Source organism: Miscanthus floridulus, chromosome 9, assembly GCF_019320115.1.
Source record: "Miscanthus floridulus cultivar M001 chromosome 9, ASM1932011v1, whole genome shotgun sequence".
NCBI lineage: Eukaryota > Viridiplantae > Streptophyta > Magnoliopsida > Poales > Poaceae > Miscanthus > Miscanthus floridulus.
Window position 1 is genome coordinate 2,499,951 of NC_089588.1, and position 71,659 is coordinate 2,571,609.

Consider the following 71,659-nt stretch of genomic DNA (forward strand, 5'->3'; position numbering starts at 1 on the left):
AAACTAGCGAACGGGCCTGAAACTTGGCTGAAAAATGTGATCATTCCTGATCAGACGAACGGGCCCTAAGCTGAAAGCTCTGCATCCGTAAACGAAACGAAACAGCTAAATCCACGGCCGAGACTGCGATGACGTGGACGGTGAACCCAGCAATTATTGCGGGTCCCACCACCCAGTAGCGCCGCTCAGGCCGTCAGGCGCTCACGTCGAGCGCCCCGTCGAAAAAAATCCGTTTCAGTTTTTTTTTTAACAAATCCCTTTTCCCGTCACCCACCCCACTCCCGGGTTTCACTCTATTTCTTTTGCTCCAAAAACACACGCCTGCGGCGTGGGCCCGCCCAGCGAATATTTCGCATCTTTCAAACGGCACGTCTATATTCATTCATTAATAAGATCCTTCATTTGTGGATGGACTCTTTCTCCCTCTCCAATAACAAGTCTTCCCTTCTCCACCACGTCCAGCTCCTCCACGGCTCCACGCGCCTCCGGTCCGATCCCGCCCTGATCGCGCCATGGTGACGGCGGTGGTGGAGTCCTCGCTGCGGCAGCGGCAGAGGCAGAGGCTCCGGTCGCCGCTGGCCGGCGCCGGCAGCACCGGCGGCGCCGTGGACTTCGAAGTCCGGCACTTGCGCCCCGCGAAGCGGGCGTCTGGGTCCGGCGGCGGGATGCGGGGCCGGTGGGCGCCGCCGGAGATCGAGATCCCCACCAACGGCCTGGACGCCGGCGGCGGGCGCGGGTACACCAGCCTGCGCGACATCATGTCGTCGCCCGCGGCCAAGGCGAACTCCCCAGACGAGGCAGCCGCCGGCGCCGGCGCCGTGGTGGCCGGGGACGTGCACATGATCCGGCACCCGCTGGTGAAGCACGCGGCGTACGCGTACCTCCAGCTGACGCCGTCCGCGAGGGAGGAGGCTCGGAGGCGGATGCTGCAGCGTAGGCGCGGCGGCCCGCTCTGCCGCCTCTTCCTCGGCTGCCTCGGCTTCCTCGGCGCGCTCTTCGGGCGGCAGTGACCGCGCACGCACGGTCACAGTTTTGGGCTCGCATGCATTTTTCTTTTCTTTTTTTGCCTTGTTCCCTGATGTAACTTTGTTCATCATGATTTTTTTCGTGTACTTCTTAGTTATTAGAACACAATTGAAACTTTTTGTTCAAAGTTTTGGTTTAGGTTTGTAGGTTTTGTAAATATTTCAGTAGGGATTAATAGAAAGGATTTTTTTCATACAAGTAGTGCATGTGATTCTTCTAGATTCTCATTAGCCATCATGGACTTAACTCGTGATTGATGCGATGCAACAGTGTCTAAGAAACGCTAGAACCTATAGAGAAACAAGACGGAGAACTAGAAGCAAGGGAATGGCGGAGGCCAGGTGGTCAAAGATGGACGGCACGGCACGGCCGCCGGCGTTTGGTGGCGCCGGGGCTCCACTCTCCCGGACCACCTGCTCCTCTGTCGCACATGTGAGGACACTACCGCAAAGAAACCCCCAAATCATTGCCAGCAATCGCGCAGTCGTGCTCGCATTGTCTGTCCGTAGCGCGTCGGCGCGGGCAGCACGCCGCGATCCGTCTCCGCGCACATGGGAGAGGTCGGCAGGTGCGGGGGGCGAGGCAACGAGAGCTCGGGACGGTTGGTTCCGTTGGTGGACGCGACGGAACGCATCCATGCGTTGGGCTGCTTGGCTCGAGGCTGTGTGTGCCGCCGGCCTCCGCGGTCACCGGAACGCCGGGCACAAGCTGTGGGACTGTGGGAGATGTTCGAGTTCCACGTAGGATCGTACATTAATTAGGAGGGTCCTTGTTTTTTTTTTCTTTTGGCTTGGGCAGATGTCACGGGAAGGAACACGAATGGTGGGTGTTCCTGAGTTCACACTGGTCACTGCGGGCAACCAGCAATGGCGTTGGCGACGAGGGGGACATTGAGCCCGTGACAGCGGTGGCCTTTTCGTGGAGACCTGTTGTCTCCTCAGACCGCACAACCGTCGTGCATGTCCACTTCGCGTCGGTCGCCGGAGGAATGAGAGGAACCCGGGACGATTCGTCTGGCTGGCTCAAGGCTTGGTGGTGGTGCTACATGCACCTGCAGTTGCGTGGGCCTAATTTGATTGAGATTTCGGAGATTGTAGCAAACAAAGAGACGAGATTTCCTTTGCAAGCCTTGTTTTGAAGCTTGGCAACGATGATATGGAAAGAAAGGAGAGATGCTGAATTGGAAGTAGTACCAGGATTTCAGAAACAGTCAGGTGGCTGCTGCAGCATTGTCATTCTGTTTCTTCGGAGAAGTGGAGAGGTCCAGCGGGCCAGGTGGGGTGGTGGTGTCAGCTGTAGCATGGGATGACTGGGCCTATGGGCTTACCCACACGCTCGCTCGCGGCCTTTGGTGCACACTACAGCTGTCTGGGCCATGCAGATCTTTCAGGGCTGAGCAGACTACTGGTGCGATGGGCCGAAAGCTTTCTCGGTTTCGGTCATCCCAGCCCGTTCTGTCTAGTCTATGGGCAAGGCACGTCACAAGATTACATTCCACTCAAAAAAAAAAAAATCACAAAGATTACATACAAGTGAACTCCAGCAAGGCAGTAACAGTTTGTTTAGCAGAGGAGTCACAAACAATCAAGTAGTCTTCAAGCAGTTGGTAAAAATCTCTCAGAAAAGTAGCCATGGAGTGCACGACTCCACCACGAATGAGCACCGTCAATAATACTAGCAGAGAAATAACCTTTGATCCCACCTTGAAATTTAGCTTTAGTCTCGGTATTTTTCGCGCTCGGGAGTAGAGAGACCTTTAGTCCCGGTTTGTAGCTCCAACCGGGACTAAAGGTCCCTGCCCAACGGCTACTACGGCATGCTTTTGCTGCAGGGGACCTTTAGTCCCGGTTAGAGCTACAAACCGGGACTAAAGGTTCACTTTTACTCCCGGTTTGTACCTCCAACCGGGAGTAAAAGTCTACTCCTAGCTGGAGACTCCGTCCGGGACTAGAAAGGGACATTTAGTCCCGGTTTCTGTCTACAACTGAGACTACAGGTCCCCTGCTATATACCCCTTGTTCCTTCCCGAGCCCGAGCCACTTCGAGCTTAGTGTTCTTGCTTCATCGTCGGCCTCTCTTCTTCCTCATCACCAGTGATCACAAGATTTCTTCCATTCCTCCATCAATTCTTCGGTTCTAAAGGTTACCAACTTTATACTCTCTTATTTCATCAGTAGCTTATTTCATTTTGTGGACTAGATATATATGGTTTTTTATGGTAGATTTTTTTATTTGTAAGCCATTTATGCTCAAAATCATTTTAAAGTTTGCATATTTGGATGAAGGAAGGTTAAAGTAGTTATTCAAAACTAGTATTGAGCTTTCATTTCTAGCATGCATAGCCCACTTCATGCTTTAGAGATATAGAGAATTTTAGAGTTTTTTTAATTTTATTTGTTTATAAAATGAGAAATTTATATTATATTAAAAACGAGTATAGAGAGTAGATGGCAACTGCTTCCGAGTCCTCGGTCTCTCATCGGGTTACAAAGCGACTGAGGCCGGACCTCTCTCTCATTGCATGCGGCAAGTGTGAGGAGAAGATTGTGATAGAGTACCGGGTGAGGAAGGAGTGTCCCAACAAGGGCCGTATCTTCTACAAGTGTCCGGATCGCAATGTGAGTTATTTTGTCGCATTTGATGATTATGGTTAATTTATACTTATTTTCATGATGATTGTGATTAAAGTTCTAATTTTTTGTTTTAATTTCAGTGGGATGGCACTGGATGTTTAGGCTAGTACGGGGAGGAAGAGTATGTTGAACACGTGCAAAACTCTCTTGCACAGGCGGCTACGGTGGCTGATGGTGCAGTGATCCTACGGAAGAAGCCCATAGATGTTGAACAAACGCATAATCTGCCTGTTTTAGTTGGGATTGGTCACGAAATCATTATGCTGCTGAAGTGCATTTTAGCTTTAGTTTTTTAGTGGTAGTTGGGATTGTCTACATTATAGCGAGACTTTCATAAATTAATACCTTGTGTGGTGGCATGCATGTCGTATAATTAACTAATTATGTTCTAGGTTTTAATATGGTATGTATGTCATGTAATACAGATGAGCCGGCATTGGATGTACAATGCTGATCGCCACTCCCAAGAGTTCATTGAGGGCGTGCATTCTTTCTTACGTGTGGCCGAGGCAAAGAAACGCGATGGTTTCATGTGCTGCCCATGTGCCATATGTAAGAATTTGAAGGAATATGCTAGCTCAAGGAGTCTTCATTCATACTTATTGAAGTCGGGTTTCATGCCAAACTATATTTGTTGGACGAAGCACGGAGAAACCGGGGTTGTAATGGAAGAAGGTGAAGAAGAACAATGGGACGATGATGATATTATTGCTGAATATGGGGCCTTCAATGATACTGCAATGGGGGAAGCTGAAGAAGAGGTCGGGGCAGAAGATGAGCCCGCTGATGATCTTGGTCAGGCCATTCGTGACGCACAAAGAGAATGCGAAAGTGAAAAGGAGAAGATCAAGTTCGAGCGCATGCTAGAGGATCACAAGAAATTGCTATACCCAACTTGTGATGCGGGGCAGAAAAAGTTGGGTACCACACTAGAATTGTTGCAATGAAAGGCAAAGAATGGTATATCTGACAAAGGATTTGGGGAGTTACTGAAAATCCAAAAGAAGATGCTTCCGAAGGATAACGAATTGCCCGCCACTACGTACGAAGCAAAACAGGTAGTCTGCCCTTTGAGATTAGAAATCTAGAAAATACATGCATGTCCTAATGACTGCATCCTCTACCGTGGTGAGGAGTATAAGAAGTTAGATGCATGCCCAGTATGTCATGCATCGCGGTATAAGATCAGGCGAGATGACCCTGGTGATGTTGAGGGCGAACGTCCCACGAAGAAAATCCCTGCCAAGATTATGTGGTATGCTCCTATAATACCATGCTTGAAACGTCTGTTCAGAAACAAAGACCATGCAAAGTTGTTGCGATGGCACAAAGAAGACCATAAGGTAGATAATATGTTGAGACACCCTGCTGATGGGTCCCAGTGGAGAGCAATCGATAGAGAATTCAGTTTGTAAATGACGCAAGAAACTTAAGGTTTGCTTTAAGTACGGATGGTATGAATCCTTTCGGGGAGCAGAGCAGTAGTCATAGCACTTGGCCTATTACTCTATGTATCTACAACCTTCCTCCCTAGTTATACATGAAGCGTAAGTTTATTATGATGTCAGTGCTCATCCAAGGCCCAAGGCAACCTGGCAACGACATCGATGTGTACCTGAGGCCACTAGTTGAAGAACTTCTACTTTTGTGGAACAGACCAGGTGTACGTGTGTGGGATGAGCACAAACAGGAGCACTTTGACCTGCGAGCATTGTTGTTTGTAACAATCAATGATTGGCCTGCTCTAAGTAATCTTTCATGACAATCAAACAAGGGATATAATGCGTGCACGCAATGTTTCGATGACATTAAAGGTATATTCTTGAAAAAATGTCGAAAGGTCATGTACCTTGGCCATCGTCGATTTCTTCCTGTGAATCACCCCCTAAGAAAGAAAGGCAAGTATTTTAAAGGTAAGGCAGACCACCAGACCAAGCCGGGCAACCAAACTAGTGAGGATGTACTCAATATGGTCAAGGATGCGAAAGTAGTATTTAGAAAGGCACATGGCAGCGAACCTGTTCCAAACGACGCCGATGGTCACGCACCCATGTGGAAGAAGAAGTCCATATTTTGGGAGCTACCCTATTGGCAAGTCCGAGAGGTCCGTAGCGCGATCGACGTGATGCACCTGACGAAGAATCTTTGTGTGAACCTGCTAGGCTTCATGGGTGTGTATAGGAGGCCTAAGGACACACTTGAAGCACGACAGGACCTGCGGTGTTTGAAAGAACGAGACAACCTGCATCCAGAGAAGATAGATGATGGACGCCATTACTTAAGTCCTACCAGCTACACTCTTAGCAAAAAAGAGAAGAAATGCATGTTTGAATACCTAGCAAGCATCAAGGTACCATCTGGATTCTCCTCAAATATAAAGGGTACAATAAATGTGCCAGAGAAGAAATTCCTAAACTTAAAGTCCCATGACTGCCACGTGCTCATGACACAATTGCTTCCCGTTGCATTAAGAGGAATTCTACCTCCAAATGTGCGTCTAGCCACCGTGAAGCTATGTGCATTCCTAAATGCAATTTCTCAGAAGGCAATTGATCCAATGGATCTAGCTAAACTACAGAATGATGTGGTTCAATGCCTTGTTAGCTTTGAGTTGGTGTTCCCTCCTTTCTTCTTTAATATCATGACACACCTCCTAGTTCACCTGGTCAAGGAGATTAGCATTCTCGGTCCTGTGTTCCTACATAACATGTTCCCCTTTGAGAGGTTCATGGGAGTCCTAAAAAAATATGTTCACAACCGTGCTCGACTAGAAGGAAGCATCACCAAGGGCTATGAAATAGAGGAGGTCATTGAGTTTTGTGTTGACTTTTTCCCGACCTTGACCCGATTGGTGTTCCTAAATCGCGACACGAGGGGAGACTAAGTGAAAAGGGGACACTAGGGAAGAAACCATATATTGGTATGCAGGACAATTATTTTAATAAAGCACACTACACAGTTCTGTAAAACTCCTCTTTGGTGGATCCGTATATCGAGACACATAAAGAGTTGCTCCGATCTGAGTTTCAAGGGAAGTCTGAAGCTTGGATTATGCGTCAGCACATGGAAACTTTCAGTGACTGGTTGCAAAAAGAATGTCAGGGTGATGAGAGTATTGATGAGCAACTTTATTTGTTGGCTAGGCAGCCATCGTGGCATATCCTCACATACAAAGGTACGAGATAAATGGGAATACATTTTACACAGTAGCCCAAGATAAAAGGAGCACCAACCAAAACAGTGTTGTCCGCATAGATGCCACCGACCCTAATGGAAATAAGCAAACATATTATGGCCGCATAGAGGAGATATGGGAACTAAACTATGCACCTACTTTTAAGGTACATTTGTTCAAGTGCCAATGGGTAAAGGTGACTAGAGGCAGGGTAGCAGTCGACAACCAGTATGGAATGACAACCGTGGACCTCAACAATATTGGGTACAAAGACGAACCGTTCGTCCTTGCCAAGGATGTGAATCAGGTGTTCTATGTCAAGGACATGGCTACAAAACCAAAGAGAGGAAAAAACAACAATGACCCAATCGATGAGCCAAAGCACCACATAGTTCTTTTAGGGAGAAGAAACATCGTCGGAATTGAAGACAAGTCAGACATATCAGAAGATTATGAAAAATATAACCGAATTCCACCCTTCACAGTGAACAAAGACCCAAGCATCCAGCTAAATGACGAGGACACTCTATGGTTACGGCGCGATCATAACCAAGGGATATATGTTAAGAAGAAGTTCACTACTATGCCCGCTTGATATATATAGTGATGTATTAGACCTATTATGTAATAATTGTGACTTCAGATTTTATTGTCGTGTTTTCATATTTTCTACGGTTTAAATGAATTTTCTGCTAGACGGTGGATTTCCCGTGGATAATGTGTGATGAAAAACCAAATGATGAACGTTAATAAGATGTGAAAACTAATTTCCTATCGAAAAACAATAGTTTTAATAATTTTAATTAAGTAGTATATTTTTGCATGGTGTAAATTGTAATTATTATTTACACTATGTCAAATATTTATACAGTAAAACAAAAGAGTTTAGTTTACAAATTTTTGTTGCGTATAATAATGCAAAACCAAGTCCAAGATTTTTTTTTATAATTTTTTTTGGATAATATTTTATTTATTAGGCAATTAATAACTCTTTGCATATTTATATAAAAGAAATATATAAAAAAGGAAAAAACTTATGGTAATTGGAGAAAGCCAACTGCAGCTCCCCCTTTACTCCCAGGTGGATCAACCACCCGGGACTAAAGGTGGAGCTTTAGTCCCAGATCCCCCTTTACTCCCGGGTGGATCAACCACCCGGGACTAAAGGTACAGCTGCAGTTTTCGCGGCCCGCCCAAATGCCCTTTACTCCTGGGTCGTGGGTACACTCGGGACTAAAGCTCAGACCTTTAGTCCCGGTTCTAATAATAGACCGGGACTAAATATTCTTTAGTCCCGGTTGGTATCTCCAACCGGGACTAAAGGTATCCCTTTATAAACCACTCCCTAGTTCTCTTCCTCTCTGTCTCCGCCACGCCGTCGACTCATCTTCTCCACCAGATCGATCTAGCAGTGCCGCCGCTCCCAGGCGACCACCCTAGCCTCGCTTCATCAGCGCGCCCCTTCTCCAGCCGGCCAGCGCGCTTCTTCTCTAGCCGGCCAGCGCGCCTCGCTCGTCCTCGCTGGAGCGCGCGCCGTCCTCGTCCCCGGCCCCCACCTCGCTCGTGCTCACCAGAGCGCGCCGAGCCTTCACCGCGCTGCCTCACCGGAGCTCGCCCGAGCCTTCCCCGCGCGCGCTGCCTCACCGGAGGGCGACCGAGCCTTCCCCGCGCTGCCTCACCAGAGCTCGCCCGAGCCTTCCCCGCGCACGCTGCCTCACAGGAGCGCGACCGAGCTCCCTTGTAATTAGTTTCTCTTGTATGTGCCTGTCAGTAGCATTGTATGATTGAGCGTGTTTGAGTTTCTGTAAAACGCGACGTGCGGGACGGCGGAGAACTCGTGCTGCCGACTCCACGCGGCTGCGGTGCCCAGCGGTGCGGCTCGTTTCGTTGTTCGTCGTTCGGCTCTGCTGGTCATGGTTTTGCGGTTGCATTACTCGTTTCCATCGGCTGCGGTGCCGGTCATGGTTTTGCCGGTCATGGTTCAGCTCTTCGTTCGTAGAATCGGAGCCCAAACAGTTGCATTAGTTTGTGTTGTTTTTTAAAGATCGGTATAAACGCAGACAACTATATGTATGTAACTGCACACGTCCGATGAATAAGTACATAGAAACCATGACCGGTTGAACTATAACATGTTTCACCACAAAGATTCTGACCAATTGAACAGGCTAGTATAGCTGAGCAGCTCACTGCCCACGCTGCTCAGCAAAGCCACGCGCCCATGCCGCCGCCGTGGCTGTTTTTGCCGGTTTGGGCCCTAGTTAGTCCCCTTCCGTCCGCGGGAATCAAAATTCAGAAGCGGAAACCAGCTGCGGCCCACCAGCGGGAGCCCAAATTCGCAGAGCTTTCCTTAGGCCTTTGGCGCCCCTCGCTCCCTCCCTCCCTCTCAGAGCAGTTTCGTTTCGTTTGGTCGGTTCCGCCCGAGCCCGCTCACGTGGGCTCCCTCCGTCACTGGGCACTGCCGCTGCCACTGTTGCGCGTGCTTGCATATGCATGCACGCACGTATGACGGATTGGTTCGACACCTGCTTGTCTTTTGGATATCCTAATGTATGTTGAACTATAACTATATGTATGTTTCACCACAAAGATTCTTGACCTAGTATTTTTGAGCCTGCATGATAGGTTGTTCCTAAAGCCTAATATTTGGCTTGTATAACACCATACAGTTCTAATTTATAATATGTAGCAAATATAGAACACATATTTGAGCATGATTTCATAAATTCATAGAATTTATGCATACATTGAAATTGTTTAACAATTAACATAAATAAGTATCGATAATTCAACATATCAAAGTGGCAACATCCATATTAGTTGAATTTGCGGACCATGTTCATCTCGGCGAGCATGTTCTCTGCCGAGCGGTAACGGACGTCAAGGAGGAGCTTTGATTGTACAAGGGAGAGCGGCAACGGTCGTGGAAGACCGTGTTCCCTTCCTCGTAGAATCAGAGCTCTTCCTTAGCCAAGTACGGTGCCGTCCGGTGGAGAAATGCTTGCCGAGATGATCATGTAAGCAAGGTCAACTATTACGGATGGTTATTTATTGAAACATGTTTTATTTTTTATAGATATATCTAGTGGAGTAACAGCTAGATGGCTGCACCGAAAGACAACATGGATGAAGAAATGATGAATATTATCAACACCGACACTCAATTTGCCGATGGTGACCAGCAGGATGTAGATGACGGGAGTCAATACCTGGCTCTTGAAGAAAACCAAGAAAATATTGTGCAAGAAAATACTAGCGAGGTATATATATTTGAATATTGTATATATATATTTGAATATCTATCTTCTATTATGTGTACACATGATATTTATTTATTCTTTTTTTATACGTAGCCCTCTGGATCGACGACCACAACAGCGAAAAGCAAAAATATTCGAGGCCCGAAAAAGCCATTGGAGGGGCGCTACATAATATCGGAATTCAATATCGAGACAGGCAAACCACTTGGTCCACATGCAAGGAAATTTGTGCAACACTGTGGGTACCTTGTAAGGGACAGACTTTCGATCAGTGCCTATGAATGGAAGCAAAAGATCAACGAGCCTCATGTTAGTTTTGTCTTAGATCTTGATAAGAATTTAATTTGGGATGATATCCTTCAACATTTCACGTTGCAAGCGGATGATTATGATGATATCAACGATAATGAATTGAATGAGCTAGTTCGAAAGTGGGCTATGAAGAAGATGGCCACACAATTCTAGACTTGGAAGAAATCCCTATACACGAAATATGTCAAGAAGAACCTAACGTCGAATTTCAATACTAGTGGTCCGCTCGTGAAGTTGAGGCCCTACTGGAATGATTTTGTACAGTACAAGACATCGGAAGAGGGTGTGAAACGGGTGAGAAGGAACCAAGAGAATGCCCGACAGAAGGTATACCACCATGGCATGGGATCAGGTGGCTACGCGACTGCCATTCCCAAGTAGGAAAAAATGGAAGCGGACATTCTTGCCAAGGGTATCACACCAGAATCACTCAATTGGCCCAAACGCGCGAAGAATTGGTTTTTCGCTCATGGGGGAAGACTGGACCTAGAGACCGGGAAGCTGGTTCATGGCCCAAAACTCGAAAGAGCAACACAAAGATTATCTTATGCTCTACAAGCTAAAGTTATTGGTGCATTTAGGCCCAATAGAGACAAGGATGAACTGACGTATGCCATCGGGACTGCTGAACATAGTGGCCGAATAAGAGGTTTAGGATGGAACATTTCTTGGGAGCATGGTTTCTCTAACGACAGAGATACCTATAGAAGCCGGCAGAGAAGAAAGGATGAGGAAGCAGCGTGGATCAGTAGGTTGGAGGAATATGTTTGTGAGTCACGGGAGGCGTTGCTTCAAGCACAAGAGCGCGAAAAAAACATGCAAGCTAGAATGCAAGATGGAATCATAAAGTAAGTGCAAATAGCAATGAGTGCCCAAAGGCAGGCATCAGATGTAGGAATCAACATTAATATTAGCTCCCCTAATCAGTTGAAAAGCAGCTGCGCTTCCACGGAGTTGCCAAATCAAGATGACGTAATGCTACGTTTCCCTGTGGATGACATCACTGCACCGTTTACATCATGTGAGCTACATATTCCAAAAGAGAATGCCACAATCATGGTGGCTCTCGGTGTTTTTTCTCCTCCAGATCCTACCAAGACACCAAGAATCCATGGAGCAATAATACCACCTAGATATGTTAGCGTCTTAGTAGATAGAGTTAACAAAGGTTTTAGTGATCTGGCTCTTAACATTCCAGGAGGTGATGGGGAGAAGACTCTAGGAGAAGCAGAGAAGACATTCATACTATGGCGCAAGCGCTACATCATTATTCCCAGGGTCTCTAGTCCACCACCGCTTCCTCAATTGCCAGACAATAGGTGCGGACAAAAGTGAACAAAAAAATTTTCACTAATTTTCTATTGACATGCATGATTAAAAATAACAATTTCTTATACCTAATTATTCTTTTTTGTACTCACACAGTAGGGTCTCCGCCAACCTAAGTCCAATTATCCAATCTCCAGATCATCATAGTGCTCTGGGAAATCAGGTGGCAACGCCGCCACCGCCGCCACCTCCAAGGAGGTCTCCAACGCCTCCAAGGAGGTCTCCAACACCTCTAAGGAGGTCTCCAACGCCTCCAAAAAGGTCTCCAACGCCTTCCCCGCCTCCCTTGATGACTAAGAAGAAGCCAGCTCCTAAGAGGTCCGCCCTGCAAACAAAGCCGTTGGCCCACCAGCCGGCAAAGAAGAAAGCCACATCTAATTCAGTTATTCCCCAAAAACTATCTTATGGAAAAAGTGAAAAGGAATTAAATGCTGCAGTACAAAAAGATATGGATAGTTTCTTCGAAAAAGTGAAAAAGTAGCGAGAAGCGAGGGAGAACCCGGAAAAACCGTACTTCTACCTACCTCTAGATCTTCTAAGAAAGAAGGTGGACCAGAAAAAGCGGGAATCTAAAAAGACCCTGCCAAAATCGGACTACGACCGCTCTCTCACCAAGTCATTTGAGGCGACGCAGAAAAAGACTAGACCAGGGAAAGGTGTTGCACAACTCGGACAACAATCGCAACAATCAGTCTCCCCTCTTGTCGTTCGTAATGAATATGGTTCGAACTTAGACTTAGACGTCGATTTTGAGGAGCTGGCTCGGTTTTACGAGGAAACTGGTTTGGACCTTGCCCAAGTGCTCGCTGAAGGACCATCTGCTCCAAAAGTGGATCCTTGGAAAAAATTTAAACATGAAAAGAGTCTATACAACCCTGAGGCCTTAGGTGAACTGGGTACGCAAATATACCTGCTAAACAAGTGGTACATGACGGCGTGTGAACGGGGAGAGGCCTTTGTTCCTGTCAGAGTTAAAAACCAACATTACTTCCGTGGCGATGACGTTATATATGTCGAGTTTGTAGAATTACACCAACTATGCCACTGGACTCTCTCGACAAAAGTCTCATTAGCTGCTATTATCTGTAAGTATGATTATTTTCTACTATTAAAGTATATATATATATATATAAAGCTACATGTATATATATAAATTATATATCCTCACACTATATTTTTATATATGCAGATATGAGATGACAGAACTCAGAAAGACAAATGATACTGATGTTGGTTTCATTGATCCAAATGTCGTATTCAAACACCCTAACCCCTCGCCTCAATGGAAAGCTGAACTCGAGAAAAATCTCATGAGGTTCTTAGTGAACCAACAAAACAAGAACATACTCTTCCCCTACAACTTCAAGTGAGTGTTAAATAATTAATGTCGATCATATAGACATTTGTTCAATTATTTGCTTACTAGCTAAGCTATCTCCCATATATATATATATATATATATATATATATATATTGACTCTAGTTAATGTCGATCATATTTGTGTATAAAAACATATGCAGCAATCACTGGATATTGATGGTCATCGATATGGCCAATAGTCGGTTGAGCATCTTAGACTCGTTAAGAAAAGAGCAAACAGAGTACTAAGACATAATATATATTATCCAAGGGTAATTTGGTCTCTCTAGCAACTATATATACCCCGATCTCTTAACTGCAACAATTATTAAAGGCCAAATTAATTTTTTATTTTATTGGGCACAGTGTTTGGAAAAGTTTCATTGAGGAACACCACATGAAACATCGCAAAGCGCCACTGGATGTAATCACACACAAAGTAAGTACCAGCTATATATATATATATATATATATATATATATATATATATATATATATATATATATATATATATATATAATTCAATTAACACCATGCATGCTTTCAATTCACCGGATCTTTTTTTCTCAAAAAAGTGGGTTCTGAGGTAAGAACAGGGGAACAACTACTGCGGATACTATGTTTGCGAGTTCATCATGGCGTACGCAAAAAGAACTCCTGAAGAGATCCTCAAAGTACGTTATATAAATATAAGCATATATTCACAATTTCTTTTGTTGCTCATATATATAAGTAATCACATGACCAACACACACACACACACACACATATATATATATATATATATATATATATATATATATATATATATATATATATTAATACTTTTTCTTTAACTTTTTATTGAAGACTCTATGGTTGAAGGAAAAAGTCATACGACGTGACCAACTGAAAGCAATTCAAGAGACCATAGCAGGATTTCTTAATGACCAGGTCCTCAACCCCACCGGCGAGTTCTACAATGACGTCAACGAAACATGGAAGCCAAACCAGATGGAGTGAATTTGTTATCTCAAGGATATGATAGAATATACAATGCAAGCTTTATTTGTAATATATATATATATATATATATATATATATATTATGTACATAAAACAACGTACAATATATGTATATGCATGTAATATATACGTTAGTTTCATACTTTAGTTTGTACAAAATGTTCGAACATTATAAACGTGTAGAATACGTATATTACTAGCATCGTAGAATGCGTATTCGAAAACCTATTCGAAAACCAAAACGAATCATCAATTGAAAATAGAAACAAAAAAAAGAAAAAAAAGGAAATCTTTAGTCCCGATTGGTAATACCAACCGGGACTAAAGGGCCACCCCACGTGGTCAGGCCGGGAGGCCTCTTTAGTCCCGGTTGGTCTTACCAACCGGGACTAAAGGTGCATCTTTAGTCCCGGGCGAGAAGCCGGGACTAAAGGAGGGGCCCTTTAGTCCCGAATTCGTGCTCCCGGTTGGGAAACCGGGACTGAAGGGGTTTCCCAACCGGGAGTAAAGTCCGTTTCTGTACTAGTGTAAAATTTCATTTCGACCTCTACCAGGCAATGCAAGCAGCGTCGTTCGCTCCTGAACCTACACAATCATATAGGGCGGATATAAGGTAACCAATGCTTTTATTACTACAAGGCCAGATGTGGAATTACAACCACATGTCAGGAGGTGAATTGGTAACTTATATTTTTGGGCAAAACAAAACACACAGAGATCATGAACTAAGTATAGCATAGCCCAGCCGGTTATATATTTACCTTATGGTTAAACTTGTCCATTCTAGTTTAAGTCCTCGACATGACGTTGGTACTCGTATTTTTCTATAATTATTCTATGATGTCACAACACTATTCTTTACTCGTCTCAGTGTTTTAAAAGAGCTCACATAGGTAGTGTGTGTGCGTGGTTTCATATGGGTGAGCATGGAAACGTCTATGTTGTACTGTAATTCAAAAAAAAAACCCGAGAAAGTCCTTATATTTGAGTGCGATGATAAAGAAGGATCAGACAAGGAGTAAATTCAAACCCTAAAATGCCAAAAGACCCTCTCATGCACGCGAGTAAATTCAAATCCAAAAATGCCAAAAGAACCTCTCATGCACGTCCCCCGTATGGAAGCCACCGCTCTCTTTAGCCCATGCATGCACTCACCCCCACCATTGCTGAGCTCAACTCTGCCTGTCAGCCAACGCCTCCCCCATCCACGCCAGCCAAAATCAGGTCCCCATCTCCCCTACTCTTCTTCCCCACACTTTGGGTGGGTACATGCGATAAAAATAAGGGTATGGCTATCGCCCGGACGTCTAGACGCCCGCACCTGCCTTGCGTCCACCTCTCATGTTGCTGAGGTTGCCCGCATGCTGCGTCTGCCCCCATGCTGCTGAGCCTGCCCGCCACATGCTGCTGTGCGCCCATGCCTGCTGCTGCGCATGCAGGTAGGGACCACCCACGCCCGCTTCGCTTCCCGCGTGCACGCGTGGACCGCCTCCACATGCGCCTGCTTCTTGTGCCTGCTAATGTTGCAACACGAAGCACTTCCGTAACATAAATCTGAAACAGGTTAAACATTTACAACATACGCTAGCAACATATGTGTATAGCCGCTGCAACATATGCAACATCAAAATAAAACACTTACAACATATGTGTATAGCCACTAAAACATATGCAACATCTAGATAAAACACTAGTAACATACATCTGAAACAGATAAAACATTTTGAATAGATGCTTGCCACATATCCCTGAAACATTTGCAACTACCTCTGAAACACTTGCAACACGTGCAACATCCATATAAAACACTTGCAACATAGCTTTGAACACTTGAAACATGCATTTGCAACATACGGGTCCTCCTGCCATGGTGTCTTTGGCCAACCGCGGGTGACGATGTCCCAGCTGGCGAAGACCTTCTCTTGGTGGCGCCGAAGTGGTGGTGTGCGGTGCACACCGTGGCCGCGACGGGCGAGCACAGAGTGGGGTGCGACGATGCCGTGTTGCGCAGGATGGGGCATGCGCGCAGGGGTTGGCGGAGTGGGCGGCCGGGCGTAGGATGGGGGCATGCGCGGTGGCGGAGTGAGGCAACCAGGCGTATGATGAGGTCACGCGGGGGGGGGGGGGGGGTTGATGGCTGCGGCGCCCAGGCGGAGTGGGACAAGCAGGAGATTTTTTTATGTAGAGAGCACGTCCAGCGTCCGAATGGGGTGGACGCTCGTGGCCAAGCATTATTATATTTTTATAGTGGCTAGGTGGGTAATTTTTAGATTAAATTATGTGGTTTTTTAGATTATTTTTTTTGAAACTTTTTTTAGATTATTTTTTAACGATGGAGGTAGGTAATTTAGATAACTTTTATGGTTATTCTAGGATATAGTTATAATAAGAAAAAGTTGGGATAATTTAGATATAGGTTGTGTAGGCTACTTTAGGTTATTTTGGTAACGACATAGATAGGTACTTTCTTAAAAAATAGAATAGATCAAATAACTATCATTATCAATGATGATTAGAGTCTAACAAAATTGATCATGTCATCTTATTATTTTTTGTAAGAACTTTAGGGTTTATCTTTTTTGTAGCGTGTCTCGTGAGAATTTACATGTAGTAAGACAAAAAATTCACTTGCGAGGCCCTTGGTAATAACTATAGGGTCTACTAACTTAAACAGGGAGACATTATTTTAGCAAACAATATTTTGTCTTTCGGAGAAAAAAAGGAGACTCGTTATCAGCCCTTTCGTTTTTTTAGACGAAAGACGAACTATATTAAAGTATGGCTGAGTACATCATTATGTTACAAACACTTTGAAATACAAAAATGATAAGTGTACCCAGAAAATGTTCTTTATCAACATGGTACCCACGCCTCCTATAGCTCCAAATCTCAATCACAAACCTGTATGAAGATTCATAATGAATGATAGCACAGGCAAACACTCAGCAAAAAGGCTGAGAACGGGTGCAAAGAACGGTGACCAACATTCTTGTAGGCGGAATTGAGCATAATATTTTTCTTTCTTGTGTCTTTCTTCTTCTTCCTTCTTTCACCGAAGAATAAGAAAAACTGATCTTAATCTTCTCAACTCAAAACCAAAAGCAATCAGCTTGAGGCGCAGACTTATTCTCCCTAGTCCTTCATCGTTGTCAGATCTAGCCACAACAAAACGGAGAAGAGATCAGAAAAAATTATTCCACGGCGGCAATATCATACCCGCCTTGATATCGCCATCCGAAAACCTAATTCTCCATGTCATGATGCCATGGAAGTTGCTGACGTCATAGTTGTCGCCCTCATATTCATTAGATTTGGCATGGAGAAACCAAATCCACCGCACCTCCTCGCCGTCACCGGTAAGGAAGAGGAGGATACAAATCCCCAATGCCAAGAATTTTGCATGGAGAAACCCTAACCCTAATAGGGCTCGATCTACTAGAAAACTATTAGAAAGATGGATCCCCACTCCCTCTGGCCTCTAGCGAGCTGCCAAGGGGTGAAGAGAGGGGGACCAGCGGTGGTGGAGGCGGAAGCCATGGACTGTGGCATCAGCCTCATGGAAGGCTTCAGGAGAGTAGAAGAGAGAGGACCAAAAAATTATAACATTTTAGTCATCAATTTTAGGCAACTATTATCAGTCATTTCTATTGCTAGGTACTCCCTCCATCCAAAAAAGAATGCAATTTTCGTTTTTTGAGAAGTCAACTTTGACTAAATTTATATAACAAATTACAAACATTCATGATACAAATATAAGTACTATTAAATTAATTATAAAATATATTTTCATAATAAATTTATTTGGATACATAAATGATAAAACAATTTAGTATAAATTTGGTCAAATTTAAGCTAGATTGACCGCCACGGATATCATACTTGCAATCTTTCGTGGACAGAGGGAGTAATAGCTAGGAAAGCTTCCAAATGGACCAACCGGCAGCAAAGATCCTCCATCAAAGTCTTCTGGTCAAGTCTTCCTTGGTTACAACATGCGCCGGTCTAGCGAGGTAATTAAAGATAATGTGGTTCAGAATCTTTTGGCTCACTAGATAAGACCCCGTGCGTCAGGATATGATGCTGCTTCGCGGTGCATACTGCATGCCACTACTGGAAACCGGCAATTTGCCGAGTGCCTACGGCACTCGGCAAAGTCCGAAATATACTCGGCAAAGACTTTGTCGAGTGCCGCATTCGGCAAAGAGCAGTCGGCAAAGAACACGTCGGCAAAGGTTTCTTTGCCGAGTGCCACATATCGGGCACTCGGTAAAGCCTTTGCCGAGTGTCATGTCAGCACTCGGTAAAAAAAAAACCGACGTCAACTCTGACGGCCTCTTTGCCGAGTGCCACCTCAGCGGCACTCGGCAAAGAATTTTTCCTTTTTTTTGAAAATTCTTTGTCGAGTGCCATACTCTTGCACTCGGCAAAGAATTTTTTCTTTTTTTAAAAAAAATCTTTGCCGAGTGCCATGGCTCTGGCACTCGGCAAAGCTGGGAAATTGGGTCTCTGGTTCCCAGCTTTGCCGAGTGCCGTGGTCATGGCACTCGGCAAAGCCCTCTTTGCCGAGTGTGGCACTCGGCAAAGAGGGGAACAATGCTAGTTTTTTGTTTTTTGCTTTCCATCAGCGCAAACAAAGAAATCACATATATATCAACACACAGCACAGGATATATCACATACACATCCATATTCCATCACATACACATCCATAACCCATCACATACACATCCACCATTCATAATACATCACATACAAATCCATTGTCCATAATCCATCATACATTCGCATCATCCATGACAATATCCATCACAATATATATATGTCTCTAGTAGTAGTCCAACATAAGGCTAAGTCTAACACAAGTCCATGCAACATGAAAAGAAACAAATAAACGGTACCTACTGCCAGCCTCCCCGCCCGAAGTGTGAACTGCCACCTTGAGGAGGGCCAGTTGTCCACCCGGCCTGTGGAGAAGGGCCACCTTGAGGAGTCGGGTTCGAACCCGCCGACTGTTGCTGCACAAAGGAGAAGCAAATTCATGAGTATCTACAGGAGGGCCACACAAGCTAAAGGAATAAACAACCATATATACTCATCGGAGTCCCTACAGGAGGAGGAGGAGCCACAACTGGAGTGAGTAGCGACCGGGGCACGACCACACCTGGCAAGGTCTGAAGGCTTGCCATGAAGCTGAACATGTCCTGCAGCCTCTGCGTCTTGGCCGCCCTTTGGGCTTGTACAGCCTCCATCTGCAGCCGATGGGCCTCCGTCTGGGCCGCCTGCTGGGCCTCCAACCTCCGCAAGTCGGCCTGCAACATTCCACCCGCAATGTTTAAACAATGCAAAGGCAAGGTAGATGTGTAAAAGCAATGAACGACGAATAAAACAATACTAACCTGGAGTTCTGCCATCTGCTGCTGTGAGCTCTGCTGCCGAGAGCGTATGGGGAGGGAGGAGCTCGTGCTCCTTACTCGAATCTCGGTGAGGTTGGGAACAGAGGCGGAGTCGACTGTGTTGTCCGCCATCCAGTACTGGTCGTGCTGCTTCCCTCCTCCCAGCCTCATCAGGAGGTCTGTGTCTAGGGGCTGGGTGGCCGGATCGAAGTCCTCCCCATGGTGCTCGTGGGCCGCTGAGGTGTACTCGCTAAGCTTGCTATGGACACTCGCGCTGGTGTACGCCTCGGGCCCGTCCGCCGGGTTGTAGGTGACTTCTGGGGCCGTTGCCTTGCCCTTGTGTGCCAGGGCGTATGCCATGAACTCATTGCATTCCTGGCCTTGGTGCGCCTGGGACTATGAGGAAAACACAAAGATGATTACAAGTAATGAGAATTGAGCGTTAGAATAAATAAATAAAGATGAAAACACAAAGAAGATTACCCATGTCTGGGCGTACGCGCTGAGGCTCCGGTTGCCTTGGTGGTGTGGCGCCCCACCCATCTGTAGGTGGCAGTCCTGACGGATGTTGTGCTTCTCCGCTCACTCCTTTGAGAGCCACCTATCCACAATGGCCTCCCAGCAGAGGCGGTGCCTGGCGCACCAATCAGGACATTGCTGCATGCTATCAAGTTATTGATATGACAGAAGATGAAATGAAGCCTACCTATTCTTCATGGAAGGAGTCAATATTAATGTTTCGTACTTACCAAGAGGTACTGCTCCTTGGTGAGCATCCTGGTCCTGGCATCGGCCTTCCTCACCACCTGACCAAGGACGTCGGCACTGTAGTTGATGATGCACTAGAGCCGCGTCTCGTGGTACAGGTCTGAGAGTCGGGACCTACAGACCTTGTCCTGCACTCGCGCCGCTCGGTCCTCAAACCCTTCATCACATCGGAAGAAGTCCTGCATACAGACATCATGTATCGTTCCATTATTTCAAGAACGACCAATGAATGCGTAGTATTGACCAATTTAGTGCGATGAAGACTCACCCAGAACTCGGCCTTGATCCACGCCGCAACGGTGCCGAACTCGCTGTCCTCGGCGGCGTAGAAGTGGTCCCACATCCAGGGCGGTGAAGTCACCGAGGCGTAGGTGACCATGCCAGGGTAGTGCTACCAAATCAGAAGGCCTAGGCTGCCATTGATGTGCCGGCCCATTCCGGACACAACTTCCTAGTTGCTGCAAGAGTCATTAAGAAGAATTGTTAGTCTCTAGTTCGATTTTCAACATGTCATATGAAATAGTAGTGAAATAATACTTACTTGTCGCCGCTGGGTTGAATCACCGGGCGTCGGTGAGGTCAGATCGGCCGCGCCAGGAGCTGCGAGGGCCCGCGCAAGAAGACTCCCGACAAGGTAGAGCCAGAGGCAGTGCTAGTGGAACCCCCTAGTGTCGCTATCGCCGCCTCCCTATGGTCCGACGAGTCAGAGGAAGTGCCACCCCCTCCTATGTGCAGGCCCATCGCCTGGTCGTCCTCGTCCACTGACAAGGTGGCAGCCGGCTGCACCCTCGTCCTCGGACGGCCGCGGGGGCTTCCGCTCCTCGTCCTTCTCGTCGGTGGCTCCGGCAAGGGGTCCTCCTCAGCGTGGGGTGGTGAGCGCTCCCTCATGTAGAGGGAGTTGACCCCACAACGGGCCTGCAATTTCAAAGAGTAAACCAATTAGCACAGTTAAATTACAAGTACTTATAAAGAGATGCAAAATGAACGAAACATAATTGCAATAATAATAATAATAATATAGTATTACATGAATTAGAAATATTCTTCATGATCGACAGCGGCTGGATCATAGGTGTCGTCATCACTATCAATATTGTCGAGTAAATCGGGCTCATCTCCATCGTTGTCATCATTGTCATCGCCTAACTGTAATCGCTCAAGCATTTGTAAGTCCTTAGCATTTTGCACCTCTTCTCTGTCGTCCTCATTTCCATCGTCCTGATCAATGTCATTGTCTACTTCCATGCCCATTAGCGAAAACATGTCTATGTCAAACCTCCCTTCTAGCCCCTCTGGTTGATAGAACTCTCATGTGTTTGGGTCAAAGTTGTAATCCTCATCGTTTGGGACAGGCAGTTTACCATGCGGCGATACCAACTGCACAAGGTACCAACCGATAAGATTGGGGTCTTTTTGGCATGCCCATGGGAGATAATAAACTTGCATGGCCTGTTGAGCCACAATATAGACATCCTCTCCTTGATAGACAGAATCCTATCGAATTTCGACTTGTCCAATCTCAGGGGCTGTTCTCGTGACATTAGGATCGAACTAATGGCATTTGAATACAACTTGATTAGGAGCTTTGTGACACTCAAAATTGAGCTCATATATTTCTTCTACTATGCCGTAGTAGTCACGCTCATCGGTGCCGGGCGTACGAACTCCGGTATTCGTGGTTTTCCGATTGGGCCGACTCCGCTCGTAGTTTCTTGTGTGAAAGTGATAGCCATTCACATCATAAACGGTGAATGACTTGACCTTGTAGGCGAAGCCTTTGGCGAGCCCTTTCAACTCAGCATCCATTTCCGCATCCTTGCGGGCCTGCAAGGTGAGGCCGGATAGATCGTTACATTACTCGCTCGTAGGAGCAAAGTGGGATGTCAAAGATTGAACGAGGTAAATTGGACGGTACCTTCGTATCGAACCAGGATATGAAATCGGGCACACCATCTTTGAGAAGACTATCTTCTTCTTGAGGGGAAGGAGCCCTATTCCCTCTCCAGTATTTTTTCAGAAATTCTCTGAAAAAACAAGAGATAAGGGGGTTCGATTGATGGAGGATAGTGACAAGGGCGTATGTAACAAGCTCATTGAGAACTTACTGCACATAAGGCTTCACTTCGTCAAGGTTCAACAACACATACAGCATGATAGTGCACCACTCATCATGCCGCAAGGTCTTGGTGCCCGATGCGCTTGTCTTTCCGAGTTGCCATTTGAAAAGGCTGAGGTTTGATGAACTCTCATCCGTGTTGTAACGAGGGGGACGATTGTGCACGCTGGGAAGGCCATCCTTATATTATGTTGTTGTGAAGTTTGACACCTCCTCCAGAATGAATGCCTCTGCCATAGAAGCCTCAATTTTGGCTTTATTTCTACACTTTTTCTGAAGAATCTTTAGACATCTCTCAATTGTATAACACCAACAGGCCTACACGGGCCCCCCCATTCGTGCCTCGTACGGTAGGTGCAAAATCAGATGCTGCATCACCAGGAAGAAGTCGGGTGGGAAGATCTTCTCCAACTTGTAGAGCAACACAGGTGCCACTTTCTCCAAGTCATCAATCACGCCCCGAGATAACTCCTTGGCACAAAGCTGGTGGAAGAAATAGCTCAACTCTGCCAGCATGCGCCACACATGCTCAAGGACGTATCCCCGGGTTATCACAGGAAGGAGCCGCTCAATCCATATGTGGTAGTCATGACTCTTCATCCCTAAGACTCGCATAGTGGACAAGTTCACTCCCCTACTCAAATTCACCGCATGCCCATCAGGGAACATTAATGTCTAGATCCACTACAGTACTTCCTTCCTTTGGTCCTTTTTCAAGATGAAATCGACCGGAGTCCTTCTCCATTTCTTGCCGAGCGCGGGAGGCTTCATCACTTGCTTTGGCCTATCGTACATCGTTGCCAGGTCTAGTCTAGCCTTAATGTTGTCCTTTGACTTATCAGGAATGTCCATGAGTGTTGCAAAAAGTGCCTCGGCGATATTCTTTTCTGTGTGCATTACATCAATATTATGTGGAACAAAAAGGTCATTAAAATAGGGGAGCCTAGTCAAGCCCGATTTATGAGTCCACTGGTGTTCCTCACCATATCCAATAAAACCACCTTTCTCTTTATCATCTTTGAGAGCCTCTATCTCAGCACAGACCTCGGCACCGGTCATCATCTGAGGTGCAGGGTTGGTGACTTGAACCCCTTTCCTGAAGTTCTTGACGTCTCGTCTAAATGGATGGTCAAGAGGGAGGAATTGACGATGTTGGTCAAACGAAGAAAACTTGCCACCCCTCTTCAGCCAAGTGAACCTCACAGCTGTCTTGCATATTAGGCATGGGAACTTCCCGTGAACACACCATGCGCAGAATATGCCATATGCCAGGAAGTCATGCAGGGAGTAGTGGTACCACACATGCATTGTGAAGTTCTTCTTTGTAGCTCGGTCGTATGTCAGTACCCCCTTTTCCCAAGCAAGGATCAATTCATCAATGAGAGGCTCCATGAACAAACCCATCTTGTTCCCCGAGTGTCCAGGAATTATCAGTGACAAGAATACGTTCTTGGGTTGAAACATGACGCCGAGGGGGAGATTGAGGGGGATCACAAACACGGGCCAACAAGTGTACAGGGCCGCCAGCAATCCATAGGGTTTGAACCCATCTGTTGCCAGCGCTACACATACATTCCGAGCCTCCTCAGCTTTACCATGATGTATGCCATCGAAATGGGTCCATGCATCGCCATCCGATGGGTGTACCATCTTGTCAGCATTGTATCTTTTGCCATGTTTGTGCCATGTCATCTGTTTCGCGGACTCCTCTGTCATGTATAGCCGTTGGATCCTCGGTATGATAGGAAGGTACCGTAGGACCTTCGCGGGGATACCAAGCTGTTCCTTCTTGCCATCACTAGTGTCGACCTCCAGATACCTAGAGGATTTGCACTTTGGACAGTGCGTTGCTTTCTCGTGATCTTTCCTAAATAGGACGCAACCATTCGGACAAGCATGGATGTGCTCATACGACATCTTAAGGGCACGAAGAAGTTTCTATGACTCGTACAAGTTCTTCGGCAGAATGTGACCCTCTGGAAGTAGGGATCCAACAACTGCCAACATACCATCGAAGTTGTCTCGACTCATGCTACACTGCGACTTGAACGCCTTTAGGCATCCAATGGCATTCAGTTGCGAAACCATTGTCTTTTCGTGAAGGGGCTTCTATGCCTAAGACAGCATATCGTAGTACGCCTTTGCAGATTCCTCTGGCTCGTCCTCTAATCCTTCACCGAACCGTGCCTCCTGAAAGTCATCCATCCGGTCTGCTACCCCCGCATCTCCATCAAAAGCCTCGAGGCGTGGTCTCACCACCTCCTCTCTAATACGATCGGCTTCACCATGGTGGATCTAGCAGGTATAGTTTGGCGTGAATCCATACTTGCAAAGATCTTCCCCCACGTTCTTCCTATTCTTTCTTACATGGTTGTCACATTTGCTGCAGGGACACGGCATCCGACTCGACCCTCTAGCAGCCTCGCCAAATGAATGCTCCAAGAAAGCATTAGTCTTAGTCATCCATTCTGGGGTCATACTTGCGTGGCTCGTGTACATCCAATCATGGTTCTCCATCCTCTGGCATATACATATGTAAGCGAGTAATATAACCAGCAATTGCATCTGCACGGCGTTCCTACCATCTAATAGGTGAGGATAGGTCCTAATCCCACCCGCGGATGCGTAGATGAGGTCAGTTTCAATGCTCCGCTCCTATCCGAGACAGAATTTCGACAGCACCTCCCCGCTATTCTCCCGATACACGTCCTGCAAGGGAGAGTGTGTATCCGAAGAACAACAGGGACTTGATGCCAAAAGTCTGTCTCGGACCGGAGCGAACCATGGAAACTAACCTCATCTACGCATCTGCGGGCTATCCAAAATACGTGGACAATCCGAAAGAGATATGGTCGTAGATATGCAAAGATCTGCATACCTCTGACCGTATCTCTTTCGAACCGAAGATGCCTAACTGGGCTACGTGACCATATAAAACATGCATGCAAAGGAGGAGGGGGTTATACCTAGGGTGGCGGTGGAGTCAGGCTAGCGGGGCAGTGGCGTGTCGGTGCAGTGGCGAGGCGATGCGGTGCAGGCAGACCAGCAGCGCCGACGAAGACGACCGGGGTCGCCGAGTCCCTCCCACGGGTCCTTCTCCTACATAAAAAGGCAATAGGTTAAAATCCATTGAAAATTTTGGCAGCACCTCTCCTGCACGGGGAGGTTTCCAAAACCTGCAAGAAAGATAGGCGCGATGGCCAACAACCACATATATACCAAACATAGGCACGAAGGCCAACAAACATATATATACCAAGACAAGCCATGTACTTTAGTTCTCTTTCCATGCAGATGAAAGTATCAAAGTAGTACAACAAGAAGTACTACTACCACTACAACTACTACCAACACTAACACTAACACTACTACTACTAACACTACTACTATCACTACTTACTACTAACAATACTACTAACACTACTAACTACTAACTACTAACTACTACTACTTACTAACTACTACTAACACTACTAAGTACTACTACTAACTACTACAGGTGTAGGGCATACCTTCGCGACGAGAATGGCAGCGACGAGGGTCGGCGACGACGGCGGGGACGACCGCAGCGGCATGAGGATCGACGGGCCTAGGCCGGCACCTTCCTTCTCCTCTCCTTCTCCTTCTCCTCCTCTCTTCTCCCCTCCTCTCTTCTCCCCTCCTCCTCTCTTCTCCCCTTCTCCTCTCTTCTCCCGTGCCTCCTCCTCCTCTCTTCTGCAGTGGCGTGGTGGCCGGGGCGGGGAGGCGCGGTGGCCAGGGCAGGGTGGCGTGGTGGCCGGGGCGGGATGGCGCAGTGGCCGGGGCGGGGAGGCGCGGTGGCTGGGGCGGGGTGGCACGGTGGCCGGGGCGGGGAGGCGCGGTGGCCAGGGCGCCGCGGTGCGGCGGCGGCGGCTGAGGGAGAGAAAGCTGAAAGGGAGAGAGAAATGAGAGAGCGAGACAGAGAGCGCGCCGACCGGGCGCGGTTGAAGGAAACGGCGGCTTTGCCGAGTGCCAGATCGGCGGCACTCGGCAAAGTCAATTTTCTTCGCCGAGTGTCGTGATCTGGCACTCGGCGAAGTTTTAAAAAAATTTCAGTAGCTCTTTGCCGAGTGCCAACCCTAGGCACTCGGCAAAATAATTTTTTTTTGTTTTTTGCCACCAATTTTTTTGAAGCTTTAGTACACTACCACAAACAACATGTTTAAATTTGGGACATTTTCATTGCCTTTTGGCATATTTCTATAGTTTATTTTGTTTTGTTGAATTTTTCTAGAAAATATAAGTTTGAACTGCAGGTGCATCAAATAATGGATTACATTCGTTCAAAAAATGTTATCCTTGTTTCTTAGTGTAAATTTAGGCTAAATCCAGGAACTGTCTCGAAATTTCGATCAACGTGCTCATTGGGAGTGGTTTTTTAATTGTATAAAATGCGAACGAATTCCAAAAGTCATGAAACTTGTCGAGTTGTCGCCGTATCGTATGCGTATGCCATGGAAAAATTTTGAAAAAGTTTTGAGCACGTTGTCACGTACGATGCTCACAAACCAGGACATCTCCATATGTGATCACATGTGGAGATGTCCTGGTTTGTGAGCATCGTACCTGACAGCGTGCTCGAAACTTTTTCAAACACATGTGGAGATGTCTTGGTTTGTAAGCATCGTACGTGACAACGTGCTCGAAACTTTTTCAAATTTTTTCCACGGCATACGCATACGATACGGCAACAACTCGACAAGTTTCATGACTTTCGGAATTCGTTCGCATTTTATACAATTAAAAAACCACTCCCACGCAAGTTGGCGGCGTTGCCCCGTGAGCACGTTGATCGAAATTTCAAGACAGTTCCTGGATTTAGCCTAAATTTACACTAAGAAACAAGGATAACATTTTTTTGAACGAATGTAATCCATTATTCGATGCACCTGCAGTTCAAACTTACATTTTCTAGAAAAATTCAAGAAAACAAAATAAACTATAGAAATATGCCAAAAGGCAATGAAAATGTCCCAAATTTAAACATGTTGTTTGTGGTAGTGTACTAAAGCTTCAAGAAAATTGGTGGCAAAAAACCAAAAAAAAAATTATTTTGCCGACTGCCAAGTTTTGGCACTCGGCAAAATAAATTCTTTGCCGAGTGCCAAACGGGGGGCACTCGGCAAAGAGGACGCCGCTGGATGCCGTTAAGCCCTACCAATCTTTGCCGAGTGTCTGCTTTTGCCGGCAAAGACAGCCTTTGCCGAGTGCAGGTCTTTGTCGAGTGCCAGGCACTCGGCAAAGGCCTCTTTGTCGAGTGTCATATTTTGCCGAGTGCGGCGCTCGGTAAAGCAGGTCTTTGTCGAGTGCCCGAAATTTGGCACTCGGCAAAGATTTTTGCACTCGACAAATCACGTGTTTCCTGTAGTGTGCACATTTGCACATCTCATGTGAGAGGTCATGGAACATCCATACAATCCAGAAATGATAAAAATGCTCACCAGCTGCTTGCATGCTGATCCTGGCCATGGCTGCTGCACCATCTGTCACCGCTCGAAGCAGCAACAGTACCGACCTCGCCGCGCTGCTGGCCTTCAAATCCCAGCTCTCCGATCCTTTTCATCTCCTTGCCAACAACTGGACGAATCAGACGTCCTTCTGCCACTGGACCGGCGTGTTTTGCAGCCGGCGACAACCGCAGCGGGTCACCATGCTCGAGCTGCTGGGTGTGCCTCTCCAAGGGGAACTCACGCCGCACCTCGGTAACCTTTCTTTCCCGCATGTGCTTAACCTAACGGGCACAGGCCTTGTGGGCCCAGTCCCGGATGATCTTGGAAGATTGCCTCGTCTTATAGCTCTTGGTCTTAGGAATAATAGTTTGTCAGGTACAATCCCATCTGCTGTAGGTAATCTCACGAGGCTGCAAATTCTTAGTCTTGGTCTGAACCAACTCCAGGGATCAGTACCAAATGAGCTGCTAAGCCTTCACAATCTTAGATACCTCTCTCTGGAAGCAAATTATCTCAGGGGCCAGCTACCGAATTTTTCATCCATAAGCACGCCATCATTGATTTTCTTATCGTTCAGTAACAATAGTCTCACTGGCTTCGTACCACATAGTATTTGTTCTTGAGCAATTATCAGCTCACTGTCTCACCGCCTCCTACCATCTTCAACATGTCTAGGCTTGAGATCATATGTATCTCCGAGATAACAATCTATATGGACCTATACCTGGCAACGGAAGCTTCATGCTACCAATGTTGCAAAAAATAAATTTATCTTTGAACACATTCATTGGTCAGATTCCACTAGGACTAGCAGCATGCAAGCACCTTCAGATACTTTCTCTACATTCAAATCTCTTCGTGGATGTTGTGCCGACATGGTTGGCTCAGCTATCAAAACTCACCATTAATTTAGGCAACAATAGCCTTGTCGGGCACATCCAAAGTTTTAAATCAGCTATCGCCGGAGATAGCCGCTGGGGATGGAAGCAGCTAAGCGATGCAGTTTTTTGCGCTAAGAAATGATAGCAGCTAATAGCTGGCTAAATCCGGAGATAGCTGCTAATTGGGCCACATCTTAGCGGCAGCTAAAATTTTGGTCGCCCAGGAAACTGACGCAGTACGGGCCACGGCCCAGCTTGAATCCCAGCCCACCCCCATCCCGTAACCCTAACACTCAGTCACTCACTCATTCCACTTCCAGCTGCCAGCGGCTGTGCCCTTTGGCGGCGGTTCGTGGAGGCGACCGGCGCCGGCGGCTGCTTCGAGCGGGCAGCGGCGGCGAAGGCAGCTTAGCAGCGGCGCGAGTCTGACAAGGAGGTCCGTCAGCGCTGGGTGCTCCTCGTCTCCGAAGCACTGAAGTAGCAGTAGAGCACCAACGGCGACGGCATGGCACAACAATCTGGTCAGTGCTCACAACCTCCTCTCTCTTTTTTTTGCTTGTATGTCGCAGATCTCACTGTATGTAAACAAGTTGTCAATATTTGTTACCTCTAATTTCAATATTTCATATACTTGCCTCCCGTGATTGTTTGGCCTAGGTGGTAATTGATAATAACTGCTATATCAGTTTGCACTATTTTGATTGGGGCATATGCAGATAAATTCTTTGATCATATTTTTGCTTGTTGAAAGATCCGTGCTTGTTGAACCAGTTCTAAACAGTGGCTTACTTTGCCTTTGCAATAGGACCTTGTCTTATTTAGGTTTTAATGTGGCTTAGTTTGCTCTTTGTATAGGTAACCCGTCCAGTGCTGCCTCTGTCTCAGTAGAAGCTGGACCAAAACAACCCAGTATCAACTCAGATGACCCTACATGGGCTCACTGTTTCTGCCCAGACATAACCAAGAAACATCACCTACGGTGCAAGTATTGTGACAAGCTCTGCAGTGGTGGAATTACAAGAATTAAGTACCATCTTGTAGGAATTAAAGGTTTCAATACTACTAAGTGTGGAAAAGTTCCAGCTCCAGTGCAGCAAGAGATATTTGATTTGCTTACGAAGAAGACTAGTGAAAAAGAATAGAAAAACAAAGAAAAGGAAATGGACAGAGCTGAAGTTAACATAGAAAACTCAGATTGTGAAAGTGGCAGTGAAGGTTCAGATCATGGCAATAATGCTCTTATGGTGAAGCCAAAGGCGACAAGAGGATCTAGTAGCTCTAGATCTGTAGCAGGTGGTCAAACTATTGACAAGTACTACAAGCATCCTTCTATAGAAGAATCTGCTAGTATGACACAGAGAGGAATTAATCTAAGCAAAAAGGTTCAAACAGCATTGACAACTCAGAAAAGAGAAGAGAGGAGGGATAGAACTTGTGAGTACATATGTCAGTGGTTCTATGAAGCTAGCATTCCACACAACACAGACACCCTTCCTAGCTTTGATCATATGTTAGAGGCCATTGGACAATTTGGTAGAAATCTGAAAGGGCCTAGTCCCTATGAGATGAGTGGACCATTCTTGCAGAAAAGGAAGAAAAAAGTGATGGATGGATTCAAGGAGCATAAGGAATCATGGGAGCTCAATGGTTGTTCTATCATGACATATGCATGGACAGATAGGAAGGGTAGGGGAGTGATGAATTTAGTTGTGTATAGTGCTCATGGGGTACTCTTCTTAGATTCAGTGGATTGCTCGGGTGACAGGAAAGATGACAAATATATCTTTGAACTTGTGGATAGGTACATAGAAGAGATAGAGGAAGAACATGTTGTCCAAGTGGTAACTGATAATGCTAGCGTCAATACAAGTGCAACAACTCTATTGACAGCAAAAAGACCTTCAATATTTTGGAATGGATGTGCTGCTCATTGCTTGGATCTCATGTTAGAGGATATTGGTAAGCTTGGACCAGTTGAGGAGACCATTGCTAATGCAAGGCAAGTGACTGTTTTCTTGTATGCTCATACTAGGGTGTTGGATTTGATGAGGAAGTTTCTTAAGAAAGACTTGGTTCTCTCTGGGGTTACACGATTTGCCACTGCTTACTTGAATCTAAAAAGCTTGCTGGATAACAAAAAAGAGTTGATAAGACTATTTAAATCAGATGAGATTGAGGAATTGGGTTACTTGAAGCAGGCCAAGGGGAAGAAAGCCAACAAAGTGATCAGATCCGAAACCTTCTGGAAAAATGTTGACATTGCAGTTAATTACTTTGAGCCATTGGCTAATGTGTTGAGAAGAATGGACAATGATGTACCATCAATGGGAGTCTTCCATGGATTAATGTTGGAGGCGAAGAAAGAAATTTCTCAGAGGTTTGATAATGATGAGAGCCGCTTCAAAGAAGTCTGGGATATCATTGATAGAAGATGGGACAACAAGCTCAAGACTCCACTACACCTGGCTGGGTACTATTTGAACCCCTACTACTATTACTCAGATAAGTCAGAGATTGTGAAAGATGTATCATTTGCAGATTTCCTGTATTACAAAGGTGCCGCACATCCCTAGTGAGCTCGGCATCCTCACCATGCTACAATATCTTCATATCGGACGCTGCAACCTAAGTGGACAGATTCCGTTGGAACTGGAAAATTTGGGACAACTCACCTATCTAGCTCTAAGAAATAATCAGCTGACGGGTCCATTCTGGCTTTGGCAATAAACCAACTGACTGGACCAGTACCATCGACTGCTCTTGGAAACCTCAGGTCTCTTGAGCATCTTTCAATTGCATCCAGCAACCTCGAAGGTAACCTTGATTTCTTGGCCAGTCTTGGCAACTGTCGTCAACTCCAGGAACTTAGCATATCAAACAATACTTTCACTAGTGGGAGTCTTATACCCAACCATGTGAGAAATCTCTCCACTAACCTTGTAGAGTTTTATGCAGCCAAGATTCAGATAACTGGTGACCTTCCAGCTACTCTATCGAACCTAAGTGCTCTTTGTGTCATGGACTTTGCAAACAACCAACTATGCAAAGCTATCCCAGAATCCCTTGCGATGTTGGAGAACCTCGGGGTACTCGATCTCTCTTTGAATAACATATCTGGGCCATTCCTAAAAAATATTGGTATGCTAAGAAGGCTTGATAGTTTATATCTCAACAACAATAAGATCTCCGGCTCCTTGCAAGGTGGAATGACAAATCTTACGATGCTTCGGCTACTTGATTTATCTTATAACAAGCTTACTTCAAATTCTATGAGCCTATTTCATTTTGATAGCATCATTGAACTAGATGTGTCCCATAATTTCCTTGGTGATGCATTGCCTTCTGATCTCGCCTACATGCCAGCAATAAATACAATGGATCTTTCAAAAAAACCGATTGTTGGTTGGTCATCTTCGAAATTCATTTGCCAACCTTCAGATGATAACCTACTTGGATTTTTCACACAACTCCTTGGAGGGTTCAATCCTAGATTCATTCCGCAGTTTGACCAACTTAGAAACATTGGACCTTTCTTCGAACAATCTTTCAGGTACAATACCAAACTACCTCGCCAACTTCACCCACCTTTCTAATCTGAACCTCTCCTTTAATAACCTAGATGGTCAGGTACCAAATGGTGGTATTTTCTCAAACGTAACTGTGGAGTCCTTGATGGGGAATGTTCGGTTGTGTGGAGGCGCTCCGCAGCTAGGATTTTCACCATGTCCAAACAATTCTCACAAAATCTTTTCCCAACACTTCCTGAAGTTTGTATTTCCTGCTGCCACCATAGCTTTTGGTGCCATCATTATTTGCTTATATACCTATTGATAAGAAAGAGAACAAAGAAGCCAAATGTTACATCTTCTATCAATATGGCCGCTGCTATAGTTGGCCGTAGGCCAGTTTCCTACTATGAAATTGTCCGTGCCACGGATAATTTCAGCTAGAACAACTTACTTGGGGTTGGAAGCTTTGGCAAAGTTTTCAAGGGCCAACTGGATGATGGTACGGTTGTTGCGATAAAAGTGCTTAACATGCAAGTCAAGAAGGCCGAGCAAAGCTTCGATGCTGAATGTAAGGCATTGCGAATGGCCAGGCATCACAGCCTCATAAGGATACTTAGCACTTGTTCCAACTTGGATTTCAGAGCACTGCTGCTGCAATACATGCCTAATGGTAGCCTGGAGGAAAACCTGCACACTGAAAGCCGGCCGTACATGGGATTCCTCACGAGGCTGCGCGGCATGCTAGATGTGTCGATGGCGATGGAGTATCTGCATCATGGCCACCACGAGGTTGTCCTGCACTGTGACTTCAAACCTAGCAATGTGCTATTTGATGAAGAGATGAATGCCCATGTGGCAGATTTCGGCATCGCAAAGTTATTGTTAGGAGACATCAACTCCATGATATCGGTAACCTTGGCAGGGACGATCGGATATATGGCGCCAGGTATTAGTTGCTCGCATAGTTTTGGAGACATTATTTCTTTGGCATGATATATGTAGCCTTATACACAATATTCTTAAAAGTTGTTCAAAACTTTCTTTGACAGAATATGCATTCATGGGACAGGCGTCGCGGAAGAGTGATGTGTTCAGCTTTGGAATCATGTTGCTCGAGGTCTTTACAGGGAAGAGGCCTAAAGATCCCATGTTTGTCGAAGGATTGAGCTCGAGACAGTGGGTCTCTCAAGCATTTTCATCAAGGCTCCTAGACATTACAGACAACAAGCTATTGGAAGATGAAGAAATGCGCCACATTTGCTTTGATCACCAGACCAACACTGCTCTGGGATCTTCGTCGACTATGACTAACAGCATTCTTACATCAGTATTTGAGCTGGGCCTGATATGTTCGAGCGAGTTGGCTGAGCAGAGGATGGCGATGAATGATGTGGTCATGGAGCTACAGGACATCAAGAATGATTACTCTACATCAGTGCAGGCTATGCAGAGGCCTCAGCGTTACTAGATTAGATCATCTGTCAATTTTGTGTGAGACTCCGTATGGATCCTAGAAGTGTCAATAGTTTAGGTAATTGGGTATGTTGTGTCTTGCATGATATATTGAGAATAATTTAGCAGAGTCGTCTGGACATGATTATGCATGGGTGTTGTACCTTCAAATGAAATAATATAAGAGGAGGTGCAGTGGCAGGCCCAGGATTTATCCATGACCAGGGCCTATGATGGCGAAAACTTTATAAGCGTTGGTGTGGGCAGCATAAATTGCATTGATTTATCATATATATAAGTTCACTACCTAATAATAGCTTAAAATGGCAAGCTAGAACTCGCGAAATTTGCAGTATATACTTGCATCTTGCATTGAACCCATAGCTGCAAGCTTGCTGCACCTGCGTAACTTCACCATGGCAATGGTGTAAAACTCTTGGTGGTGATGTTGTGCTGAACTCTTCTCAACTACTGAATGCTACTAATCATTGGATTCTTCACCGTTCAGTGTCACATCTCACACAAATTTACTGTATTATAAGGAGCTTTTAATTTGGTAAAGTAGTGACGAATTCTATGTACAAAAGAAAGCTCAGGAGTTTCTTGGTTTGCAAAAATGTGCCCAGTAAAAAATGTCAGTAGATCTGTCTCTGGTGGTCTCCCAAATTAACCCATACCGCATACCTATTAAGGAGACTACCGAGTACCGTCCAGCTACCAGTTGACAACTCGCTTAACCTTGAACTTGGCAAGACAATGTCGCAAGAGTTGAGGAGAAGAGAAGCAGAACAGTTTGGACTTGCCTGTTGTAGCTGTGTCGTGGACCTGCGGTGCCACCGGCGGCCGGCCAACGTACCGCAGCGCGCACAAATTGACCCGCGGGGCGCCGTCGTGTGGGGCAGCAGGTGCACGCCCTGGCCATTGGGCAGCCGGTGGCGGCACGGCGTGGCGGTGGCGGGTGGCAAGGGACGAGCACTCGAGCCGTCGAGGCGAGTGGATGTGCAGACGAGGAGTGACAACGCGGTTGGCCGGGAGGCCGGTCGCTGGTGGGCGCTGCCGCGGTAGCGCTAGGGCAGGCGCGCCGTGACCAGAGCTCTGGCTGGCCCTGGCCATCCGGCAGCCGGCGTGACGCGGTGGGCCGTGGGCGCCTGGGCGGTGGCTTGGTGGGCCGTGAGCGCTTCTTGCAGGTTAGCAGAGTCTGCTTATGACGGTAATTGGAGGTGCATTAGCTGTGCACGTGACGCACGATTCCGGCTACTTATCTCCACCGCCGGTAACTTAAAAACAAGAAAAACTGAATCGCCATTTCCTCGCCCGACCATCGTGGATGGCTCCACCGCCGCATCTTGGCCATATGGCCTTTCCACAACCGCATCCTACGCTCGCGACCGCTCCACCGCCGCATCCTGCCTGCACAGCTGCTCCACAGGTGCATCCTGCCCGTGCGACCAACTCCACCAGCATCTGGCCGCCGCGGCCGCTCCATCGCGCCGCCCTCCTACCCCACTCCGCCTTCACCGCGCGGCCCGCTTGCACCACAGCATCCGCCCACTGCGGCCGCTCCATCGTGCCGCCTGGCCTACGCCAACCCTAGCGGCTGGTTGCCTGCCAGGTTTCGCCAGTTTCTGGTGACAGCTCGTGCCACTAGTGGCTACCTTCGCCTCTCCCTCTCCACGGTTGTCGCACAACGTGCTCCCTCCACGACAGTTTCCACCAGAGCGGCGAGCTCCGCGCCACCGGCGAGGACTACACTGGTGAACTCCACGCACCGATGAGCCTCAATTCCCAAGTAGCAAGGAGATATTACGCTGAAAGCGCATGTTGCAAACTTATGTTTCACGTGTTTCAGAGGTATGTTGCAACTGTTTTATATCGGTGTTGCAAAAGTAGATTGGGATGTTGCACATGTTACAACGGCTATACACGTATACTGTTTCATCTGTTTCAGACGTATATTGCAAGTGTTTCATCTGGATGTTGCAAAAGTAAATCTGAATGCTGCATATACATGCATATTGCAAGCATATGTTTTAAGTGTTTTCAGTTGCTTCAAACGTATGTTTCAAGTGTTTCATCTGGATGTTGCATATATATTTTGCAATGGTTACACACGTGTTTTTCTTGTGTTTTAGATATATGTTGCAAGTGTTTCATCTATTTCAGATAAATGTTGCAATTGTTTCATCTGAATGTTGCAAAAGTAGATCGGGTGTTGCACATGTTGCAATGGGTCCCACCTACTGCTGCAGCTGCTGGGGCGCCATGCATGCACGTGGGAAGCGTAGGGATGTAGCGCGGCACATCAGCAAAACCACCATCAAACGTGGTGCCACATCAGCAAAACATGGTGTCACATAAGCAAAACCACCATCAAAATTACCTAGTGTACAAAATCAAAATGGTTTTTAGAAGGGAGGTTTAATAAACCAATTTTGTAGATAAGGGGTTAAATCAGACGACTTCAATAGTTAAGGTGGGTGAAAGGACTTTTTCCAATTAGAACCATCGGTGTCGATTGGGCCATCGGCTCACCTCTCGCGGTCGGGCCTTTGGGGCTGACTTCTGGTTTAGGACAATGGCATCTTGTCAAAAAAATCGGGTCGACAGTCTATCGAGGGGTATGCCCACTGTAGTAGATGAATCGGTGGAGATGTCCGAGATACGAACTAAATGGTAATACAAGCACCGAGACACAAGATTTAGACAGGTTCGGCCGTCAGTATGACGTAATACCTACATCTTGTGTTCTAATGTATTGCATTGAGATATCTGGAGATGCCCACTATGGGACCCCTACCTCTTCTTATATACTCTGAAGGGATAGGGTTATAAGAAAAATTTTCTATTTGGTATTATACAATAAATCATATCTTCTTGTAGCCTTGCGGTGCACGCCTTGATCTTGTGGGTTGGGCCACCTTTGAGGCACGGTTCATGTCTTATCTTATGGGTACCAGGGATATATCCCCCACAGCTAGTCCCCGAGCTCCTTCTATCCCTTGAGCAACGCCATCTTGAGCTTGTCCAAGCTGTCCAACTTGCTGCTAATCACCAGAGACAGGCTTTCGACCAGTTTAACTGGGAGCCTAGCTGTTGAAACAAGCATCCGAGCTGTTAACCAGGTGTCCGAGTAGTTGAAAATGGCGTCCGAGAAGTTGAAGCAGATGTCTGAGTAGTTTAACTGGGAGCTGGGCTCGGACTTACTCGAGTAAAGTTTGCCAGAAGGATGTAAGGGGCTCAACATAAAAAATGAAAATTCTCCACCTTAAGCGAAGTGTAGCTACTTAGACTCCTTAGTCAATAAGGAGAGTGAATCAGAAAAAAGTACTACATTCACTGTCAGGTGAAGTGTAGACACTTAGTCCCTGATCCTGCTGAAAGATGATGAAATAAATCTTGTAGCAGGTCAAAGAAAATAAATCTGAAAGCTTGCCAATGTCATCTGTCATGTACTTATCAAGACCCTAGAGGTGCTGCCCAAGATCAGCACCCTGATCTGAACAGCATGGAACAACTTGAAAGCACAGCGATGAGACTTAGCAAAATCCAAACGCCAAGGGAGTCCCCAGCTTAGTTGGCGACTCTTGCACGAAGAATCCAAGGGCCGAGGAGTCCCCAGCATAGCTGGCAAGTCCTCAACGTAGCTGTCGATGAAACCGAAGCGACGAGCAATCTGATCTGCGGTGAATGCCTGAGCGGAAGTGAGCGTCGAACAGTCCGATGACAAGTCGGCGATGAAATCCATGAGCCAAATGGTCCGACTAGTTGGTCAGTGATGAAGTCCGAGTGCCAGGTGGCTCGACTACCCAGATGATGATCCTCTTGTCCCTCCTGATGGATCTAGTCCCCAAGCGTAAGTTCGTTGACTGAACCAGGCCCCTAAAATAAAAAATATGTAGAACAGGCAGTTCATGATGTAAAAATAATATATATAAAACTCAGAGGAAAATCAGCAGTGATGAAATAGCGTATGTAGCTCGGCGATCAGTTGTAGGTGAACATTATGTTTGTTTTTGGATGAAATGATTATATTTAATATAAACCGTTCGAACAGTTAGTTTGTAGCTGAGTCTCTAGTCCTGGCTAGCCCGTTAACCATAACGCAGAGCGCGGAGCCTATGTGCGTGTAGGATGAACAAAGCATCGCCAAGGAGCCGCTGCCGACCACCCGTAACGCAGAGGGTAGACGCTCGTGCACGTGTAGGGAGAAGCCAGAGACAGGGCCGTCTCTAGGGACATCCGTGCGTCTACATGACTGTTCGTGGTTTTATTGAGTCGAAAGCGTGTGTCATCTTTAGCATGGTATACGCGGAGAAAAAATCGTTTGGAGAATAATTATGGATAAAAAGCATGGAGAGACATCGGAGGCGTATGAAGATTAGAGAATATTTAGAAGAATATTAAAGCGTGACTTAGCTTGATTGACGCCGAGTGGAGTAGAGGAGTCGGCGAGTCATGATGTCCGAGTAGATGGGTGTGATTTTGGATGGCTCACTTGACAGTTCGGACGGCTCGCTTGTCAGCTCGAATGGCTCGCTTAGCAGCTCGGACGGTTCGCTTGGCAGCTCGCACGGCTCGCTTGACAACTCGGATGGTTCGCTTGGCAGCTCGAACAACTCGCTTGACAGCTCAGGCAGCTTACTTGACAGCTCGGACGGGTACGCGGAGTCATAGATGAACGAGCGTAATCGGAGTCTAATGGAGTCAATCCGTGTGGGGAGGGCCCTTGAGCGTGTCCGACCGAGGCGAGGGCGTAGTCCGAGATCTTCCTTGCATGCCTGAGATACGTGAGGTTGCTTGCATGGTGGTGTAGTTTCAGATGCATATATGCTTGTATATCTCTTCAACTACTCCAATTAGCTTGTACAGCTGACCAGCATCTTTGGTGGAAACACTGCTACACATCGCGTTATCGTCGACCGCCTTTCCTAATTGCTGGTTGTCATGATCTGTGGAAACGATCTTACATATCCGATCAGAAATCACGAGCAACAACAAGATGCGATTAGGTTTCTCCCAACCGAAATCATGCTGACATACGGGTATATCTGGAAGTATAATAACAATATTTAATTAGGAAGCGACTTGACTTAGCTTTCTTAGATTGCTTGACTCTGATCTTGTTGTCATGTGTTGCGTCTGTTGGAGGTGCATGGCAAGGCGTCAGACTCCAGCACATGTGGCCATTCGCCGAGGAAAACCATCCGCTGCGTGCCAGCGTCGAGTTGTCGGCGACATTGATTGAAGAAAAGATTCTCGTCTGGTTCGCCATAGAATCAGCACGCACATCCCCTACCTGGAGCGCCACTATCGACGAAATCTGGTCGGCAGTCTACTGAGGGGTATGCCCACGGTAGTAGATGAATCGATGGAGGTGCGTGAGATACGAACTAGATGGTAACACAAGCACCGAGACACAAGATTTAGACAGGTTCGGCCGTTAGTATGACGTAATACCTACATCATGTGTTTCGATGTATTGCATTGAGATATGTGGAGATGCCCACTAGGGGACCCCTGCCTCTTCTTATATACTCTGGAGGGGTAGGGTTACAAGAAAAATATTCTATTTGGTATTATACAATAAATCGCATCTTCTTGTAGCCTTGCGGTGCACGCCTTGATCTTCTAGCTAGGCCACCTTTGGGACGCGGCCCATGTCTTTTCTTGTGGGTACCGGGGGTATATCCCCCCACATCTATATGGTCTAATTAAGCCACCTACCAAGGTAATCCGAGGTGTTTGGGCTAAGCTGACTAAAGATACCAATGGCCAAAAGTTTCCTATCCTGTACATTAGAACATCACATGTAGCGCGCAAGAGGAAACAATCTTGAGCAGTGTGAAAGCTCTAGTTTGGTTTTGGTGAATTGATGAAACCCTAAGTGCTAACCTAGTTTATCAAAGTGATTATGAGATATGTGGCACATTCCAAGTGGTGGAGCAAATGAAGATCATGACATGATGATGGTGATGCCATGGTGATGATCAAGTGCTTGGACTTGAAAAAGAAGAAAGAGAAAAACAAAAGGGTCAAGGCAAAGGTATAAGTGGTAGGAGCTATTTCATTTCGGTGATCAAGACACTTAGCGAGTGTGATCACATTTAGGTTCGATAGCTGTACTATTAAGAGGGGTGAAACTCGTATCGAAATACGGTTATCAAAGTGCCACTAGATGCTCTAACTCATTGCATATGCATTTAGGATCTAGTGGAGTGCTAACACCCTTGAAAATATTTATGAAAATATGCTAACACACATGCACAAAGGTAATACACATTGTGTTTAGCACTTGGGAGCAAGGGTTCGAAACTTCACCGTCAGAGTGCGGACAGTCTGTCGGTGCCACCGGCGCCCTATATAGAAAAGACTGGGTATCACAGAGTGCACCGGACGCTGGCCCTAGCAGGACCGGCGTGTCTGGTCAGTGACAGCAGTTGGATGTGGTCTCGGTCAAATGACCGGACGCTGCACTGTAAAGGGGACCGGATGCGTAGGGCCTACGTCCGGTCATGTGTGACGTATGGTGACGTAGGCAACGCTGGAGTTGTCGCACGGGCGCAGAGCTGATCGGACGCTGGTCTGTGTCCGATCGTGCTGCATCGGACATGTTCGGTCGCAAAACAGAGGCTCGGGGAGCTCTCTGGAAACGACCAGACTCTGGCTGGTCTGTTTCCGGTCGCGCAGGAGCAGATGCGTCCGGTCACAAAATAAAGGCTCATGGAGCTCTCTAGAAACGACCGGACTCTGGCTAGTCTACGTCCGGTCGCGTAGGAGCAAACGCGTTCGGTCGCAAAATAGATGCTCGGGGAGCTCTGTGGAAACGACCGGACTCAGGCGTAGCAGTGTCCGGTTATCCTAACAGTGCATCCGGTTGTGACTTAACCGTTTAGATCAGGCGCTCAGCATTTGAAGAGAGGGATGACGTGGCAACCATCCGTTGACCGGACACTGGCAGGGTGTGTCCAGACGATCTGACCGGCGCGTCCGGTTGCCCTGATTTCTCAGTGAACAGAGAGCCAACGGCTCTATTCGTGGAGGCTCTCTATTTAAGCCCCATTACCGGCTCTAGCTCACTCTCTTGGCCATTTACATTGACATAGCAATCTTGTGAGCTTAGCCAAAGCCTTCCCACTCATCTCCATCATTGATTCATCATCTTTGTGAGATTGAGAGTGAATCCAAGTGCATTGCTTGAGTGTTTTCATCTAGAGGTACTTGGTGTTCGTGTTTCGCTACGGGGTTCGCTTGTTACTCTTGGTGGTTGCCGCCCCTAGATGGCTTGGAGTAGCGAGGATCGTCGAGCGGAGGCTGGTGGTTGTCTCCGGCTCTGATCATAGTGATTGTGAGGGGTTCTTGACCTTTCCCCGGCAGAGAGCCAAAATGTACTCTAGTAAATTGCTCGTGGCTTGTGTGATCCTCATCTTGTGTTGCTTATGATGCACCCTATTAAGGGTTTGGCGTGTGATACCAATTAGCGCATGAACCTTCAAGTGAGTGAATCGCCACAATGAGGACTAGCTTGCCGGCAAGCAAGTGAACCTCGATAAAAAATCATTGTGTCATCATTTGATTCCGAGGTGATTGGTCTTCTTTGGTATTCATTCTTGTTATTGATTGGTTTATTTCTCTACTCGGCGGTATAACCATCTTGCTCTCTCTCTCTCTTTATATTACCACAAACTAGTTGTCAAGCTCTTTAGTGTAGCTAGTTGTGAGAGTTTGTTAGTTTGGTTAGTCTGGCTCTTTAGTTAGTCTTTGAGAGCACACTAACTTAATGTAGTGACATAGCCATTGTGTGGATAGAGACTATATAAACTAGAATTATGGTAAGTGGCTTGCATTTTTAGTAGGCTAACGCAACACTCGCTTCGCCTCATATTTGTCTAACCGGTTTGCTAAATGTTGTTGTAGAAATTTTTAATAGGATATTCACCCCTCTCTAGCCATTAGGACCTTTCACAGTGGCAATTCACAAACAATCAAGCGATCTGTTTTGGCTTTTGCCATCTAATTTTGCTGCCACAAGGTAGGGCTTTGTTTGATGCTCATGTATCCACATCAATCCATGAGCATCCGATGAAGGCCGTAAGGAGTAATAGATGGAGGATGATCCTCGATCCGGGCCTGCCAGGCTGCCGCTAATTACGCATAGGCACACATGGTAAATCTGTCAGGGCTCACATTCAGGCGTCATGCATGCATGAATGGAGCACTGCCGGAGCGCTAGGGCCCGGATGTCCGATGGATACCGATCCGTGGGGCGGTGCCGTGGATGCCCGCGCCTGACCCGCCTGTCCCGCCTGCGCCTCCCGACCCGTGCTATTATAGTTGTGGCTGTGCCTTCGTCTGCTGCTCACGTCCGGTTGCTTGTGTGGTGCTGCGTGCGATTGCTTGCATGTTGCTGCGTGCCTGCGCCTGCTGCTCGTGTGCTGCGCTGCGTGCCTGAGCCTGCTGCTCGCATGCTTAGCTCGCGTGGTGCGCGCTGTGTGCTTGCACCTGCTGCTCGTATGCTATGCTGGGTTTACTGTTGCGCATGCATGTAAGGACCATCCCGCCGCGCCGCCCGTCCCCCGCCATCCCGTCGCGCCGCGCATCCCCCCGCCACACCCACGCTAGGTGGGTCGCATCCTCACCACGGAACTAGTCTACTGCAATATCAGAACAAAATGACTGCAAAACTACTGTAATACGAGATCCAAGATCAGAAAAAGAAACTAAATACAACAAAGAAATATTACTTGTTGCAACACCATAATAAGGCTACTGCACAAAAACAACACAAAAAGCAAGTGCAAGAAAGCAACATCAGAAAAAAAGATTAATACAACAAAGAAAAATTACTTGTTGCAACAGTAAAACAAAGCTACTACAACAACAAGAAACAAAGTGAAATACGAGAAAGCAACATCATCAGAAGACTAATGCAACAAAGAAAAAATACTAGTTGCAACAGCAAAATAAAGCTACTGCAACAACAAGAAACAAAGCGCAATGCGAGATGCAACATCTGAAAAAAAGAGACTAATGCAACAATAAAATACTACTTGTTGCAACAGCAAAATAAAACTACTACAATAGAGCTCATCAGAACCTAACCACCGCTGCGTCCCTTAGATCCAGATCCAGAGAAGAAGTAGGAGAAGGAGGAGAGCTCAGAGGAGGAGGGCAGACCCACCTACCTCGCCGGTGTAGCGTGCGCAGGCGGTGTGTGTAGGAGCGCGCAGCAAGCCATGCAACTGCTTGAGCCGCTGGGATTAGGCGGCGCCATGCATGGATGCGTCTGTGCGGCCAGTGGCAGTGATGCGCTCGATTTCTTCCGCATGCAGCTGATGAGGGCGACGCGGGGCGAGGGCGCCAAGGCACACAGCACGGGCTGGGTCCGTCGGCAAGAGGCGCGGCAGAGGGAGTGCACGATGAGGAAGGGCGAGCGGCCAACGCTGAGACGAGCAGATAAGTACCGGAGATTTTTTTTTTTTTTGATTGACAGAGAGAGAGAGAGTGGAAGAGGAATTGGTGGAGGAGGATACACGGCGTCGTATCCGATGTTTATCCAACGCGCTTCTGGAACCGTCCGAGGTCAGAGTCATAGCATTTTCATTTCGTCCTCCGCGAAGCCATCAGCGTCGTTTGATCCTGAGATGTGCTGGATGGTACAACGTACAAATCATCATCATCTCTTTCGTGAAAAGTTATTTATCCGTGCCTAGTACAGCTGTCGAACGGGCCCCTAAGCCATATTATCCCTGTCTCGGCAATTTTTTTTCCTTTTGAATTTTAAACGGGCCCCGAGCCATTTTGCATGGCCCGAAACTTCTTTTTTTTTTCGATAAACATGGGCCGGAACGTATATACAAACAATCGTTGTACAGGGAGCGTGTGGGCCGAGGCATCCAAAACCACCGGTGCCGTTTCGGCCATGGGCTCTCGTAGGCCTTCGGGGCTGACCTCTGGGCTAGGACAACTGCATCGATCTGGGCTAATTAAGTCTACTTTACTGTCCATGTTCCGTAAGTTTGCAAGGCTGGAATCATTCCGGCCCACATTAATATGTCTATGAGCACAAAAAAAAACAGAAGATAATAAGAACGTATTTCCTCAGAAAAAAAGAAGAAGATAATAAGAACGTGTAAAATGAACTGCTTTGAGATTGTCAGAGACAATCAATTGTTCTGCTGCCATCTGGGCGATCTGGCTCTGCTGCCCCAAGGGCCAAGGCCTGCATGATCCAGGCCTGGCTGGCTGGCTGCCTCCATAGACTCAGCCAAGCTTGTGCTGAATCTGTCAGAGGTCACATTCAGTCATCATGAATGAACCCCGCCAATGGAACTTCATTTCGTCCTCAAGCAGCGCCGTTTGCTCCTGCTGCGACACATTCAATACTTCCGCTTGCTACTAGGCTAGCCATTTATCAGTTAAACTGAGGCTAATCTGGCACGCATCTATCATCCGTTTACCAATCGATGCGTAAGGGCGCCGTCAGGCCATCAGTAAAACTAGCGCGGTAGTTTTCGTTCAGTAGGTGCCTTGTTCAGATCGTTGGACAAGTACCATAAGGCCGCGTTTAGATGGCGAAAATTTCTAGTTTTGGCTACTGTAGCACGTTCGTTTGTATATGGCAATTAGTGTCTAATTATGGACTAATTAGGTTTGAAAGTTTTGTCTCGCGATTTCTCACCTAAATGTGCAATTAATTTTTTTTCGTCTACATTTAGTACTCCATGCATGTACCGCAAGATTCGATATGACACTTTGGGGTAAAAATTTTTGGGAACTAAACAGGCCCTAACTTTCACTCGCCTGACGTGATGATACGCTACCACAAAATCCAAAAACCAATCATCATATCTTTCGTGAAAATTTCACCGTGCCTGCTGCCTAGTGCAGGCGCGATAAAACTCTGATTCAGCCTCTCTGTTTTCCTGCACTGAAAATGTTGCACCAGCTTGGAATCTATCTATCTGAAGTTCTGAAGGAAGATGTCAGGCGCAACGCAGCTTTAAAACTCTTTCTTTTGTTTTAAGGACAAAGAATAGCAGGTGAACAAATCTTTCATCTTTCTCCTTATATATTTTCAGAGGACTAGTGCAGAAATCAACATCTAGATATATACACCCTACGCCACCCAGTCTAGATTCAGAAAAAAAAAACTATATGGCCAGTGCTTCTATATATATTCAGAAAAAGGCGGAAGGAAAACAAGGCGGGCGCACATCCACAGCGGGACGCATGACTGAAATTGTTGCGCAGCGCACAACGGTGGTTGAGGCGATGAAGAGTTAGTAGTATCATCTGATCACCTGCAATCTGCAAAGCATTGAAGCAGCGGGAAGGCCGGAAGGGTTGGATGACACTGAAACACACAGTACTGTACTAGGGTAAATGCGGAGGCTGAAGATGCTTTCCAAGCTGCATCGGCCAGCAGCCTCCTCCTCCTCCTCCAGGTCTCCTGCGTTGCAGCAGCTAGGCGGTCCGGAATCTTGGACAAATTTTACACCCTGCTCTGCTCTGTGAACGACCCTGCCTGAACTGACCCTCTGCTTATTACTGTACCTGTCTTCTCATAAGTAGTGGTAGCTAGTAGATCTCAAGTGACCATGCCGTTCCCTCGTTGTTAGCTGCAACGACTTATTATTACATTAGCCATTTAGCCGCATGCAGTGCAGTGCAGTGAAGGCTCACCTGATGAGCTGAGGCATGGGACGGGGGTCACTCACGGCAACGGCACTGATCAGGATTCAGGAGACCGGCCTCATGATTTCAGACGCACATGCATGCATGCACGGCCACACAATTGCAGACCTTGCAATGCTTCGTGTATTATTACCGCGAGCCGCACGGTCACACAGTCTCGCAGAAGGGCAGGGGATGGAGGTAGAATATTCATTTCCCATTCAGTGATCGAAATAATCTTCCGTGTTTCATACTACTCTGAATGCCTGGTTTGTGGTTTCGATCTCAACCACCTCTATTGTATTTGCATATATATAGCTGTCACCCTGTGTCAGTGTCTCATAGATTACGAATAATTAAGTACATCTGTTAGATGCCCTTGCTTTTAGATGCAAATGCAACGTATAGCATGCAGTGCAGGCTCACCTGAGTCACCTGACCTGAGCCATGGTGGTTGGTATGACTGCATGGGCTTTCTGATTAGGAGACCTCATGATTTCAGGCTCAGATGCACGGTCTCGCGGGCGGGCGGACGCAGATCTCGCTATGATTATTATTACCGCGGCCATGCTTTGCCTGGACTGGACAGAGCGGGGCTTACATACATAATTTATCCCGTATCCGGTGAGGAAATTACTGTTCGGTAAAAAGTTCAGTCTCTGTAAAAAGTCGATGTGATACAGTAGAGGGCCCAAATCAAATAGCGAGTAACAGTACTGTAGCTAACTTGAGTGTAAAATACGTACAGTATTGGTTCCATATTTTCAGAAAAATAAGCTAATTAACAAGCAAAAACGTCACTCATCTATGCAACCGCCCTAATCACGTACGGCCGAGGAGATCAAACAGGTTCTCTCTCTCTCTCCAATAGCAAATAAAACACATTCACGGGCTGCACATAGGAGTACGTTCGTAAAGGCTGATGATGCTGTCGGCCTGACTGTGGATCAGTGCATGAGAGGCTGTGCAATGCCTGGACAATGAGAATGGTGATCGACGTTCCTTTGGGCAATTCTCACGGAGAATGTTCGGCGGTTTCCGCGATGCCTGCAATAATCGGCCGGAATAATCGTCGTCCATCGATGGAGCCCTGTGCACTGCTTGCTTGCACGTGATGATCGAAGCTAGCTGTCGCTTGTGTTTTCAAACTGAAATCATCATGCATGCATGGGTGATTACAGGGGTGCAACCAACCATACGGCCATAAAAAGCTTTTGAGTTTGATCTGAAACAGCGTGTGTGGTGGTTAGGTATTGTAAGTATCCGGTATTACCATGCAACCACACAATGCGAAAACCTCAAAATAGTAATACTATAATGATATAAGGGGCTTCTTGAAAACTATCATACTTTTTGTGAGATTCCAAGGAGCCCTTATATCATGATTGTAAGAAGGAATGGACGCATCTAAGAAGAAGCTTAAGGGCCTGTTTGGTTTCATAGACTAGAGACTAGAGACTAAAACATGGACTAAAAGACACTACAGGAAATCGGGACTTTGCCCAGTGCTCAAATCTTTGCCGAGTGCCAAATATTGGGCACTCAGCAAAGGCCACCTTTGCCGAGTGCCGCACTCGGCGAAACTTGGCACTCGGCAAATAGGGCTTTGCCGAGTGTCTGGCACTCGGCAAAATAAGGCACTCGGCAAAGCCAAACTTTGCCCAGTGCCAGACACTCGGCAAAGTTGGGCACTCGGCAAAGAGGCGCCCGGGGATAACAGTACCCAACGCCGGCCTCTTTGCCGAGTGCCTTCTGTTTGGCACTCGGCAAAATATTGGCTGTGCCGAGTGCCTAGGGCTAGCACTCGGCAAAATATTCACTTTGCCGAGTGCCAAACCTTGGCACTCGGCAAAATAAATTTTTTTTGTTTTTTGCCACCAACTTTTTTTCTTAGATTTGTATTTGTACCATGAACAATATGTTCAAATTTGGCACAATTTCATTGCTGTTTGCTATATTTCTTCACTTTATTTCGTTTTCTTGCAATTTTCCGGAAAATGTAGGTTTGAACTGCAGGTGCATCGAATAATAGTTTTGATCCATTCCAAAAATGTTATTCTTGTTTGTTAGTGTCACTTTATGCTAAATCTAGGAACTGTCTCCAAATTTCGATCAACGTGCTCACGGGGCAACGTCGCGAACTTGCGTGCGAGTGGTTATTTAATTCTATAAAATTCAAACGAATCCCAAAAATCATGAAACTTGGCGAGATGTCGTGATATCATATGCATATGCGGTGGTAAAAATTTGAAAATGTTTGGAGGACGTCATCACGTATGGTGTTCACAAGATGTCCTGGTTTGTGAACACCATACGTGATGACGTCCTCCAAACATTTTCAAATTTTTACCACCGCATATGCATGTGATATCACGACATCTCGCCAAGTTTCATGATTTTCGGGATTCGTTTGAATTTTATAGAATTAAATAACCACTCGCACGCAAGTTCGCGACGTTGCCCCGTGAGCACGTTGATCGAAATTTGGAGACAGTTCCTAGATTTAGCATAAAGTGACACTAACAAACAAGAATAACATTTTTGGAATGGATCAAAACTATTATTCGATGCACCTGCAGTTCAAACCTACATTTTCCGGAAAATTGCAAGAAAACGAAATAAAGTGAAGAAATATAGCAAACAGCAATGAAATTGTGCCAAATTTGAACATGTTGTTCATGGTACAAATACAAATCTAAGAAAAAAAGTTGGTGGCAAAAAACAAAAAAAAAATTATTTTGCCGAGTGACAAGGTTTGGCACTCGGCAAAGTGAATATTTTGCCGAGTGCTAGCCCTAGGCACTCGGCAAAGCCAGGATAGGATTTTTTTTTAATTTTTTATTTCGCCGAGTGCCAGATCGGGGGCACTCGGCAAAATACTTTCTTTGCCGAGTACCCTGGATCTGGCACTCGGCAAAGAGGTTTGAAATATAAAAAAAAACCGGACACACGCACACACACCACGCACACACCAGACACGCACACACACACGCGCCGTAGCCGCCCCGCCGCCGCGCCGTAGCCGCTGCGCTGCCGCCACCGGAGCCGCCGCGCCGCAGCCGCCGGCTCCCCGCGCGCCCGCCCTGCCAGCTCCCCGGCCCACGCGCGTGCCTCGGCCCCGCGCCCGCCGCACCCGCGCGCCTCCGGCCCCGCGCCCGCCGCGGCTCCCCGGCCCGCGCGCCTCCAGCCCCACGCCCGCCGCGCCCGTGCGCCCGCTGTAGGAAGGAGGAGGAGGTAGGAGGAAGAGGAGGAAGGAAAGCAGGAAGGAGAAGAAGGGGAGGAGGAAGAAGAAGAAAGAGAAGGGAGGAGAGAAGGAGAAGGGAGAAGAGGAGAAGAGGAGAAGAAAGGTGCCGCCTCGGTTCGTCGACCCTCACGCCGTAGCGGTCGTCCCCGTTATCGTCGCCGGCCCTCGGTCTTCGCATTCTCGCTGGCAAGGTATGCCCTAATGTTAGTATTAGTTAGTAAGTAGTAGTGTTAGCAGTAGTAGTTAATTAGTAGTGTTAGTATTAGTTGGTAAATCGTAGTGACAGTAGTAGTTGTAGTTGTTGTTCATAGTTTTAGTGTTAGTAGTAATTATTGTTGTATGTATGTGGTTGATGGCCTTCGTGCCTATGTTTGGTATACATGTGGTTGTTGGCCTTCGTGCCAATGTTTTCTGTAGGTTTTGGGAACCTCTCCGTGCAGGGGAGGTGCTGTCGAAATTTTCAATGGAGTCTAACCATTTGCCTTTTCTTTGCAGGACGAGGACCGTTGGGAGGCACTCGGTGACCCCGATCGTCTTCGTTGGCGTTGCGGTTCTGCCTGCACCGCGTCGCCTCGCCACTGCAGCGACTCGCCACCGCCCCACTAGCCTGACCTCACCGATGCCCTAGGTATAACCCATCTTGCATACTTGTATCTCGTGTAACCCCAGTTAGGCGTCTCCCGTCCGAAAGAGATACGGTCGTTGGTATGCAGATCTTTGCATACCAAATTCCGTACCTATTTCGGATTGTCCACGTTTTTTGGATAGCCCGCGGATGCGTAGATGGGTTGGTTTCCGTGGCCCGCTCCTGTCCGAGACAGAGTTTCGGCACCACCTCCTCGTTGTTCTCCGGATACACAATCTCCCTGCCAGGACGTGTATTGGGAGAACAGCGGGGAGGTGCTGCCGAAATTCTATCTTGGATAGGAGCGGACCATGGAAGCCAACCTCATCTACGCATCCTCGGGTTGTATGCAGGACTTCTTCACGTTGGAGGAGGGGCATGACCCCGCCTGGGTGACGAAGGTGCAGGACAGGGCATGCAGGGGCTGAGTCACGGACCTGTACTACGAGGCGAGGCTACAGTGCCACATCAACCACTCGTGCGACGTCCTTGGTCGGTACCCGGGGAAGAGCGAGGCCAGGACCATGACACTCACCAGGGAGCAGTACCTCGTAGTAAGTTATAAAACATTGTTACTGACTCATTCCATGAAGAATAGGTAGCCTTCATTTTATATTCTAACATTTCTAATACAATACTTGATGGCATGCAGATGTGTCCTTCTTGGTGCGCCAGGCACAGAGACTGTTGGGCGGCCATCGTGGACAAGTGGGTCTCCGATGAGTGGAGGGAGAGGCACGCCCTCCGTTGGGAGTGCCGCCTGTAGATGGGTGGGCCGGCGCACCACCAAGGCAACCGGCCCCTCAGTTCGTACGCCTAGGCCTGGGTACACGCTACGCACTTATTTATTTATTTGTTCTAATGCTCAATTCTCATTACTTCTAATTGTCTTTGTGTTTTCCTCGTAGTCCCAGTCGCATGATGGCCAGGAATGCAACGAGTTCATGGCGTACGCCATGGCACACAAGGGCAAGGCGACAGCCCTGGACACCGTCTACAACCCGGAGGACGGGCCCGAGGCGTACAGCAACACGAGCGTCCACAGCAAGCTCACCGACTATGCCTCGGCGGCCCGCGAGCGGCATGGGGAGGACTTCGACCCCGCCACCTAGCCCCTTGATACCGACCTTGTGATGAGGCTCGGAGGAGGGAAGCAGCACGGCCAGTACTGGATGGCCTCCAACATGGTCGACTCGACCTCTGTGCCCAACCTCGTCTAGATCCAAGCACAGAGCATGAGCTCCTCCGTCCCCATTAGACCTCGGCAGGCGATCACACTGCAGCAGATGGCGGCACTCCAGGTTAGTTCTATTTCATTCGTCGTTCATTACTTTTACACATGTACCTTGCATTTGCATTGTTTAAACGTTGGTGATTGAATATTGCAGGCCACTGTGGAGAGGATGGAGGCCGAGAGGGAGGCCGAGAGGGTCGAGAGGGAGAGGGAGAGGGCCCAGAGGGAGGCCGAGAGGGCCGAGTGGGAGGTCCTGAGGGCCCAGAGGGCGGCCGAGGCGCAGAGGATGCAGGACATGTTCTCATTCATGTCGAGCCTCGGCACCACTCTCCCGGGTGTGGTGGTGCCCCAGTCACTGCTCGCTCCAGTTGTGTCTCCTACTCCTCTGGCTCTAGGCACTCCGGTGAGTATATATATATGGTTGATCAAGTCCTTTAGCTTGTGTAGATACTAATGAATTCAATTCTCCTTTGTGCAACAGTCGTCGGGTTCGAACCCGACTCCTTCGCCTCAGCACACACACCCCGGCTGGACAGGTCCACCACCGTACGGAGGTGCCCCTTCAGGCTCCCATTGGGATCAGTGGCAGTAGGTGGTGCCCCTTCATGTTTCATTGACTTTTCTTGATCTAGGACTTGTGTTGGATAAAGACTTCTTAGATGTTGTCATGGATTTGCACATTGGATGTGCGTGTGATGGATTATGCAGGAGGATGTGCTTGTGATGGATGTTGGATGTGCTCGTGATGTATTATGGATTATGTATGCGTTTTGTGTGATGCTAAATGCCTGTGTGCTGTCTCATGTATTATATATGCGTTTTGCGTGTTTGCTTTCGAAGGAAAGCAACAAACAAAAAAAATTGCAAATTTCCCAGCTTTGCCGAGTGCCAACACTCGGCAAAGAAGTCTTTGCCGAGTGCCAGGGGTGTGGCACTCGGCAAAGCTGGAAAAAAATGCTGCAAAAACAGCCACTTCCCCAGTTTTGCCGAGTGCCACAGCCTGGCACTCGGCAAAGAGGTCAATTTTGCCGAGTGCCAGATGGTACCACTCGGCAAAGAGGTCAATTTTGCCGAGTGCCAGATGGTACCACTCGGCAAAGACTATTTTTAAAAAGATTTTTTTAAAAAAAAATTATTTCTTTGCCGAGTGCTCAGCCCTGGCTCTCGGCAAAAATTCAAATTTTGCCGAGTGCCAGTCCCTAGGCACTCGGCAAAGCCGGCGTCAAATGTTGACGGCAGTTATTTTTTTGCCGAGTGCGGGCTTGGCACTCGGCAAAGACTTTGCCGAGTGTCGATTTTTGGCACTCGACAAAGAAATTTTTGCCGACAAAATCTTTGACGAGAGACCTTTGCCGAGTGCGGCACTCGGCAAAGCCTTTGCCGAGTGCTTGGCTGGCTTTGCCGAGTGCCCCCAGCACTCGGCAAAGAGGGCGTCTGCAGTTGTGAGAGGGACTAATAGCTTGTTTGGTCTAAGTGACTAAAGGGCATTAAAGCTGCTGAACAAAGACCAAAAGGCTCCTAGTCCAACTCCTCATTCCCCATTTCCTCATTCTCTCCCCTCCCCCGTCTGCATCATGCATAGCAGGGTGGCGGCGGCGGGCATCTCTACAACCGCTCCCAACACCGGACCGCCCTGGCAGCGCGCGCGCGGCCCGACCCGCAGGCACGGCGGCGCCCGGCATCGGCCTATCCCCACAACCTGGCGCCATGGCGGTTCCTCCCCTTCACCCAATTGCGACGTCCCTCGAAGAAAATGGCGGATCCGGCGGTGCCGCGGTCTTCCACGACGGCGGCACCGGCGCCCTCCTCCATGCACCGGTGACTGCGACTTCACCCAGATCTAGATCAGGGGCGCACAGGAACGACGGTGGTGCCCTCTCGCTCCCATCGACGGAGGCATCCTTGTCTTCCCATGCCTGAGGCGGGCGCAGCGAGGAGAGAGAGCCGCACGGGAGGATAGAGATGGAGGGGTATGGGCTGTGTTTTTGGGCCAGAAGTCCCACATAGCTCCCCTCAAGGACTACTGGACTTGAGACTATTAGTCCCTCATAAGTCTCTCATGTTTGGCAAACTAGGGACTAGAAGGAACTAAAATGAGCTCACTAGTCTCTAGTCCCTTGTAACCAAAAAGCCCTAAGCCTCTGCAGGTGAAGGCAACCCATGGTTTTGACTAATTAGTGCTTCATAACTGTTGTTTCTTCTATAAATGACATGCTATATATCGGATGGGAACGAAGTAGTCATGGCCGTGAGAGATCATTTATTTATCTATTAGGATTGGAAATGGAACATGCAAGGAAATTTGTGTTTTGTTCCGTGCTGATCTGGATCAGTACCAATATTGATATTGTGGTTTCTCACCCATCTCTGTTGTAGTAGTATATAATATATATAGCTCTGTCAGTATCACATAGATAGAGTAATAAGTTGATCTCTCATGCCTGTCATCATGCGTGTCATCATGAAAAATATGGCTGTTTCCAACAGCATGCGTGTCATCATGCAAGAAGGAATGCCTGAAGAGATCAACGTTCCTTGGGGCCATTCTCACGGAGAATGTTCAGCGGTTCGCGCGCTGCGTTGCAATGATCGGCCAGAATAAACGTCGTCGTCGCCATGGGCGGCGGCAGGGGTATGCCCCTGTATGCCTTGGCATACCCATGATTTGGGAGAAAAAATTAATATGTATAATATACACTAATACACAGGTTTATACGTATCTTGGAAGAGTCACTCGAAGGCCCAATACAACAAAAGTTTCTGGCACCCACGAACGAAGCCCCAGAATACATCTCCGTGACTCCGTCGCTCGGTCGCCCCTGCCCGGCGCCCCTTTCCCTGCTCGCGTGCGGCTTCATGGCGCGTTGCTGCCTACCGTGTGCCTGACTGGCTAACGATTCATCTACCGCCACGCCCCACAAGCCGAAGCATTACACTCGATGATTCATCTGCTGCAATATCGCAAGAACTGAGCGTCGACCCCGTCTACCGAGTGTCCTCTTCCTGCCTAGTGCCTTCCGATCTTGGCCTGTTTCTGACTCTGAATCTGCGCCTGGACTGGCTGGAACAGGTAAGTTAATTAGACCTATACAGTCCTGGCGTGCTAGCAAAAATTCACTAGTAAAAAAAGGGCTTCTATTCCCGGCTGCCAACCCCTTTATTTCCGGTTACGCAGCGGGGAATATGAGCTCGGGAATAAAGGGTTAGTAGCCGGGAATAGAAGTGGACCTTTAGTCCCGGTTGGTGATACCAACCGGGACTAAAAAGGTAGCCACGCCAACGCCTGGGCTGGCCCCTTTATTCCCGGTTGGTATTACCAACCGGGACTAAAGGGTCTTTTTTTTTCTTTTCCTGCTTATTTCAATTGATGATTCTTTTTTGTTTTAATTTGGTTTTCGAATACGCATTATTCGCTGCAAAGTAATAAACGTATACGCGCGCATACTGTAAAGTTTTCGCTCGATCAATGCACGCAAGCAACACAAGTAAAAGTAAACTAAAACATAATATTACATTTCATCGTCACATGTAAAGTTTGCATTAATTGTACATTTCATCATCACATGTTCTTTGGATCAATATGAAATTTGGCTTTCATCATCACATATTTGGGTCATAGTAAAACTCACTGCCGGGAGTTAAGACCTGATCATTCAGAAATCCACCTATTGTCTCTTGGATTGCTTTGAGATGGTGTGTGTCTAAGGTTTTTTCCTTCAACCAACGAGTCTTCAATTTGAGATATTAGATAAAGAAAAAGTATATTAGTATATATATATATATATATATATATATGTGTGTGTGTGTGTACACTTACCCTTTTTTGCTCTAGACTAGTTCTTTTTGAGCACACTCTCATGAACTCGCAAACATAGTATCCACAGAGATTGGTCCCCTGGGGCTGCAGCAGAACCCACTTTACGAGAAAAAGATTCATCATCATCCGAGCATAGGGAAATTGAACTAAGGTAGGTATATAGTACTTACTTTGTATAGCACTACTTTCAGTGGCACTTTGCGTTTCATATGGTGTTCCTGACAGACATTTTCCCAACAACTACCAAATAACATAAAAAATATTTGGACCATTAATTTGCATGCAGCGAGACTGGAATAGTTTTGCTAGTGAGACTGCAATTACCTCTGAATAATATCTATCATCTCTTGGAACTCTTTTTGCTCTTTTCTCATCGAGTCCCAGATGCCTAGAAAACCTTTCTCCAGATCGAGTTCCATCAATATCCAGTGTTCACTGTCATGTCCATTAACACTCATTAATTAGCTAATAGTTACAGTGAACATATATATATGGATACATGATCGTCGACATTATGAACACTTACCTGAAGTTGTAGGGGAAGAGTATACATTTCTTGTCACGTTGCTTCTCTAAGAACATCTTGATATTGGCCTCCATTTCTGCTTTTCCATGTTGGTTGGGGTTTAGGGTTTTCGAATACGATATGTGGATCAATGAAACCAATATCAGTACACCCTCTCTTTTTGCACTCTCCCATCTCAAACCTGCATCATATATATAGAGTGAGGATAATAAACACAGACATGTACGTACGTAGTGACTTATTATTAATTAGTAGAAAGAATCACTTACAGACAATAGCAGCTGATGAGAGTCTTGTCGAGAGAGTTCCGGTGGACTAGTTGGTGTAATTCAGCAAACTCAATGTACATAACGTCATCGCCACGGAACCAATGGTCGTCTTTGATTCTGATAGAAATATAGAACTCTTTCCGGTGACACGCGTCGAGGTACAAGGTGTTTAGCTTGAACAATTGTGTACCCAGTTCATTGATGGTCTTAGGATTCCATAGACTCCTGCCATGCTCATATTTCTGCCATTCATCCGCTACTGGCGCACTTTCGAAGAGGAAATCGCCAAGGTCGATACCTCTCATAGCATAAAAGTTAGCAAGTTCCGCCATATCCACTTCTTTATCAGCAGGTATTTCCATCATATCCAGCATATCTATGTTTGAACCATATTCATTAGCAATAACTAGAGGAGGGACTGATTGCAATTCTTGTTCTCCGAGTTGTGCAACAGTTTTCCCTGCTTTAGCAGCTTTCTTGATTATCTTGCTAAGAGTGCGGTCAAAGTCTGATGGTGGCGAGGGCTTACGAGCTTGCCGCCTCTTTTTCTGCTCAGCTTCCACCATCCGCCTTAGTTTAGCTGGAGGTAGGTGGAAGTGCTTCTGCTCCTGCTGCTTCCTCTTCCCTGTGCCTGAGAAGAATGCTTTGATGGTTTTTTTAACCGCATCATGTAACTCCTCTTTACTCATTTCACCAGGCAATTTCTGTGGAATTGGCCTTGGTTTTACGGGGGCCTTCTTGGTCGTCTTCGCCGACGGGGCAGATGGCTTATTTGTTTGCAGCCGTCTTCCCTGGTTCATGGGAGGAGGTGGGGGAACAGGCGTTGGAGACCTTCGAGGCGGCGTTGGGGAACGCCTTGGAGGCGGCGGCGGTGGAGACCGTCTTGGAGATGGTGGGGGAACAGGCGTTGGAGACCTTCGAGGCGGCATTGGGGAACGCCTTGGAGGCGGTGGCGGCGGCGGTGGAGACCGTCTTGGAGATGGTGGGGATGCAGCCGTGTCTTCTACCCCATCGTAACCGCCGCTCGGAGCACTATGCTGGTCTGGTGATTGTACTATTGGACTTAGGTTGGGGGAGGCCCTGTTGTGTGCGTATAGAAGACAATGAGTCAATTGTTATTTAAGAGGCAATATAAAATTAATAAAAAAAATTGTTTTGTTCACTTTCATCCGTACCTATTGTGCGGCAACGGCTTCCCGAGAATATTGATGTAGCGCTTGCGCCATGCAATGAATGACTTCTCTGCTTCTCCCACGGTTTTCTCCCCATCACCTCCATGAATGTCAAGAGGCACATCGCTAAAACCTTCGATAGCTTTATCCACCGAGACGGTAGCATATCCAGCTGGTACTACTGCCCCATGGATTCTTGGTGTCTTGGTACGGTCAATAGGGTTTATAACACCAATAGCCACCTTCGCTGTGCCATTATCTTTTGGAATGTGCAGCTCACATGATGTAAAAGGTTCAGTGACGTCATCCACGGGGAAGTGCAGCTCTGCATCTTTTATGGCATCAGGCAGCTCCGTAGAAGCACAACTACTTCTCAACTGATCGGGGGGGGGGGCTAATGTTGATTCCCGGAGCTATTGTAATCCCGTGGGCACTCAATTGTATTTGCACTTGCCTTGCGACTTCCTCTTGCATTTTCGCTTGCATTTCTTTTTCTCGCCATTGTGATTCAAGCACCGCTTTCCATGACTCAATAACATATTGCTGCAAGATGCGGATCCTCTCTGCCTCCTCATCCTTCCGTCTCTAGCGGTTTCTGTATGAATCGATCCATTCAGGGAAACCTTGCACCCACGGAACGGCCCCTTTGTCTCTAGTTCGTCCACAATGCTCAGCAGTCCCAATGGAATATGTCAGTTCATCTTTCTCTCTGTTGGGCCGGAATAGTCCACTATCTCTAGCTTTTAGAATTTGAATCAACCTTTCTGTTGCTCTTTCGAGTTTTGTGCCATGGACGAGCTTCCCGGTGGCTGGGTCCAATCCTCCCCCATGACCTAAAAACCAACGCTTTGTGCGTTCAGGCCACGGTGCTGATTCAGGTACGACCCCCTTGGTAATAAGGTCTGCTTCTATTTTTTGCCACTTGGGAACGGAAGTCGCGTAGCCACCTGATCCCATGTTATGATGGTATTGCTTTTGTCTGGAATTCTCTTGGTTCCTTCTCGCCCGTTCCGCACCATCTTTTGATGTCTTGTACTATACAAATTCCTCCCAGTAGGGCCTTGCCTTCGCGATTGGGCCCTTATCGTTCTAATTTGGAGTCTTGTTCTTCTTGACGTATGATTTGTACAGCTGCTTCTTCCAAGATTGGAATTGGGTGGCCATCTTCTTCATTGTCCAGTGCCTAACTCACTCCGTCAACCTTTCATGGGTGATGTCTTCATGATAATCATCTGTTTGGAGTGTGAAATGTGCAAGAACATCTTGCCAAATCAGCTCCTTGTCCTTATCAGAGACATAACTAATATGAGGAGCATTGTTATTTTTTTCCATTCACGGGCATTGATCGGGAGCTTGTCCCTTACAAGGTACCCACAGTGGTACACGAATTTCTGTGCATATTGTCCTAGTGGTTCGCCTGTAGCCACGTTGAATTCTGAGATGATGTAGCGGCCTTCCAACGGCTTTTTGGCCCCTCGAACATTCTTTGTGTTCCCCGTCGTCGTCGTCGATCCAGACGGCTATGTACGCATAGAAACACAAAAAGTATTATAAACGAAGGTCGATCCAGTGGGCTACATGTATGCATAATAAATAAATGAGAGCTAGATATTGAGAAATATATACCTCGCCGGAATTATCTTCATGAACAACTTCCTCAACAATATGATCGAGATTCAAGTATTGACACCCGTCGTCTTCCTGCTGGTCATTATCAACATCGGCACAATGTTCAGTGCCGACGTTGATAATATCCATCATTTCCGCCTCCAGGTCATCGTCTCTCGGGTCGGCCATAGAGAGCCTAAACAATTATAAAACAATAATTATGCAATTAGGGTTTCATAGACATTTCATACACATTTCGGGGCGGTGGTGCCTGCGCGGGGCGGCCGGCCAGCGTCGGTGGCCGAGGAGGGTTTAGGGTGGTTTAGGGTTTAGGGTTTAGGGTGCTTTAGGGTTTAGGGTGGTTTAGGGTATAGGGTATAGGCCACATGGTATCATAATATAACACAATTGATTTTTTTTCCTAAGGAAAAATTATACATGTATACATTAATTGATATATATATATACACACATTAATTTCATACATATATACATTAATTGATATATATATATACACATTTCATACATACATAATTTCATACATATATACATTAATTGATATATATATATATATACATATTTCATACATATATAATTTCATACATATATACATTAATACACATTTTGTCAATATAATTCATAAATATAATAAATATAATATATATATATATACCGGCGGTTTAGAATTAATGGAGTGTTGGCGACGGGCGGTGGTGGACAGTGGCGCTGGATCGAGGCACGGAGGCTCTTGGCCGGGCGCGGCGTCGTCGGGGCTACTCCGACGAGGTGTGGGTGGGCGTCGGGATGCCCTCCGGTGAGGAAGAAGGCGCGGCGTCGGGCCGGGGTGGCCCGGGAAAGCAAAATCGGCGACGGCGTGGCGCACGCGCGGCGTCGGGGGCAGCCAGGGGCTCCTCCTTGAGGGGCGCGGCGTCGGGGCTACTCCGGCGAGGTGGGCGGGCATCGGGGTGCCCTCCTATGAGGAAGGCGGCGTCAGGGGTGGCCGGGAAGGCGAAATTGGTGGCGGCGTGGCGCGCGCACGGCGTCGGGGGCGGCCGGGGCTCCTCGGTGAGGGGCGCGGCGTCGGGGCTACTCCGGCGAGGTGGGCGAGCCTCGGCGTGCCCTCCGGTGAGGAAGACGGCGTCGGGGGTGGCCGGGGAGGCGAATCGGCGACGGCAGAGCTCTGGGGACGCGCTGAAGACGAAGACGATCGATGAGGAGGAAGAGAGAAGGGAGGCGGCAGTATATAGGAGAGGGACCTTTAGTCCCGGCTCCATCCACCGCCCGGGACTAAAGCACCTTTAGTCCCGGCTCCTGCCACCAGCCGGGACTAAAGGGGGGACCTTTAGTCCCGGCTGTTGGAAGGAGCCGGGACTAAAGGATTTTTTGGCGGGCCGCCAAATGCAGCCCACCTTTAGTCCCAGCTGGTGGCAGGAGCCGGGACTAAAGGTGGGCTACATTTTCATTTCCCGTAAACTTTTAAGCAGATCAGTTTATTTTATATATGTTTTGTATTTAAATGTTTAAGTCTTATTATTTGCGCAGTAAATTCAATACTAGGCATAAATTTTTTTAGAAAAAGTAATAAACTTTATTTTCATTTACTGCACACAAAAAAAAATATGTGACCTAAACTATTGTGTTTTTTATTATAAATGTTGAACATAATGCAACTAATACTCACTATTTTCGTTAATGCAAAAATGTAGACTTTAATTGAAATTATTAAATTTATTGGTTTTCTACAGGAAATTAGTTTTCATGTAATTGTAACGTAAATCTTTAGGTTCTTCATTAATCATTGTATAATTAATCGGTGAGTTCGGGCAGAAATTGAATTAAAGTTAAAAAAGTACCAAACCACCCTAGAAAAATCTCAAACTTGGTGGTGGCTACACACAGGGCATTTGTAGTCTTGAGAAAAAGTTTGAGACCAATCTGGCACTAGAAAGCACATGGACCTCAGAATCCCGCAGAACATAGGTGTATAGACAGGGTTCGACGAAAGGTTCTATATACCTCTGTGAAGCACGTCGACTCCGCCTATGTCGAAATGGCTTAAAAATTTTTTGACAGTCATTTACACCCAAAATATGGCCCCACGCAAGATCTTAGGTTTTTCTGATAATTATTTTTATTATTACATTTTTCTTTGTGCCGCGTGAGACGAAATACGGCGAATTACATATTCAAAACAATATAATTTTGCATCAACCTCCACAAATATTTGTCTCCTAGGGCACAAGAGACCATTTGGCAAAGTTTGGCTCCATTCCGGATCTTTTCGGGGGTGGACTCAGTTCAACGTATAATTAATCGGTGAAGTCGCGTGGAAATTCAATTAAAGTGAAAAAATTACCAAACCAATTCAGAAAAATCTCGAACTTGGTGGTGGCTTCACACTGGGCATTTGAAACCCTGATAAAAATTATGAGATCAATCAGGCACTAGAAAGCACATGGACCAGAAAATTCAAAGTATAGTTAACAAAAGAATATAATCAATTAAATGGTCTTTTCTCTTATTAAATAAATGTTTGGGTGCCTTCTTGTCGAGAAAGTGACTTAGTTCAGATGGCTAGCTAGTGCGCTGCGGTTTGGACCTTGGCTATGAGGTCGTGGGTTCAATGCCTGGCTGCCCCATTTTTTTGTCCAGCGCGACTATATTATTTTATCAAGAAAGATTTTATCCCGATTAAAGCCCAGAGCCGGGACTAAAGGTCATCCTTTAGTCCCGGCTGGAGCCTCAAGCCGGGAGTAAAGATTTATTCCCGGTTGGAGGGTCCAGCCGAGACTAAAGGATAACCTTTAGTCCCGGCTCTGGGCTATAACCGGGACTAATTGTTGCCTGCCGTCACCACACACTTGGGGCAGGAACTTTGTATCCTTGTTTGAGGATACAACCGTGACTAATAGTCCCTTTAGTCCCGAACACAAAAATACCGGGACTAAAGGCAAAAATAGAGGCGGGATGAAAGGTCTGTTTTCTAGTAGTGATTCTTAATTTAATAATTTACTAATGCTGATGTCGGCTGATTTGATTTGTTTGTGTTTTCTTTTGTTCTGATTAGAGTGAAGGGCCGAAGACATTAGACATTTAGACATGAGACTTGACTTAATATATATATACACTCTATGAATTTATTTAAATTAATTCAATCCACATCATGTCTACTGGAAATAGAAAATATGATTCTTGAGGTTAGTAATATTTTTACTGTATTTCTACATATGGTACAAAAGAATACATATTAAAGTTATAAATTTAAGTGAAAGTATGTCTATAAGACATGTTAAAGTCATATATTTCACTAAAGCTATGATTTAATTTTATTAGCCATACAACTTGTATAAACTTTAGGGACCCGATTTATCGTTGCTCCAACTCCAAATTTCTCGAGACGGCCCCGAGCACGGAGCACCTCCCCTACTCCGGTGACCGGCATTGCCGGGCAGCACCTCGCCACGTCCCCCACTCCGGCCGACTCGCCCCCTGCACTCCCCCCTCGCCGGCTCGACCGGTCGCCCCCTGCAGGCTGCAGCCCTTGCCCTTTTCCCTGCTGCGGATGCTTCGAAATTTTATACATGTGGCATATCCGGCCATAAATTCCTGGCTCCACCACTGGTCGTCGCCGATCGATGGTGGTGCCCTGCACTGTAGTACTGCACTCCTCGCACGTGATGATCGATCTGAGTTGTGTTTATCGTGTCTAATTTTCAAAACAGCAATCATGCATGGGATTACGTACGGGCGACAACCAATAAGACCGTGCACGGTCGATCGTACAACAACAATGGAAACATGCATGCAGGCTGCTGTAGCAAAACCCCATCAGAGCCTTTGATCTTTATTACCTTCCGTCTGATTTTTTCTAGTACAAAAACTATTACTAGGCACCTAAGTATACACTATAAAAGTCAAGATACATAGAACAAACTAAGTATCTAAAAAAATCCAGAACAACTTATTACAATTTGGAATGGAGGGAGCATTATTTTTGTACTTCTTTTTCCGAAGAGATCTGTGTTTAGATAATAATATATATATTTGAAGTACATGTTGATGCAATGGGCATGTCTAGTACAACTTATAAGTTGCTTATACCTAAAATAGCTGAAACTTGAGCCAAACAACACGCTTCTTTTTAGCCTTTTCCTGATAAAATGCATAAGCCGAATTAAACCAGATTATTCTGGCTTCCTTTTTCCTTCATTTGTGCAGTTTCTCAAGATAACACTTCTCAGGATATCAAACGGGGCCAATAAGAGATCACAACATCGATCCTTTATATATCTGAATGGATCAACATAACTATTGCATCTGTTCTGAAGTATAGTGTATTTTCATTTGTCTTCAGTGAACCTATCTTAAGTTTACCTAAATTTACAGGAAAAAACAATAATATTTTTAACATCTATAAGCTTCGTTAGATAAACATTATGTAATGTATTTTTACAACTTACCTTTTCGATACGGTAGAAGTTATATGTTTATCTATAATTCTTAGTTAAATATGTGGTGGATTGACTTATGACAAATAAAAATACGATATATTTCAGGACGGAGAGAGTATTGCAAGGTTACAGTGTTCTTCAGTTCTACTGTATTGAAAAACATTATGGACCATGACGGGTAAGCCTCACAGGAAAAGAAGCTTTTGTTTGGCCATGTTTGCTTCAGCTCCCTTGTGGCAGCTCCACAAAGCAAATGAAGCACGTCCGTTTCCTAGGATAATATAATATAAATCTCCCGAGATGAACGGTTTCAGTGCACAAAATAATGAAAAATAAACGTGACCTCTGTCCTAAATAATGAAGTATATTTCTAGCTATGCACATAGATAAATAAGTGCTTAATTGCTTATAGATATGCACGAATATAAATGTAAATGTTTTCATCTCTGTTGGGCTGTGTAAGGGCAATCCAATCAAGAATGTTAGTCTCCTTACTTACCATGCCACGAGGAGACTGCACGTAGAAACTATATTCACATGGTGTTTTTTTTTGGAATAAATTTTCAATCAACCTGCTACCACTATTATAGGATTGATTTTGTGTGGTGTTGCACTTTAATTAATGGAGGTGGTCACAAAATCCAACCGCCTTGAAAAATATTGGACGATTAACGGAGGCGGGCATTTCTATTTACGGAGGCGATCACTTTTGCCCGCCTCCAAAAATGGATTTCCGTAGGCGGGCACCTTAAGACAGTCGTCTCAAAAAATAAACTATTTTTGGAGGCGGTCTCCTTAAGACGTCCGCCTCCATAAATCCATTTTTGGAGGTGGGCACACTATAATGCCCACCTCCTAAAAAGACTGAGGCCCAACAGGCCCAGGCGTGGCCCGATAGCTGTCTTCGTATATATGCATCAACTTAGGGTTCGATGGCTTCCTCCTCAACCAGTTAGCCCTCCCTCCCTCAGGTCCAGGCGGCGTCCTCCCTCCCTCACCCGCCCTCTCCCTCCATCTCCCTCCCCCGTGCAGATCCCTCTCCCTCTCCCTCTCACTCCCTGCCTCTCTGCTCAGATCCGGCATCCTCCCTCCCTTCCTCCCTCCCTCTCTCTGCTCAGATCCGGCGTTCTCCCTCCCTCCCTCTCCCTCCCTCCCTCTGCGTCGACGGAGGCCCCCCCTCGACGTCGGGCTCGTCACGCCTCCTCCGCTCAGATCCGCCTCAGGTACGGCTCCCTCCTTACTTCCCTCTCCCTCGGTAGCGCGTGGCTAGGAGCGCTCGGGCAGGCAGATCTGGCAACTCATCCCTCCCTCCCTCTCTCTACTCAGATCCGACATTCTCCCTCCCTCTCTCTACTCAGATCCGGCAGCTTCCCTCCCTCCCTCTCCCTCGGCGGGCTCCCTCCCTCCTTCTGCGTCTGCGGCGGGCTCCCCCTGGACGTCGGGCGCATCACGCCTCCTCCGCTCAGATTTGCCTCAGGTACGGCTCCCTCCCTCCTCCCCTCTCCCTCGGTAGCGCGTGGCTAGGAGTGCTCGGGCAGGCAGATCTGGCAACTCCTCCCTCCCTCTCGTTTTGTCCTCTCCATCTCGCTCACACTCTCTTCATGTCAGGGCGGCGTGTCCAGCAAGAGCAGCGACGTCCTGTTCGTAGGAGGAGCGGCGAGGGTGGTGCACAGGAGCTCAGCGTGGAGGAGCTCATTCGCAGGAGGACCGACGGCGCGGCGGCATGGCGTGGATGCTAGCGGCCCAGATTCGTCGGTCTAGGCCTTTTTTGTTTTTTTTATTTTGATTAACGGAGGCGGACAATATTCAACCGCCTGTATAGATCATGATTAACCGTGACCTTTGATTGGAGACGGTTGAGATGCATGCCTCGAGAAATCATTTTTGCCCGCCTCCATAAAGTTTTTTGTAGTAGTGTACCTTCTCCCTACTGTCATCTACCAATCACACATCTCTCTATCTTGGTTCTCGTGTAAACAGGGGTGGAGCCTAGTGGAGGAGAAGCGGGCTCTCCCCTCAATAGTTGTTGCGTCTATCTGATGGTTGTCGTTGCTGGGTGTCAGAGAAAAGGGTTTCAGAGGCAGGTCACGGTATGGTTTGCTGGCTTTGCCTTGGTGGCCCAATTTAAAAGAAAAATGCGACCTGATAGCACTCGCATAGCCAGTGTAATAACTGAAAAATTTGTGGACATAGTTTCATTGATTCCTTCTATTTTCTCCTTAAGTCTAATGCTTTGTCATGATCTCTTTTTTTTGCGGAACTTGTCATGATCTTATTTAGTTGATGCTCTAATTAATAATACGGTAACAGACATCCTAATCAGTGCCGTAGCAAATCGTAGCCATGCTTAGTTTTGGCGTAAAAACAAGAAACGATGAGAGCCTAGTGTCACTCCTGCCGTGGTGTGCAGGATCGGGTTCGGGTGGATATATACTGGAGCGGTGCAAAGAAGACGAGTTTACTTTCACCGCGTGCGGCGGCGATTACTATTTATTTACCCGAAACAGTGAGAGAGATAGAGAGGCGCGGGAGGGAGGGGGATCCGCGGATGGGCCTGGGCCAGCAGCGCCTACGTGGCCCACAGCTTGTGGCAGTACAGGGAAGGAAAGCATCGGCGTCAGCAGCGACGGAGTGGGCCTGCTGCTGCTGTGCTGTGGGCCTGTTGTGGCCGGCGTCCCCCCGCCGTCCGCCTGTGTGCAGTGGCGACTGGTCACTGGTGAGGCGACGATGAATGACGTGGAGCCGCTGCTGCCCGCGTCTGAATCCGATGATGTATGCTGCAGCCAGGACAGCAGCAGCAGGGTGGGGGCCACGAAGGGGACCGGACCCACGACCTGACACGCGATGACGACTGGTCAATCAAAAAACGAGAGAGAGAAACGGATCAGCCCTCAATGTACTGTACAGTACTCCACAGTGGATACTCTGCTGCCGTGCACGTACGCCCCTGGCCCCTGTACCGCGCGCGTCAGCGTACTCATGCCGTGACGCAACATATCCAACATATGCTTGTACAGTGTGTGCAGCTAGCTTTGTGGGGCCTTATGTATTGAGCTATCGTTAGTAGTAGCCAGCTGCCACCAAAATTGCAACTAAAATCTTAGCCAGGGTTACTGATCGTTGGTGGTGCGCACGTACGGTTGGATTCCACGTTTGTTGAGGGCATGCATGGAGCTGCACACGGCGGTGGGATATGGATCGGACGGACCAAACACAGGGACTGTTCGCTCGGAGGAATTTGATAGTTTGGAGGAATGTTGGAGAAATTTGTGAAAGAAAAATATTATTTCGAATAAAAAAAAGAAACGGATAACCGAGTTTAAGGGCACACGAATAGAGCCGCAGACCGTCAAAACTGCCAGATGAAGCGAGACCCCAAAGCTCGCGAGGCGACCAGGAGGAAATCGTAGGGGATATGGAGCGGCGACGATCCCGGCGCGCGGCGGGGGGCTGCAGCGCGCATCCAGCGGTCCAGCAACCTCCGGCAGTCTCCAGGGAGGGGACCGCCGGCCGGAGCACATCTGGGCAGTGGGCAGGCAAGGCTCCAGCGGCCTCGAGGTCGGAGCCCGTCCGGGCACCATCGCATCCCGCGCCTAAGTTACGTACGTACTACCTCTGTCCGTTAAAGGGAATAAGTACGGTATGCGTGTCGGTTAAAGTGTTTTATGTTTGATTATGTTTTTAATAAATAGTATTCATATTTATAGCACGTAAGGATCCAGCCTCTGATCTGATCCGATGCGCCACTCATTGACTAGGTAGAGTATTGTACACTGCACACTAACGTCGTTTTCTGCAAGGCGCCAAGGCCTGAGCCCTGACCACTGCGCGACATATACCTGTGCTCCTGCTCCGTAGATTCCTACGGATCCATCAGTGGATCGGACTGGTAGACATACGATACCGTGTGGAGGTGTTTGGATCCAGCGACTAAAATTTAGGAGATGTGTCGTGAGAATGTTGCATGGGGTGTTCGGATACTAATAAAAAAATAAATTACATAATCCCTCGGTACTCCACGAGATGAATTTTTTAAGCCCAATTAATCTATCATTAGCACATGTTTACTGTAGCACCATATTATCAAATCATGGACTAATTAGGTTTAAAAGATTTGTCTCGTAAATTAGTCACAAACTATGTAATTAGTTTCGTAATTAGTCTATATTTAATACTCCATGTATGTGTCCAAACATTCGATGAGACAGCGACTAAAATTTAGGAGGGGCAACAAACACCACCTAATTCTCGTTGCAAACAGCTCCAGCGCTACGCATTGCTATTGTGTTTTAGTTACCATGCTGGGTGGCCCGGTATTTGGTACACCTAAGACGTACTGGCCGGCTGCGCGCGTGCTAACAATCTTTAACTTCCATTTGGATATACATAGTGTACAGTATATATATGAGGTGAGAATATAATGGGAGAGCTAGTTAGTTGACACGATCAATAGTCATATATGTACCCGTGCATGTGTTTCTTCTTTTTTTTTGAAAAAAAGAAGAATTACCTCGACATTAAAACTTTGTTTGGTTCTCGGATTTCATGGGATGGGTTCATTCTAACCCATACTTTTAGGATGCAGTGAACCGTTTTATGTTTAGTTGTGTGGGTTAGGGTCCATCCACGTTTCTTGTCTGGTTTGAAGGTGGAACCAGGTGCCTTACTGCCATCCTCTATTTTGCTTTCTTCCTCCTCGTTTTCTCTTCTCCACACATGCGCGCACACACCGGCCTAATCACCCGTGCCGCCACTGCTTGCCATCCCAATTAACCTCGGCCGCACGCTTGGCTGGCGCGCCACCCGATTGAGCTCGGCCTACATGTGGCGTGTCGTCGCCTCGAGCTTGACCCGCTCCGTGTGGCATATGGCCCTCGAGCTTGATGTCGAGCCATGCTGACGTGCTTGCGTTCACGGACGAAGCCTGAAAAATTTTTAAAGGGGCTGAACAAAAATCCTACAGCGACTTAGCTCTACTATAACCACTCACAATAGACAAATATATAATAGCTTAAAGTAGTCCTGCACTGAAATTTTTACCGTTGGCTCTGTCCCTACTTGCGTTGTCCTTGGCTACCGCATCGTCTCCACTCTCCACTACTCTCCAGTCCTGACCGTGCTCGCGCTGTCGCCGCCGCTCGCATGCTCTGGGTAAGCACCCATGCATGCGTCAAAGTAGGTCTTTTTTTTAAGGTCCCCACCTGATTCATATATTGGCACCAACACGCCCTAGCAAGCGCGATCGGTGGCACAACCACCAGTGCACCAAAAGAGAGAGAAGACTACAACACGGCAAAGAACTCTTCGACGATGCCTCTAGGGAGGTGAATGACGAGTAGACGTAATCATCGTCCGCAGAGCAGAAGCTTAGCAGGGCTTTCGCCTGAGTCTTCTGCCGAGGAGAGCCGCAATGGCCTGACTGACCAAGCAGAGGAGCAGGAGGTTCTTCAGCGATGCCTTCAAGAAGGAAAATGTGCCCGATGACGATCCTCATCGCTGGCCCAGCCAAGAGCTGAGCAAAGTTTTCGCCCAGAGACCTCGCTGTCGAGCTGTGGAGACTCTGCCCTCCCCGACATGAGTCACAGGGGAGGGTAGCCGCGGACACGCAGCCCCGCCCGCGGCCAAACCGCACGCATTGCGCACGTACATGAACTTCCAAGGCCACACAGCCCCGCCGCCAGCAAGCCCGCGGCCAAACCGCACGCCTAGGACCCTGCGCACGCACATGAAGAGAGACGCCATACCGCAGAGTAGCTCCACAAGTACCCGTGTAGGGGCTCCACCGGGCGGGAGCACTGTACACAGGGAGGTCACGCAAGGGGTGGTCATGCGCCAGTACGTATCCCTGTCGGTTCGCAGAGCGCCGTGCTGGGCCCCCGCCGACCAGGAGTGGCGAGCCGCGGCATCCGGCCACCGCGCACCCACACTGTGCTCTTCGCCACTTGTGTAGGAGAGGACACCGACCCGATTGCGCCTAGCAGGCCACGGCCGTCGCTCCTAGTAGGCTACGACCGGCAGATCTAGGGCCAGGGAGCCCGGATCGGCCATGCCGCCACTGGGACGACGTTGTAGACGAAGCAGAGGGGAGCACAGCGACCAAACCACGTGGAGCCCAACCGGCCGTCGTCGCACTTAGCAGATCCGAGGCCAAGGGGCCCGGATCCACCTCGCCGCCACCGGAAGGACGTCGGAGACGAAGGGGAAGGGAAGGGGAGGCAGAGGATGCATGGGGGAGGAGGGAGACGCGGACGGAGGTCTCGTTTTTAGGCCCGCCGCCACCGTGCGCTGGAGGGCGATGATGGCGGCTGAGGAGGTGGCTCAGGGGAGGGGGGGCTAGTGGCGCTGGTGAGGGCCCCTCGAGTTGCCCTTGGCGAGCTCGCGGGTGAGCGACTGGGCTGCGTTCCACCATAATAGACATATTTCACATAAGGGGGTGTTTGGATCCAGTGACTAAAGTTTAGGAGGTGTCACATGGGGGTGTCGCATAGGGTGTTCGGATACTAATAAAAAACAAATTTCAGAATCAGTCAGTAATCCACAAGATGAATTTATTAAGCCTAATTAATTCGTTATTAGTACATGTTTACTATAGCACCACATTATCAAATTATGGACTAATTAGGCTTTAAAAATTCGTCTCGCAAAATAGTCTTAATCTGTGCATTTAGTTTCATAATTAGTCTATATTTAATACTACATGCATGTATCCAAACATCCGATGGGACAACGACTAAAGTTTAGGAGGAGGAACCAAACACCCCCTAAGAAACTTACATCTAGAGATTATTCTCTTTACGGGATAAACTCAACCCCTAGTTCCTAAACCAAATCTCCTACAACTAAAAAGAACAAAAGTAAGATAATTTTTTGGTGCGATTTTTTTTTGGTCGGTCGCTCTGCCGCCATCCGTGCGATCTCACGACCCAACGTGCGTGCAGGAGGTGGAAGGGTGCGAAAAGAAATAAAGAATAAGAAAGGATTCTTGATGCAAATGTGCAGGAGGTGGAAGGGTGCGAAAAGAAATAAAGAATAAGAAAGGATTTCTGATGCAAATGTACAAGAGAAACGTGGAGGTGGAAGGGTACGCAAAAAATAAAGAATAAGAAAGGATTCCTGATGTAAAATTGTCTTCCGCCGCCCTTGCTCACGAGGTTGAAGGGTGCGAAAATAAATAAAGAATAAGAAAGGATTCCTGATACAAATATACAAGAGAGAAAGAATATATAAACGTAGTAGTGGAAGGGTGTGAAAAAAAATAAAGAATAATAAAATAATCCAGATGTAAAATTATCCTCCCGTGGGATCTCGCAAGTACGATCCCGCAGCTACGTGCCGACAGATGGGACCGCCCGTGATCGCTCAAATAAGGAACTCGCGGAAGTCACGCCCACGCTGGCCAACCACGCGTGTGACTCCCCATGCCCCCGATGCTGCCTCCCAACGCGCTCCACCTCCTCGATCTCTCCCGCACGGACGAGGCACCAAGCGAGGGAGCCGCCCACCAGGTGAGGGCGCCGGCCAAGGAAGCCAGGCTGCCCATCGCCGCTAGCCACCAGGGCGCTAGGCCCACGTGCACTCTCTTGCGCCGACCGCAGACCATCGCGGTAGCCCTACACCGGGTGCCCAAGTTTTCGTCGGGCGCTTCGCCATGTCTTGGTCAGAAATATATGCTTTATGTTTTCGATCAGCAGGAGAAGATGTTTATCATGACCTGTTAAAAAGTGGTGTAAAGACATACCAGCGCTGATGTACGACAAGTATACTCTTGGATTTAACTTGCAGTACATGGCCACAGCGAATGTACATATTCCTAGATAGAACGAGGATATCTTCAAATGGAAATTCATCCGTGAAAAAACATTGCACATGACATAGATGGGTAACTAACTCAGAGTCATCGTCGCTTACAATAATACCTATGATTTAACTATTTCTATATATTGTTGATGATGAGTCTTGCTACAGACACTCAAGTGGTTATCTTATTCTACAGTATAAGTCTACGTGGAATAGATCTAAAGCCACAAATATTTGTACGGTGAGTATAACAATTTGTTTTAAGGTTTGTGAGAGATTTTTTAAGACACGCAGTATTACCCATGCGACATGCACTAATATTTACATATATACTCGAACTGTGTACAGGATGGTATGGAGATGCGGCGGAACTTATTCGTGGATTTATTGACTCACGAAAAAATGGATATCGGAGATTTTTTCTTGCCGTTATAAAACATTACCATAGCCGTATCACGGAAAGGTCTATACAAATAGAGTTTGTGAGCTTGTGATATCGCGCTCTCCATGAGAATTTTTTTTAATCTTAACACTTTTTGGAAACTAATTTTAAATCTAACACGATCGGTTTTTTTAAAACTAACACTTTTGGCCGCGCCTATTGCCCTGACGCGGCCAAATGCTGTGCCGCGCCATGCATGGTAGCACGACAGCGGGCTGACGTGGCGACGACCGGACTCGCGGCCGTTCACGTGGCAGGGCATTGCCGCGCCACCGATCTTGGCGCGGTAGTGCCGCGCCACGGAGCATGGCACGGCTGGGCCAAATAAATATCGTGGGCGAGGCCGCCCGCCCGCATGCACCCCTGCCCACCCACCCGCAGCCGCGCATCGCCCGCCGCCAGCTGCACGTGCCCCGCCGCCGCTAGCGCCCGCACCGGCTGCGTCAAGGCCGCCCGCTCCTAAGGTACCTCCCTCTCGATTTCATATTATTTTGATTATTATTGATTTAGGATAGTTCGTGATTTAGGATAGTTAGGGTTTTATGATTGTTATTGATTTAGGATAGTTAGTGATTTAGGATAGTTAGGTTAGTGAATTTGTTTGTGATTTATGTAGGTAGTTTTTAGGTTTGAGGTTGTGTGTTCTAGTATAGTTAGGATTTAGGGTTTAGAGATTGATTAGGTATTTATTATTTAGTTTATAGTTAGTTATTTAGTTAGAGATTTTGGGTATGGATACTAGTTTACAAATGTCGGTACTTACTAGTACGTGATACGTCGATTTTGATGACTTCATGAAGTTTCGTCAAATGCTTATATTCCTAGTGAAGTTGTTTATGTTACTAGTGCGTGATATATCTGTTAATGTTACTTTGAATATATACATGTGCTTTCATAATGTGTTCGTATTGCATAACAAGTAGTTCAAATTTTGCAATGCTATATAATGTTAATTTGAATTTTGTTAATTTGAATACTCTAACGCTTTGTTTATCGATTTGTAACAGGATGACCCCTCCCACACAGCACCCGTTGTACCCCATTCTTGAGGTGGAGTACGACGACCAGCACCGAGCACACATCTTGAGTGACAATGACGTAGAGATGGCCTTGCC

General features: G+C 47.1%; 4 protein-coding genes and 1 pseudogene across 6 annotated transcripts; 3 read left to right on the forward strand and 2 right to left on the reverse strand.

Moving 5' to 3' along the window:
* Positions 1–362: 362 nt before the first annotated feature.
* LOC136481199 (uncharacterized) lies at positions 363–1,475 on the forward strand. Its single transcript, XM_066478554.1, has one exon. It carries the CDS (start codon positions 513–515, stop codon positions 1,008–1,010), a length of 498 nt encoding a protein of 165 aa, XP_066334651.1. The 5' UTR covers positions 363–512; the 3' UTR covers positions 1,011–1,475.
* A 17,427-nt stretch (positions 1,476–18,902) lies between these two features.
* Positions 18,903–26,159, reverse strand: LOC136481200 (uncharacterized). Of its 3 annotated transcripts, none has more exons than XM_066478557.1 (9): positions 25,889–26,159; positions 25,343–25,475; positions 20,802–21,175; positions 20,529–20,718; positions 20,242–20,439; positions 19,976–20,126; positions 19,496–19,888; positions 19,208–19,408; positions 18,903–19,114 (listed from the first exon to the last, which is right to left on the reverse strand). In XM_066478557.1, the coding sequence occupies exons 6-9, from the start codon at positions 20,033–20,035 to the stop codon at positions 18,998–19,000; spliced, it is 771 nt and encodes a 256-aa protein (XP_066334654.1). In that variant the 5' UTR covers positions 20,036–20,126; positions 20,242–20,439; positions 20,529–20,718; positions 20,802–21,175; positions 25,343–25,475; positions 25,889–26,159; the 3' UTR covers positions 18,903–18,997. The 3 variants fall into 3 exon arrangements, with proteins under 3 accessions (XP_066334654.1, XP_066334653.1, XP_066334652.1); XM_066478556.1 differs by having other exon boundaries at positions 19,976–20,149; XM_066478555.1 differs by having other exon boundaries at positions 19,976–20,156.
* Positions 26,160–27,374: 1,215 nt separating this feature from the next.
* Positions 27,375–33,227, forward strand: LOC136483282 (receptor kinase-like protein Xa21; annotated as a pseudogene).
* On the forward strand, positions 30,195–31,245 carry LOC136483825 (uncharacterized). The gene is made up of 2 exons (XM_066480989.1): positions 30,195–31,133; positions 31,228–31,245. Exons 1-2 carry the CDS (start codon positions 30,234–30,236, stop codon positions 31,243–31,245), a joined length of 918 nt encoding a protein of 305 aa, XP_066337086.1. The 5' UTR covers positions 30,195–30,233.
* A 25,400-nt stretch (positions 33,228–58,627) lies between the features above and the next one.
* On the reverse strand, positions 58,628–59,128 carry LOC136479049 (predicted GPI-anchored protein 58). Its single transcript, XM_066477038.1, has one exon. It carries the CDS (start codon positions 59,126–59,128, stop codon positions 58,628–58,630), a length of 501 nt encoding a protein of 166 aa, XP_066333135.1.
* Positions 59,129–71,659: the final 12,531 nt, after the last annotated feature.

Bases quoted from the DNA above. Each gene is read 5' to 3' on its own strand.
- LOC136481199 (XM_066478554.1), top strand. From the start codon at position 513: ATGGTGACGGCGGTGGTGGAGTCCTCGCTGCGGCAGCGGCAGAGGCAG.
- LOC136481200 (XM_066478557.1), bottom strand. From the start codon at position 20,035: ATGGGTGGGGCGCCACACCACCAAGGCAACCGGAGCCTCAGCGCGTAC. The intron at 19,889-19,975 runs GTAATCTTCTTT...TTTTCCTCATAG, and splicing joins GCGCGTACGCCCAGACATGG to TCCCAGGCGCACCAAGGCCA. The intron at 19,115-19,207 runs GTAGGGACTCCG...TCCTTTGTGCAG, and splicing joins TTGTGGCTCCTCCTCCTCCT to CAACAGTCGGCGGGTTCGAA.
- LOC136483825 (XM_066480989.1), top strand. From the start codon at position 30,234: ATGTTAGAGGCCATTGGACAATTTGGTAGAAATCTGAAAGGGCCTAGT.
- LOC136479049 (XM_066477038.1), bottom strand. From the start codon at position 59,128: ATGGAGCCGGGACTAAAGGTCCCTCTCCTATATACTGCCGCCTCCCTT.